We start from the raw sequence: 72089 nt of genomic DNA, 5'->3' as shown, positions 1-72089 counted from the left end.
AATTTATCTATTAATCATATGCAAAAATAATTAACTAAATAGCACTAACCAAATAAAAATGGCAGCAATTCTCGTGAGCGCTAAAGTTTCTGTTTTTTACAGCATGATCAACAAGACTTTCCCCAAGTCTTCCCAACGGTTCTACTTGGCACAAACACTAATTAAAAGCATAAAACTGAAGGAAATATGCCCTAGAGGCAATAATAAAGTTATTATTTATTTCCTTATATCATGATAAATGTTTATTATTCATGCTAGAATTGTATTAACCTGAAACATAATACATGTGTGAATACATAGACAAACAGTATGTCACTTGTATGCCTCTACTTGACTAGCTCGTTGATCAAAGATGGTTATGTTTCCTAACCATAGACATGAGTTGTCATTTGATTAACGGGATCACATCATTAGGAGAATGATGTGATTGACTTGACCCATTCCGTTAGCTTAGCACTTGATCGTTTAGTTTGTTGCCATTGCTTTCTTCATGACTTATACATGTTCCTATGACTATGAAATTATGCAACTCCCGTTTACCGGAGGAACACTTTGTGTGCTACAAAATGTCACAACGTAACTGGGTGATTATAAAGGTGCTCTACAAGTGTCTCCGAAGGTACTTGTTGGGTTGGCGTATTTCGAGATTAGGATTTGTCACTCTGATTGTCGGAGAGGTATCTCTGGGCCCTCTCGGTAATGCACATCACTTAAGCCTTGCAAGCATTGCAACTAATGAGTTAGTTACAGGATGATGTATTATGGAACGAGTAAAGAGACTTGCCAGTAACGAGATTGAACTAGGTATTGAGATACCGACGATCGAATCTTGGGCAAGTAACATACCGATGACAAAGGGAACAACATATGTTGTTATCCGGTCTGACCGATAAAGATCTTCATAGAATATGTAGGAGCCAATATGAGCATCCAGGTTCCGCTATTGGTTATTGACCGGAGACGTGTCTCGGTCATGTCTACATTGTTCTCGAACCCGTAGGGTCCGCACGCTTAACGTTACGATGACATTTTCATTATGAGTTTATATATTTTGATGTACCGAAGTTTGTTCGGAGTCCCGGATGTGATCACGGACATGATGAGGAGTCTCGAAATGGTCGAGACATAAATATTGATATATTGGAAGCCTATGTTTGGACATCGGAAGTGTTTCGGGTGAAATCGGATTTTACCGGAGTACCGAGAGGTTACCGGAACCCCCCGGTAACCTAATGGGCCTAGTGGAGGAAGAGGAGAGGAGGCCTAGGGGCTGCCGCGCGCCCCTCCCCCCAAGTCCTAATTGGACAAGGAGGGGCGGGGCGGCGCCCCCCCTTTCCTTTCTTCTCTCTCCTCCTTCCCCCCAAGTCCTAATCCAACTAGGGAAAGGGGGGGGGAGTCCTACTCCTGGTAGGAGTAGGACTCCTCTGGCGCGCCTCCTCCTAGGGCCGGCCGCACCCCCCTTGCTCCTTTATATACGGGGCCAGGGGGCACCTCTAGACACACAAGTTGATCCTCGTGATCGTTTTCTTAGCCGTGTGCGGTGCCCCCCTCCACCATACTCCTCGATAATATTGTAGCGGTGCTTAGGCGAAGCCCTGCGACAGTAGAACATCAAGATCGTCACCACGCCGTCGTGCTGACGGAACTCTTCCCTGACACTTTGCTGGAGCGGAGTCCGGGGATCGTCATTGAGCTAAACGTGTGCTAAAACTCGGAGGTGCCGTAGTTTCGGTGCTTGATCGGTCGGGCCGTGAAGACGTACGACTACATCAACCACGTTGTCATAACGCTTCCACTGTCAGTCTACGAGGGTACGTAGACAACACTCTCCCCTCTTGTTGCTATGCATCATCATGATCTTGCGTGTGCCTAGGAATTTTTTGAAATTACTACGTTCCCCAACAGTGGCATCCGAGCTAGGTTTTATGCGTTGATGTTGTGCACGAGTAGAACACAAGTGAGTTGTGGGTGATATAAGTCATACTGCTTACCAGCATGTCATACTTTGGTTCGGCGTTATTGTTGGATGAAGCGGCCCGGACCGACATTACGCGTACGCTTACACGAGACTGGTTCTACTGACGTGCTTTGCACACAGGTGGCTGGCGGGTGTCGGTTTCTCCAACTTTAGTTGAACCAAGTGTGGCTACGCCCGTTCCTTGCGAAGGTTAAAACAACACCAACTTGACAAACTATAGTTGTGGTTTTGATGCATAGGTAAGAACGGTTCTTGCTAAGCCCGTAGCAGCCACGTAAAACTTGCAACAACAAAGTAGAGGACGTCTAACTTGTTTTTGCAGGGCATGTTGTGATGTGATATGGTCAAGACGTGATGAGATATAAGTTGTTGTATGAGATGATCATGGTTTGTTGAAGTTATCAGCAACTGGCAAAAGCCTTATGGTTATCTCTCTATTGCATAAGATGCAAGCGCCAAATAATTGCTTTACTTTATCGCTATGCGATAGCAATAGTCGCAAGAGCAATTGTTGGCGAGACAACCATGTGACGACACATTGATATAGATCAAGATGATGGAGATCATGGTGTCATGCCAGTGATGATGGAAATCATGACGATACTTTGGAGATGGAGATCAAAGGCATAAGATGATGATGGCCATATCATGTCACATATTTTTATTGCATGTGATGTTTATCTTTTATACATCTTATTTTGCTTAGTTCGACGGTAGCTTTATAAGATGATCTCTCACTAATTATCAAGGTACAAGTGTTCTCCCTGAGTATGCACTGTTGCAAAAGTTCTTCGTGCTGAGACACCACGTGATGATCGGGTGTGATAGGCTCTACATTCAAATACAACGGGTGCAAAACAGTTGCACACGTAGAATACTCAGGTTAAACTTGACGAGCCTAGCATATAACAGATATGGCCTCGGAACACGAAGATCGAAAGGTCGAGCATGAATCATATAGTAGATATGATCAACATAGTGATGTTCACCATTTAAACTACTCCATCTCACGTGATGATCGGACATGGTTTAGTTGATATGGATCACGTGATCACTTAGAAGATTAGAGGGATGTCTGTCTAAGTGGGAGTTCTTAAGTAATATGATTAATTGAACTTTAATTTATCATGAACTTAGTCCCGGTAGTATTAGCATATCTATGTTGTAGAGCAATAGCTCGCGATGTTGCTCCCTGTTTATTGTGTTCCTAGAGAAAAATTATGCTGAAAAATGTTAGTAGCAATGATGCGGATTGGATCCGTGATTCGAGGTTTATCCTCATTGCTACATAGAAGAATTATGTCTTTGATGCACCGCTAGGTGACAAACCTATTGCAGGAACAGATGCAGATGTTATGAACATTTGGCTAGCTCAATATGATGACTACTTGATAGTTTAGTACACCATGCTTAAACGGCTTAGAATCGGGACTTCAAAGACGTTTTGAACGTCATGGACCATATGAGATGTTCCAGGAGTTGAAGTTAATATTTCAAGCAAATACCCGAGTTGAGAGATATGAAGTCTCCAACAAGTTCTATAGCTAAAAGATGGAGGAGAATAGCTCAAGCAGTGAGCATGTGCTTAGATTTTCTGGGTACTACAATCGCTTGAATCAAGTGGGAGTTAATCTTCCAGATAAAATAGTGATTGACAGAATTCTCTAGTCACCATCACCAAGTTAGTAGAACTTTGTGATGAACTATGATATGCAAGGGATAACGGAAATGATTCCCAAGCTCTTCGTAATGCTGAAATCGACGAAGGTAGAAATCAAGAAAAATATCAAGTGTTGATGGTAGACAAGACCACTAGTTTCAAGAAAAGGGCAAAGGGAAGAAGGGGAACTTCAAGAAGAACGGCAAGCAAGTTGCTGCTCAAGTGAAGAAGCCCAAGTCTGGACCTAAGCTTGAGACTAAGTGCTTCTACTACAAAGGGACTGGTCACTACAAGCGGAACTACCACAAGTATTTGGTGGATAAGAAGGATGGCAAAGTGAACAAAGCTATATTTGATATACATGTTATTGATGTGTACTTTACTAGTGTTTATAGCAACCCCTCGGTATTTGTACTGGTTCAGTTTCTAAGAGTAGTAACTCGAAACGGGAGTTGCAGAATGAACATAGACTAGTTAAGGGTGAAGTGACGATGTGTGTTGGAAGTGGTTCCAAGATTGATATGATCATCATCGCACTCTCCCTATACTTTTGGGATTAGTGTTTAACCTAAATAAGTGTTATTTGGTGTTTGCGTTGAGCATGAATATGATTTGATCATGTTTATTGCAATATGGTTATTCATTTAAGTAAGAGAATAAATTGTTGTTCTGTTTACATGAATAAAACCTTATATGGTTACACACCCAATGAAAATGGTTCATTGGATCTCGATCGTAGTGATACACATATTCATAATATTGAAACCAAAAGATGCAAAGTTAATAATGATGGTGCAACTTATTTGTGGCACTGCCATTTAGGTCATATTGGTGTAAAGCGCATGAAGAAAATCCATGCTGATGGGCTTTTGGAATCACTTGATTATGAATCAGTTGATGCTTGCGAACCATGCCTCATGGGCAAGATGACTAAGACTCCGTTCTCCGGAACAATGGAGCGAGCAACAGATTTGTTGGAAATCATACATACTGATGTATGTGGTCCGATGAATATTGAGGCTCGCGGCAGGTATCATTATTTTCTGATCTTCACAGATGATTTGAGCAGATATGAGTATATCTACTTGATGAAACACAAGTCTGAAACATTTGAAAAGTTCAAAGAATTTCAGAGTGAAGTGGAAAATCATCGTAACAAAAATAAAAGTTTCTACGATATGATCGCAAAAGTAAAATATTTGAGTTACGAGTTTGGCCTTCAGTTAAAAACAATGTGAAAGAGTTTCACTACTCACGCCACCTGGAACACCACAGTGTAATGGTGTGTCCGAACGTCATAACCGTACTTTATTAGATATGGTGCGTCTATGATGTCTCTTACCGATCTACCACTATCGTTTTGGGGTTATACATTAGAGACAGCTGCATTCATGTTAAATAGGGCACCATATAAATCCGTTGAGACGACACCATATGAAGTATGGTTTGGCAAGAAACCTAAGCTGTCGTTTCTTAAAGTTTGAGGTTGCAATGCTTATGTGAAAAATTTTCAACCTGATAAGCTCAAACCCAAATCGAAGAAGTGCGTCTTCATAGGATACCCAAAAGGAAATGTTGGGTACACTCTATCACAGATCCGAAGGCAAGATATTCATTGCTGAGAATGGATCCTTTCTAGAGAAGGAGTTTCTCTCGAAAGAAGTGAGTGGGAGGAAAGTAGAACTTGATGAGGTAACTGTACCTGCTCCCTTATTGGAAAGTAGTTCATCACAGAAATCTGTTCCTGTGACTACTACACCAATTAGTGAGGAAGCTAATGATGAAGATCATGTAACTTCAGATCAAGTTACTACCGAAACCTCGTAGGTAAACCAGAGTGAGATCCGCACCAGAGTGGTACGGTAATCCTGTTCTGGAGGTCATGTTACTTGACCATGACGAACCTACAACTATGAGGAAGCGATGATGAGCCCAGATTCCGCGAAATGGCTTGAGGCCATGAAATCTGAGATGAGATCCATGTATGAGAACAAAGTATGGACTTTGATTGACTTGCCCATTGATCGGCGAGCCATTGAGATTAAATGGATCTTCAAGAGGAAGACGACGCTGATAGTAGTGTTACTATCTACAAAGCTAGAATTGTCGCAAAAAGGTTTTCGACAAGTTCAAGGTGTTGACTACGATGAGGTTTCTCACTCGTTAGCGATGCTTAAGTCTGTCCGAATCATGTTAGCAATTGCCGCATTTTATGAAGAATTTGGCAAATGGATACAAAACTGCATTCCTTAATGGATTTATTAAAGAAGAGTTGTATATGATGTAACCAGAAGGTTTTGTCAATCCTAAAGGTACTAACAAAATATGCAAGCCCCAGCGATCCATCTATGGACTGGTGCAAGCATCTCGGAGTTGGAATATACGCTTTGATAAGTTGATCAAAGCATATAGTTTTATACAGACTTGCGGTGAAGCCTGTATTTACAAGAAAGTGAGTGGGAGCACTACAACATTTCTGATAAGTATATGTGAATGACATATTGTTGATTAGAGATAATGTAGAATTATTCTGCAAAGCATAAAGGAATTTTTGAAAGGAGTTTTTCAAAGAAAGACCTCGGTGAAACTGCTTACATATTGAGCATCAAGATCTATAGAGATAGATCAAGATGCTTGATAAGTTTTTCAATGAGTACATACCTTGACAAGATTTTGAAGTAGTTCAAAATGGAACAGTCAAAGAAGGAGTTCTTGCCTGTGTTACAAGGTGTGAAGTTGAGTAAGACTCAAAACCCGACCACGGTAGAAGATAGAGAGAGAATGAAAGTCATTCCCTATGCCTTTGCCATAGGTTCTATAAAGTATGCCATGCTGTGTACCAGACCTATTGTATACCCTACCCTGAGTTTGGCAAGGGAGTACAATAGTGATCTAGGAGTAGATCACCGGACATTGGTCAAAATTATCCTTAGTGGAATAAGGATATGTTTCTCGATTATGGAGGTGACAAAAGGTTTGTCATAAAGGGTTACGTCGATGCAAGTTTTGACACTGATCCAGATGACTCAAAGTCTCAATCTGGATACATATTTAAAGTGGGAGCAATTAGCTAGAGTAGCTCCGTGCAGAGCATTGTTGACATAGAAATTTGCAAAATACATACGGATCTGAATGTAGCAGACCCGTTGACTAAACTTCCCTCACAAGCAAAACATGATCACACCTTAGTACTCTTTGGGTATTAATAACATAGCAATGTGAACTAGATTATTGACTCTAGTAAACCCTTTGGGTGTTGGTCACATGACGATGTGAACTATGGGTGTTAATCACATGGTGATGTGAACTATTGATGTTAAATCACATGGCGATGTGAACTAGATTATTGACTCTAGTGCAAGTGGGAGACTGAAGGAAATATGCCCTAGAGGCAATAATAAAGTTATTATTTATTTCCTTATATCATGATAAATGTTTATTATTCATGCTAGAATTGTATTAACCTGAAACATAATACATGTGTGAATACATAGACAAATAGGATGTCACTTGTATGCCTCTACTTGACTAGCTCGTTGATCAAAGATGGTTATGTTTCCTAACCATAGACATGAGTTGTCATTTGATTAACGGGATCACATCATTAGGAGAATGATGTGATTGACTTGACCCATTCCGTTAGCTTAGCACTTGATCGTTTAGTTTGTTGCTATTGCTTTCTTCATGACTTATACATGTTCCTATGACTATGAGATTATGCAACTCCCGTTTATCGGAGGAACACTTTGTGTGCTACCAAACGTCACAACGTAACTGGGTGATTATAAAGGTGCTCTACAAGTGTCTCCGAAGGTACTTGTTGGGTTGGCGTATTTCGAGATTAGGATTTGTCACTCTGATTGTCGGAGAGGTATCTCTGGGCCCTCTCGGTAATGCACATCACTTAAGCCTTGCAAGCATTGCAACTAATGAGTTAGTTGCAGGATGATGTATTACAGAACGAGTAAAGAGACTTGCCGGTAACGAGATTGAAGTAGGTATTGAGATACCGACGATCGAATCTCGGGCAAGTAACATACCGATGACAAAGGGAACAACGTATGTTGTTATGCGGTCTGACCGACAAAGATCTTCGTAGAATATGTAGGAGCCAATATGAGCATCCAGGTTCCGCTATTGGTTATTGACCGGAGACGTGTCTCGGTCATGTCTACATTGTTCTCGAACCCGTAGGGTCCGCACGCTTAACGTTACGATGACAGTTTCATTATGAGTTTATATATTTTGATGTACCGAAGTTTGTTCGGAGTCCCGGATGTGATCACGGACATGACGAGGAGTCTCGAAATGGTCGAGACATAAAGATTGATATATTGGAAGCCTATGTTTGGACATCGGAAGTGTTCCGGGTGAAATCGGCATTTTACCGGAGTACCGGGAGGTTAACGGAACCCCCAGGTAACCTAATGGGCCTTAATGGGCCTAGTGGAGGAAGAGGAGAGGAGGCCTAGGGGCTGCCGCACGTCCCTCCCCCCAAGTCCGAATTGGACAAGGAGGGGGGGGGGCGGCGCCCCCCTTTCCTTTCTTCCCTCTCCTCCTTCCCCCCAAGTCCTAATCCAACTAGGGAAAGGGGGGGAGTCGTACTCCTGGTAGGAGTAGGACTCCTCCGGCGCGCCTCCTCCTAGGGCCGGCCGCACCCCCCTTGCTCCTTTATATACGGGGGCAGGGGGGCACCTCTAGACACACAAGTTGATCCTCGTGATCATTTTCTTAGCCGTGTGCGGTGCCCCCCTCCACCATACTCCTCGATAATATTGTAGCGGTGCTTAGGCGAAGCCCTGCGACAGTAGAACATCAAGATCATCACCACGCCGTCATGCTGACGGAACTCTTCCCCGACACTTTGCTGGATCGGAGTCCGAGGATCGTCATCGAGCTGAACGTGTGCTAAAACTCGGAGGTGCCGTAGTTTCGGTGCTTGATCGGTCGGGCCGTGAAGACGTATGACTACATCAACCGCGTTGTCATAACGCTTCCGCTGTCGGTCTACGAGGGTACGTAGACAACACTCTCCCCTCTCGTTGCTATGCATCACCATGATCTTGCGTGTGCGTAGGAATTTTTTTGAAATTACTACGTTCCCCAACAAAAACCACATCTAAACAGAGGATATCTGAATTATTTATTACTAATCAGGAACAAAAAGTAAAGAACAAAAATAAAGTTGGGTTGCCTCCCAACAAGCGCTATCGTTTAACGCCCCTAGCTAGGCATGATGATTTCAATGATGCTCACATAAAGGATAGGAATTGAAACATAAAGAGAGCATCATGAAGAATATTACTAGCACATTTAAGTCTAACCCACTTCCTATGCATATGGATTTTGTGAGCAAACAACTTGTGGGAACAAGAATCAACTTGCATAGGATGGTAAAACAAGCATAACTTCAAAACTTTAAGCACATAGAGAGGAAACTTGATATTATTGCCATTCCTACAAGCATATATTCCCCCCTAATAAAAATTTTCAGTAGCATCATGAATGAATTCGACAATATAACCAGCACCTAAAGCATTCTTTTAATGATCTACATGCATAGAAATTTTATTACTCTCCACATAAGCAAAATTCTTCTCATTCGGAATAGTGGGAGTATCATAAGAAACTCAAATACTATAAATTGTTTCCACATTAAAAGAGTAATGTTCAGAAAAAGGGTAATCATAATAATGACAAGTTTTTATAAATATAATTATCACTACTTTGTATAGCATAAGTGTCATCGCAATAGTCATCATAAATAGGAGGCATGCTATCATCATTATAAATTTGCATACCAAAACTTGGGAGACTAAAAATATCATCTTCATTAAACGTAGCATCCTCAAGCTTGGGACAAACATTAATTGCAGCAAAAATATTCTCAAAAACATCATCTTCATCAAACATAGCATCCACAAGCTTGGGCTTTTCATATCATAAGCATAACCACTCTCATAATTAATAGTATGGATAGCACCAATAGTATAGCAATTATCATATTCTTCCAAGCAAGTGCCAAAAAGATTTTCAAGATCATAAGAAGTATCATTATCTTCCACAATTATATTTTCATGAGGCACAATAGTAATAAGAGCAGCATTATTTGGGAGAGATATCTATTTACCTCTCTTCCTTTTTCTTTTCTTCTTCTTCACCACATCATTTGTGGGTTCACTCCTCTTTTTGGAGCTCCTTATTAATGAGTTTGGTTGAATAGGAGGCTCCTCCTCGTTACCTGATTCATCATAAGAAATAATAGGAGGGTATTGGGAAGTCTCTTCCCTTTCATTAGTATTCTCTTCATCTTCTATTTGTTTTCTGTTCTTTATGTAATTGGCAATATAAGGATTTTCACTGCAATTCACTGCACAATACATATAAATTTCCTCTACGTCAAATCCAAGAAGTTTATAACGGGAAAATTCTGGAAGATCCCCAGTTATATGTTTCATTTCCTCGCAACCCATAAGAAAGCTATGTTAATTATAATGTGCAAGGGAAATCAAGTCATCACAATTTTTGGACACGATTAGATCATGAAACAATTTGCATCAGATAGCTAAATGACCACTTTCACTGCAAAGTTCACAAGTACTGCTAAGAAAATATAAATTTTCAGCACACTCATCTAGCCTTTCTTGCAACAATTTAGTTTCTAAGTACTTATGCCTCTTGCAATATCTATCTTCCCTATTTGGTGTGTACTTATGCTACCTCTTGAGCACTGCATTGGATTTCCCCGAAGAGGAGAGGATGATGCAGCAAAGTAGCGTAAGTATTTCCCTTAGTTTTTGAGAACCAAGGTATCAATCCAGTAGGAGGCTACGCGCGAGTCCCTCGTACCTACACAAAAACAATAGCTCAACGCAACCAACGCGCTTAGGGGTTGTCAATCCCTTCACGGTCACTTACGAAAGTGAGATCTGATAGAGATGATAAATAATATTTTTGGTATTTTTGGTATAGAGATGCAAAGTAAAAAGTAAAAGCAAAGCAATAATAAAGTGATGGAGATTGATATGATGAGAAAGAGACTCGGGGCCATAGGTTTCACTAGTGGCTTCTCTCAAGAGCATAAGTATTCTACGGTGGGTGAACAAATTACTGTTGAGCAATTGACAGAATTGAGCATAGTTATGAGAATATCTAGGTATGATCATGTATATAGGCATCATGTCCGAGACAAGTAGACCGACTCCTGCCTGCATCTACTACTATTACTCCACTCATCGACCGCTATCCAGCATGCATCTAGAGTATTAAGTTAAAAACAGAGTAACGCCTTAAGCAAGATGACATGATGTAGAGGGATAGTTTCATGCAATATGATAAAAACCCCATCTTGTTATCCTCGATGGCAACAATACAATACGTGCCTTGCTACCCCTTCTGTCACTGGGAAAAGACACCGCAAGATCGAACCCAAAGCTAAGCACTTCTCCATGGCAAGAATAACCAATCTAGTAGGGCAAACCAAACTGATAATTCAAAGAGACTTGCAAAGATAACCAATCATACATAAAAGAATTCAGAGAAGATTCAAATATTATTCATAGATAGACTTGATCATAAACCCACAATTCATCGGTCTCAACAAACACACCGCAAAAAGAAGATTACATCAAATAGATCTCCACGAGAGAGGGGGAGAACATTGTATTGAGATCCAAAAAGAGAGAAGAAGCCATCTAGCTACTAACTATGGACCCATAGGTCTGAAGTAAACTACTCACACTTCATCAGAGGGGCTTGGATGATTATGTAGAAGCCCTCCGTGATCAATGCCCCCTCCAGCGGAGCTCCGGAACAGGCCCCAAGATGGGATCTCGTGGATACAGAAAGTTGCGGCAGTGGAATTAGGTTTTTGGCAACGTATCTGATTTTTTGGGGGTACGTGGATATATATAGGAGGAAGAAGTACGTCGGTGGAGCAACAAGGGGCCCACGAGGGTGGAGGGCGCGCCTGGGGGGCAGGCGCGCCCCCTACCTCGTGGCCTCCTGTTAATTGGATTGACGTAGGGTCCAAGTCTCCCGAGTTGTATTCGGTGAGAAAATCACGTTCCCGATGGTTTCATTCCGTTTGGACTCCGTTTGATATTCCTTTTCTTAGAAACCCTAAAACAGGCAAAAACAGCAATTCTGGGCTAGGCCTCCGGTTAATAGGTTAGTCCCAAAAATAATATAAAAGTGGATAATAAAGCCCAATAATGTCCAAAACAGTAGATAATATAGCATGGAGCAATCAAAAATTATAGATACGTTGGACACGTATCAAGCATCCCCAAGCTTAATTCCTGCTCGTCCTCGAGTAGGTAAATGATCAAAACAGAATTTTTGATGCGGAGTGCTACTTGGCATAATTTCAATGTAAATCTTCTTAATTGTGGTATGAATATTCAGATTCAAAAGATTCAAGACAAAAGTTCATGTTGACATAAAAATAATAATACTTCAAGCATACTAACAAAGAAATTATGTCTTCTCAAAATAACATGGCCAAAGAAAGCTATCCCTACAAAATCATATAGTCTGGCTATGCTCTATCTTCACCACACAAAGTATTTAAATCATGCACAACCCCGATGACAAGCCAAGCAATTGTTTCATACTTTTGACATTTTCAAAACTTTTTCGATCTTCACGCAATACATGAGCGTGAGCCATGGATATAGCACTATATGTGGAATAGAATGGTGGTTGTGGAGAAGACAAAAAGAGGGGAAGATAGTCTCACATCAAATAGGCGTATCAACGAGCTATGGAGATGCCCATCAATAGATATCAATGTGAGTGAGTAGGGATTGCCATGCAACGGATGCACTAGAGCTATAAGTATATGAAAGCTCAACAAAAGAAACTAAGTGGGTGTGCATCCAACTCGCTTGCTCACGAAGACCTAGGGCATTTTGAGGAAGCCCATCATTGGAATATACAAGCCAAGTTCTATAATGAAAAATTCCCACTAGTATATGAAAGTGACAGAATGAGAGACTCTCTACAATGAAGATCATGGTGCTACTTTGAAGCACAAGTGTGGTAAAAGGATAGTAACATTGTCCCTTCTCTCTTTTTCTCTCTCTTTTTGGGCCTTCTCTTTTTTTATGGCCTCTTTTTTTCGTCCGGAGTCTCATCCCGACTTGTGGGGGAATCATAGTCTCCATCATCCTTTCCTCACTTGGGACAATGCTCTAAAAATGATGATCATCACACTTTTTTTTCTTACAACTCAACAATTACAACTCAATACTTAGAACAAAATATGAATCTATATGAATGCCTCCGGCGGTGTACCGGGATATGCAATGAATCAAGACTGACATGTATGAAAGAATTATGAACGGTGGCTTTGCCACAAATACGATGTCAACTACATGATCATGCTAGCAATATGACAATGATGGAGCATGTCATAATGAACGGAACGGTGGAAAGTTGCATGGCAATATATCTCGGAATGGCTATGGAAATGCCATGATAGGTAGGTATGGTGGCTGTTTTGAGGAAGGTATTTGGTGGGTGTATGATACCGGCAAAAAGTGCGCGGTATTAGAGAGGCTAGCAATGGTGGAAGGAAGGAAAGTGCGTATAATCCATGGACTCAACATTAGTCATAAAGAACTCACATACTTATTGAAAAAATCTATTAGTTATCGAATCAAAGTATTACGCGCATGCTCCTAGGGGGATAGATTGGTAGGAAAAGACCATCGCTCGTCCCCGACCGCCACTCATAAGGAAGACAATCAATAAATAAATCATGCTCCGACTTCATCACATAACGGTTCACCATACGTGCATGCTACGGGAATCACAAAATTTAACACAAGCATTTCTCAAATTCACAACTACTCAACTAGCATGACTCTAATATCACCATCCTCATATCTCAAAACAATTATCAAGCATCAATTTTTTTATTAGTATTCAACGCACTCAAAAGAAAGTTTTACAAATCTTGAATACCAAGCGTATTATTATTAAGCAAATTACCATGCTATTAAGACTCTCAAAATAATCTAAGTGAAGCATGAGAGATCAATAGTTTCTATAAAACAATTCCACCACCGTGCTCTAAAAGATATAAGTGAAGCACTAGAGCAAAATTATATAACTCAAAAGATATAAGTGAAGCACATAGAGCAAAATTATATAACTCAAAAGATATAAGTGAAGCACATAGAGTATTCTACCAAATTCCAAATTATGTATGGCTCTCTCAAAAGGTGTGTACAGCAAGGATGATTGTGGTAGACTAACAAGCAAAGACTCAAATCATAAAAGACGCTCCAAGCAAAACACATATCATGTGGTGAATAAAAATATAGCTCCAAGTAAAGTTACCGATAGAAGTAGATGAAAGAGGGGATGCCTTCCGGGGCATCCCCAAGCTTTGGCTTTAACCACCTGGAGTTTTAGCTATGTCGACTGCATGGATAATCAAAGTCTCTGTTGCGTGCCCAGTCTTCAATGGAACTGAATATCCCTACTGGAAGAATAAGATGCGCATGCATCTTGAAGCCATTGATGTCGACCTTTGGTATGTCGTCAAGAATGGCGTTCCCAAGGCTGGTGAAGGTGTCACCGCTGCTGATGTCAAGAAGTTCGTTCAACTGGACTCCACTGCCAAGAACATCATCTGTGGTCATCTGACCAAAGGACAATATGGTCGTGTGAGTGCTTTGGAAACATCTAAGCTAGTATGGGACTGGCTCTCCAAGGTCAACGAAGGCGTCTCAACCCAGAGAGATCAGAGAATCAGTGTCCTTCGCAACCTCTTCAACCGCTTCAAGAGAAATGACAATGAGAATGTTCAGCTCACGTTTGATCGACTCACTGACATCACAAATCAGCTTCAAGCCCTCGGCGCCACTGAGATCACGAAGCATGAAGTTGTCAAGACACTCCTGAGATCACTTGACAGCTCGTTTGACACCCTAGCCCTAATGATTCAAGAACGTCCTAACTTCAAAACACTCGATCCGTCTGACATACTTGAGAGGCTCAACACACACGAGTTTCAGCTTTCTGAGAAAAGAGACATCTACGGTCCCAACTATGGGCGAACTCGTGCCTTGAAGGCAAAAGCTGTCTCCTCATCTAAAGAAGAGTCTGACAGCAGTTCTGATGATCTTGAAGACATTGGAAAGGAGCTTGCTATGCTTGTGAAGAAGTTCCAAAAATTCACCAAGAAGAAAGGCTTCAGAAAGTCCTCACGATCAAGCTCAAGGAATGATGAAGCTTCTGCTCATGACTACAAGAAGAGAACATGCCACAAGTGCAAGAAACCTGGCCACTACATCTCTGAGTGTCCGCAGTGGGACAATGAGAACAAGAAGAAAACGAAGAGCAAGGAGTATGATTCTGATGACAAGAAGAAGAAGAAATACTCAAAGTCTTCTTCCAAGTCTTCCTCAAAGTCTTCATCACACAAGAAGAGCTCATCTGGCAAGGCACGTGCGTTTGTTGACAAGGAAATGGATTCAGAGGAGGAGTCCGCTTCTGAGGAGGCGGAGGTGGAGTCTGAGGAGGAGACCGATTCTGGCGTTGCGAGTCTGGCTACAGCATACGTTGCCAAGTCCATCTTCAACACTGAAGACAATGACAACGTCACCGACACCGATGCAAATGACAAGGACTACTCCGCTCCTACCTTCTGCTTCATGGCACGCGGTGCCAAGGTAAACTCACGCACCACTCACTATCAAACTTCCAGTGAAGATGACTCTGATTGTGGTTCCAAACCCAGCTACAAAACATTTGCTAAAATTGCAACTGAACAACAGAAAGCTATGGAACATATTCAAAAACTGTTAGACAAAAGCGATGACCTGTTAGACGCTGAAATGACTCGATCTCAGTCCTTAATTGAAGACATAAAAAATCTTCACGTTAAGTATGAGGAACTTGAAAGTCGTCATGAAACGCTCTCAACAACTCATGAAAAGATTTCCTATGATTACCTTCAAAGGAAGCAAGATCTTGAGAAATTGAGAGCGGCTCATGAAGATCTTCAAAAGGAAAACGAATCACTTCGTGCCAAACAGATCAGTTCCGCTCAGGAAGGATTTGAACCACCATGTCTTAAATGTATTGAGCGTGACAACGCAACTTCTGTTGCTAGTTGTTCTACTGCTGCTACTATTGCAATATCTTCAACTGCTGATGTGCCAACTAACCCCTCTGCTGAGGATGCCACCGCTATTGCTGATGAGAATGCTAGGTTGAAGACATTGCTTGAAACAAGGATGTTCAAAAGCCTCAAAGGGCATCAGACACTATGTGATGTCCTCAAAAGGCAGATCCTGAACCGAAACCCTAGGAAAGAGGGTGTTAGGTTCGAAAGGAAAATGAATGTTGATGGCTCTTACTGGAAACCTGAGCAGTACCCCAAAACCACATGGGTTGCTGCAAAGGGACCTTCAGTGGATCCATCCACCCTATCTGGCTTCACTTGTTCTAATCCCATTGTTATTGATGAATCCTTTGATGCAAACTATAAACTATTTAAGAATCAGAATGGTGAAGTGTTTGCCAGGTATATTGGTACTAACTGCAGGAATGAGCCACCTATGAAGAAGGTCTGGGTGCCGAAAAGGTGTTTGGAGAATCTTCCTGTGAATGTCGTCATGACACCACAAGTGAAGAAGATAAACCCCAGACCACATGCTTCATATGGTCCAAAGGCTTCATACAGACAGAGGACTCACCTGAGTCGCACTAACGCAAATGTTTTGTAGGGAAGCCATACTCATGCCGATGAATATGAGCGCGTTTCATCAAACCGCCATGTTCATAAGACCAAGAACTATTCTGCTTATTCTTATGAGTACTATTTGAAGGAAATATGCCCTAGAGGCAATAATAATATTATTATTTTATTTCCTTATGTCATGATAAATGTTTATTATTCATGCTAGAATTGTATTATCCGGAAACATAATACTTGTGTGAATACATAGACAAACCAAACGTCACTAGTATGCCTCTACTTGACTAGCTCGTTAATCGAAGATGGTTATGTTTCCTAACCATAGACATGTGTTGTCATTTGATTAATGGGATCACATCATTAGGAGAATGATGTGACTGACATGACCCATTCCATTAGCTTAGCACCCGATCGTTTAGTATGTTGCTATTGCTTTCTTCATGACTTATACATGTTCCTATGACTATGAGATTATGCAACTCCCGTTTACCGGAGGAACACTTTGTGTGCTACCAAACGTCACAACGTAACTGGGTGATTATAAAGGAGCTCTACAGGTGTCTCCAAAGGTGAATGTTGGGTTGGCGTATTTCGAGATTAGGATTTGTCACTCTGATTGTCGGAGAGGTATCTCTGGGCCCTCTCGGTAATGCACATCACAAAAGCCTTGCAAGCATTACAACTAATGAGTTAGTTGCAAGATGATGTATTATGAAACGAGTAAAGAGACTTGCCGGTAACGATATTGAACTAGGTATTGAGATACCGACGATCAAATCTCGGGCAAGTAACATACCGATGACAAAGGGAACAACGTATGTTGTTATGCGGTCTGACCGATAAAGTCTTCATAGAATATGTAGGAGCCAATATGAGCATCTAGGTTCCGCTATTGGTTATTGACCGGAGACATGTCTCGGTCATGTCTACATTGTTCTCGAACCCGTAGGGTCCGCACGCTTAAGGTTTCAATGACAGCTATATTATGAGTTTATGAGTTTTGATGTACCGAAGTTAGTTCGGAGTCCCGGATGTGATCACGGACATGACGAGGAGTCTCGAAATGGTCGAGACATAAAGATTGATATATTGTACGGCTATATTCGGACACCGGAAGTGTTCCGGGAGATTTCGGAGAAAACCGGGGAGCCGGAGGGTTACCGGAACCCCCCGGGAGAAGTAATGGGCCATATGGGCCTTAGTGGAGAGAGAGAGGGGCAGCCAGGGTGGGCCGCGCGCCTCCTCCCCCTGGACTGAATTGGACTAGGAGAGGGGGGGCGGTGCCCCCCTTTCCTTCTCCCTCCCCACTTCCTTCCCCCTCCTAGTAGGAGTCCTACTCCTACTAGGAGGAGGACTCCTCCTTGGCGCGCCATAGGGGTCGGCCGGCCTCCTCCCCTTGATACTTTATATACGGGGGCAGGGGGCACCCCTAGACACACAAGTTGATCCACGTGATCATATTCTTAGCCGTGTGCGGTGCCCCCTTCCACCATAATCCTCGATAATATTGTAGCAGTGCTTAGGCGAAGCCCTGCGACAGTAGTACATCAAGATCGTCACCACGCCGTCGTGCTGACGGAACTCTTCCCCGACACTTTGCTGGATCGGAGTCCGGGGATCGTCATCGAGCTGAACGTGTGCTAGAACTCGGAGGTGCCGTAGTTTCGGTGCTTGATCGGTCGGGCCGTGAAGACGTATGACTACATCAACCGCGTTGTGCTAACGCTTCCGCTGTCGGTCTACAAGGGTACGTAGATCACACTCTTCCCTCGTTGCTATGCATCACCATGATCTTGCTTGTGCGTAGGAATTTTTTTGAAATTACTACGTTCCCCAACAGTGGCATCCGAGCCTAGGTTTTATGTGTTGATGTTATATGCATGAGTAGAACACAAGAGAGTTGTGGGCGATATAAGTCATACTGCTTACCAATATGTCATACTTTGGTTCGGCAGTATTGTTGGACGAAGCGGCCCGGACCGACATTACGCGTACGCTTACGCGAGACCGGTTCTCCCGACGTGCTTTGCACAAAGGTGGCTAGCGGGTGACAGTTTCTCCAACTTTAGTTGAACCGAGTGTGGCTACGCCCGGTCCTTGCGAAGGTTAAAACAGCACCAACTTGACAAACTATCGTTGTGGTTTTGATGCGTAGGTAAGATTGGTTCTTGCTTAAGCCCGTAGCAGCCACGTAAAACTTGCAACAACAAAGTAGAGGATGTCTAACTTGTTTTTGCAGGGCATGTTGTGATGTGATATGGTCAAGACATGATGCTAAATTTTATTGTATGAGATGATCATGGTTTGTAACCAATTTATCGGCAACTGGCAGGAGCCATATGGTTGTCGCTTTATTGTATGCAATGCAATTGCGCCGTAATGCTTTACTTTATCACTAAACGGTAGCGATAGTCGTGGAAGCATAAAATTGGCGAGACGACAACGATGCTATGATGGTGATCAAGGTGTCACGCCGGTGACCATGGTGATCACGACGTTGCTTCAAAGATGGAGATCACAAGCACAAGATGATGATGGCCATATCATATCACTTATATTGATTGCATGTGATGTTTATCTTTTATGCATCTTATCTTGCTTTGATTGACGGTAGCATTTTAAGATGATCTCTCACTAATTGTCAAGAAGTGTTCTCCCTGAGTATGCACCATTGCGGAAGTTCTTTGTGCTGAGACACCACGTGATGATCGGGTGTGATAGGCTCTACGTTCAAATACAACGGGTGCAAAACAGTTGCACACGCAGAATACTCAGGTTATACTTGACGAGCCAAGCATATACAGATATGGCCTCGGAACACAGAGACCGAAAGGTCGAGCATGAATCATATAGTAGATATGATCAACATAGCGATGTTCACCAATGAAACTGCTCCATCTCACGTGATGATCGGACATGGTTTAGTTGATTTGGATCACGTAATCACTTAGAGGATTAGAGGGATGTCTGTCTAAGTGGGAGTTCTTTAGTAATATGATTAATTGAACCTAAATTTATCATGAACTTAGTACCTGATAGTATCTTGCTTGTTTATGTTTGGTTGTAGATAGATGGCCCGTGCTGTTGTTCCGTTGAATTTTAATGCGTTCCTTGAGAAAGCAAAGTTGAAAGATGATGGTAGCAATTACACGGACTGGGTCCATAACTTGAGGATTATCCTCATTGCTGCACAGAAGAATTATGTCCTGGAAGCACCGCTGGGTGCCAGGCCTGCTGCTGGAGCAACACCAGATGTTATGAACGTCTGGCAGAGCAAAGCTGATGACTACTCAATAGTTCAATGTGCCATGCTTTACGGCTTAGAATCGGGACTTCAACGACGTTTTGAATGTCATGGAGCATATGAGATGTTCCAGGAGTTGAAGTTAATATTTCAAGCAAATGCCCGGATTGAGAGATATGAAGTCTCCAATAAGTTCTATAGCTGCAAGATGGAGGAGAACAGTTCTGTCAGTGAGCATATACTCAAAATGTCTGGGTATAATAATCACTTGATTCAATTGGGAGTTAATCTTCCAGATGATTGCGTCATTGACAGAATTCTCCAATCACTACCACCAAGCTACACGAGCTTCGTGATGAACTACAATATGCAAGGGATGAATAAGACTATTCCCGAGCTCTTCGCAATGCTGAAAGCTGCGGAGGTAGAAATCAAGAAGGAGCATCAAGTGTTGATGGTCAACAAGACCACTAGTTTCAAGAAAAAGGGCAAAGGGAAGAAGAAGGGGAACTTCAAAAATAACAACAATCAAGTTGCTACTCAAGAGAAGAAACCCAAACCTGGACCTAAGCCTGAAACAGAGTGCTTCTACTGCAAGCAGACTGGTCACTGGAAGCGGAACTGCCCCAAGTATTTGGCGGATAAGAAGGATGGCAAGGTGAACAAAGGTATATGTGATATACATGTTATTGATGTGTACCTTACTAATGCTCGCAGTAGCACCTGGGTATTTGATACTGGTTCTGTTGCTAATATTTGCAACTCGAAATAGGGACTACGGATTAAGCGAAGATTGGCTAAGGACGAGGTGACGATGTGCGTGGGAAATGGTTCCAAAGTCGATGTGATCGCAGTCGGCACACTACCTCTACATCTACCTTCGGGATTAGTATTAGACATAAATAATTGTTATTTGGTGCCAGCCTTAAGCATGAACATTATATCTGGATCTTGTTTGATGCGAGACGGTTATTCATTTAAATCAGAGAATAATGGTTGTTCTATTTATATGAGTAATATCTTCTATGGTCATGCACCCTTAAAGAGTGGTCTATTCTTATTAAATCTCGATAGTAGTGACACACATATTCATAGTGTTGAAGCCAAAAGATGCAGAGTTGATAATGATAGTGCAACTTATTTGTGGCACTGCCGTTTGGGTCATATCGGTGTAAAGCGCATGAAGAAACTCCATACTGATGGGCTTTTGGAACCACTTGATTATGAATCACTTGGTACTTGCGAACCGTGCCTTATGGGTAAGATGACAAAAACACCGTTCTCCGGTACTATGGAGAGAGCAACAGATTTGTTGGAAATCATACATACAGATGTATGTGGTCCGATGAATGTTGAGGCTCGTGGCGGATATCGTTATTTTCTCACCTTCACAGATGACTTAAGCAGATATGGGTATATCTACTTAATGAAACATAAGTCTGAAACGTTTGAAAAGTTCAAAGAATTTCAGAGTGAAGTTGAAAATCATCGTAACAAGAAAATAAAATTCCTACGATCTGATCGTGGAGGAGAATATTTGAGTTACGAGTTTGGTGTACATTTGAAACAATGTGGAATAGTTTCGCAACTCACGCCACCCGGAACACCACAGCGTAATGGTGTGTCCGAACGTCGTAATCGTACTTTACTAGATATGGTGCGATCTATGATGTCTCTTACTGATTTACTGCTATCGTTTTGGGGATATGCTCTAGAGACGGCCGCATTCACGTTAAATAGGGCACCATCAAAATCCGTTGAGACGACGCCTTATGAACTGTGGTTTGGTAAGAAACCTAAGTTGTCGTTTCTGAAAGTTTGGGGCTGCGATGCTTATGTGAAAAATCTTCAACCTGATAAGCTCGAACCTAAATCGGAGAAATGTGTCTTCATAGGATATCCAAAGGAAACTATTGGATACACCTTCTATCACAGATCCGAAGGCAAGACTTTTGTTGCTAAATTCGGAAACTTTCTGGAGAAGGAGTTTCTCTCGAAAGAAGTGAGTGGGAGGAAAGTAGAACTTGACGAGGTAACTGTACCTGCTCCCTTATTGGAAAGTAGTACATCACAGAAACCTGTTTCTGTGACACCTACACCAATTAGTGAGGAAGCTAATGATAATGATCATGAAACTTCAGAACAAGATACTACTGAACCTCGTAGATCAACCAGAGTAAGATCCGCGCCAGAGTGGTACGGTAATCATGTTCTAGAAGTCATGCTACTAGATCATGATGAACCTACGAACTATGAAGAAGCGATGGTGAGCCCAGATTCCGCAAAATGGCTTGAAGCCATGAAATCTGAGATGGGATCCATGTATGAGAACAAAGTATGGACTTTGGTTGACTTGCCCAATGATCGGCAAGCAATTGAGAATAAATGGATCTTCAAGAAGAAGACTGACGCTGACGGTAATATTACTGTCTACAAAGCTCGACTTGTCGCAAAAGGTTTTCGGCAAGTTCAAGGGATTGACTACGATGAGACCTTCTCACCCGTAGCGATGCTTAAGTCTTTCCGAATCATGTTAGCAATTGCCGCATTTTATGATTATGAAATTTGGCAAATGGATGTCAAAACTGCATTCCTGAATGGATTTCTGCAAGAAGAGTTGTATATGATGCAGCCGGAAGGTTTTGTCGATCCAAAGGGAGCTAACAAAGTGTGCAAGCTCCAGCGATCCATTTATGGACTGGTGCAAGCCTCTCGGAGTTGGAATAAACGCTTTGATAGTGTGATCAAAGCATTTGGTTTTATACAGACTTTTGGAGAAGCCTGTATTTACAAGAAAGTGAGTGGGAGCTCTGTAGCATTTCTGATATTATATGTAGATGACATATTACTAATCGGAAATGATATAGAATTTCTGGATAGCATAAAAGGATACTTGAATAAAAGTTTTTCAATGAAAGACCTCGGTGAAGCTGCCTACATATTGGGCATCAAGATCTATAGAGACAGATCGAGACGCTTAATTGGACTTTCACAAAGCACATACCTTGACAAAGTTTTGAAAAAGTTCAAAATGGATCAGCAAAGAAAGGATTCTTGCCTGTGTTACAAGGTGTGAAATTGAGTAAGACTCAAAGTCCGACCAATGCAGAAGATAGAGAGAAAATGAAAGATGTTCCCTATGCTTCAGCCATAGGCTCTATCATGTATGCAATGCTGTGTACCAGACCTGATGTGTGTCTTGCTATAAGTCTAGCAGGGAGGTACCAAAGTAATCCAGGAGTGGATCACTGGACAGCGGTCAAGAACATCCTGAAATACCTGAAAAGGACTAAGGATATGTTTCTCATATATGGAGGTGACAAAGAGCTCATCGTAAATGGTTATGTTGATGCAAGCTTTGACATTGATCCGGACGATTCTAAATCGCAAACCGGATACGTGTTTACATTAAACGGTGGAGCTGTTAGTTGGTGCAATTCTAAACAAAGCATTGTGGCGGGATCTACATGTGAAGCGGAGTACATAGCTGCTTCGGAAGCAGCAAACAAAGGAGTCTGGATGAAGGAGTTCATATCCGATCTAGGTGTCATACCTAGTGCATCAGGTCCAATGAAAATCTTTTGTGACAATACTGGTGCAATTGCCTTGGCAAAGGAATCCAGATTTCACAAGAGAACCAAGCACATCAAGAGACGCTTCAATTCCATCCGGGATCTAGTCCAGGTGGGAGACATAGAGATTTGCAAGATACATACGGATCTGAATGTAGCAGACCCGTTGACTAAGCCTCTTCCACGAGCAAAACATGATCAGCACCAAAGCTCCATGGGTGTTAGAATCATTACTGTGTAATCTAGATTATTGACTCTAGTGCAAGTGGGAGACTGAAGGAAATATGCCCTAGAGGCAATAATAATATTATTATTTTATTTCCTTATATCATGATAAATGTTTATTATTCATGCTAGAATTGTATTATCCAGAAACATAATACTTGTGTGAATACATAGACAAACCAAACGTCACTAGTATGCCTCTACTTGACTAGCTCGTTAATCGAAGATGGTTATGTTTCCTAACCATAGACATGTGTTGTCATTTGATTAATGGGATCACATCATTAGGAGAATGATGTGATTGACATGACCCATTCCATTAGCTTAGCACCCGATCGTTTAGTATGTTGCTATTGCTTTCTTCATGATGACTTATACATGTTCCTATGACTATGAGATTATGCAACTCCCGTTTACCGGAGGAACACTTTGGGTGCTACCAAACGTCACAACGTAACTGGGTGATTATAAAGATCTACAGGTGTCTCCAAAGGGACATGTTGGGTTGGCGGATTTCGAGATTAGGATTTGTCACTCCGATTGTCGGAGAGGTATCTCTGGGCCCTCTCGGTAATGCACATCACATAAAAGCCTTGCAAGCATTACAACTAATGAGTTAGTTGCAAGATGATGTATTACGAAACGAGTAAAGAGACTTGCCGGTAACAAGATTGAACTAGGTATTGAGATACCGACGATCGAATCTCGGGCAAGTAACATACCGATGACAAAGGGAACAATGTATGTTGTTATGCGGTCTGACCGATAAAGATCTTCGTAGAATATGTAGGAGCCAATATGAGCATCCAGGTTCCGCTATTGGTTATTGACCGGAGACGTGTCTCGGTCATGTCTACATTGTTCTCGAACCCGTAGGGTCCGCACACTTAAGGTTTCAATGATAGTTATATTATGAGTTTATGAGTTTTGATGTACCGAAGTTAGTTCGGAGTCCCGGATGTGATCACGGACATGACGAGGAGTCTCGAAATGGTCGAGACATAAAGATTGATATATTGGATAGCTATATTCGGACACCGGAAGTGTTCCGGGTGATTTCGGAGAAAACCGGAGAGCTGGAGGGTTACCGGAACCCCCCGGAGAAGTAATGGGCCATATGGGCCTTAGTGGAGAGAGAGAGGGGCAGCCAGGGTGGGCCGCGCGCCTCCTCCCCCCTGGTCCGAATTGGACTAGGAGAGGGGGGGCGGCGCCCCCCTTTCCTTCTCCCTCCCCACTTCCTTCCCCCTCCTAGTAGGAGTCCTACTCCTACTAGGAGGAGGACTCCTCCTTGGCGCGCCATAGGGGCCGGCCGGCCTCCTCCCCTTGATCCTTTATATACGGGGGCAGGGGGTACCCCTACACACACAAGTTGATCCACGTGATCATATTCTTAGCCGTGTGCGGTGCCCCCTTCCACCATAATCCTCGATAATATTGTAGCGGTGCTTAGGCGAAGCCCTGCGACAGTAGTACATCAAGATCGTCACCACGCCGTCGTGCTGACGGAACTCTTCCCCGACACTTTGTTGGATCAGAGTCCGGGGATCGTCATCGAGCTGAACGTGTGCTAGAACTCGGAGGTGCCGTAGTTTCGGTGCTTGATCGGTTGGGCCGTGAAGACGTACGACTACATCAACCGCGTTGTGCTAACGCTTCCGCTGTCGGTCTACAAGGGTACGTAGATCACACTCTTCCCTCGTTGCTATGCATCACCATGATCTTGCGTGTGCGTAGGAAATTTTTTGAAATTACTACGTTCCCCAACACTATTGTCCACCTGCAAGTTTTTTCGCTAGGGCTCCAAAGCCAAAGTTCTCAGATGTTGCACTTAGACTCATTGCTTCAAAGCCACCCTTGAAGATGTGGGTGGCTAAGAAAGCTTAACTCTCTTTTTAGGGAAAGGTCTCCAGCCGAAAACCAAAATCGTCTGAAGCTATTGCTGGGGACCTTAAACATCTTGTCGGGTGCAAGATCAAATGCCCAAATGGTCTTATTATGTATTTTGTTCCTGAGTCACTTGCTACTTGCCCTATCAGTCCTAACCTTGATCTAAGCTTTCATAATCCACTTGCCTGTCAAATGTTTTTGCTTCACAATTCTCTTCGTGAAGCCTATCCCCCTAACTGCACTGTAGGGTATGACACCAGCTGCTTCAGAATGGATTATTGATAGTGGGTGTACTAATCACATGACTGGCAAGCGAAGCCTTCTTATGGACTCAACCTTACGTCCATCTGACAAAAGTCACATCACATTTGCTGACACTGGTAAAAGTAAGGTATTGGGTCTAGGTAGAGTTGCAATCTCAAAGGATCAACACATGGATAAAGTCATGCTTGTTGAATCCCTTGGTTTCAACTTAATGTCTGTCTCAATGCTTTGCGATTTAAACATGATTGTGATATTTGGAAAATATCGTTTCCTTGTTCTAATGGAATCTGACAAGTCTCTAGTGTTTGAAGGGTATCAGAAAGATGATTTGTACGTGGTTGATTTCTCAGCAGGACCACAACTTGCCGTATGTCTTCTAGCAAAAGCTTCAGAATGCTGGCTCTGGCATCGGAGGCTAGGGCATGCTGGCATGAGGAACTTGCACACTCTTGCAAGAAAGAAGCATGTCATAGGCATCGAGGGTGTCAAGTTCAAGAAGGATCACTTATGCGGTGCCTGTGAAGTAGGAAAGATGACGAGGTCCAAGCATCCCTCAAAGACAATCATGACAATGACTCAACCCTTCGAACTGCTCCCACTCATTACTCAACTCTTACTACTATTGCTTGTCTCTATGGCTTTGTCATTGTTGATGATTATTCAAGATATACTTGGGTGCATATAATCCTCTACAAGACTGAAGTGCAGGATGTCTTCAGACGCTTTGCCAATCGAGCCATGAACAACTATGGCGTCAAGATAAAGCACATCAGAAGTGACAATGGCACTGAGTTCAAGAACACTGGGCTAGATACATATCTTGATACTTTGGGCATCACACATGAATTCTCAGCTCCGTACACGCCACTGCAGAATGGCGTCGTCGAACGCAAGAACAGAACACTTATTGAGATGGCTCGGACGATGCTTGATGAATACAAGACTCCAAGAAAATTCTAGCCTGAAGCCATTGATATTGCATGCCATATCATCAACCGTGATTATCTTCACAAGCTTCTGAACAAGACATCCTATGAGCTCCTTACTGGCAAGAAGCCAAATGTCAGTTACTTCAGAGTATTTGGTGCCAGGTGCTGGATCAAGGATCCACATCACACTTCAAAATTTGCACCAAAAGCACATGAAGGTTTTATGCTTGGATATGGAAAAGATTCGCACTCCTACAGAGTCTTCAACCTCTTTCACTATAAAGTGGTTGAAACTGTGGATGTGCGGTTCGATGAGACTAACGGCTCGCAAAGAGAGCACCTGCCAAATGTGCTAGATGAAGTTCCATCCAGTGAATCAATCAAACTTACGGGAACTGGAGAAATCGTACCATCTGAAGCTCAGCCTGAAGAGGAACTTATCATCTCAGCACCTGATCAACCTGAAGACAATGCTCAGCCTGAAGACAATCCTTCTAACAATGACAATGATCAGCAAGAGCAAAATCTTCGTCATGTACATCCTCGTGTTGCAAATGAAGTACAGATTGAGAGAATAATTGATAGCATCAATGCACCAGGTCCACTCACTCGTTCAAGGGCAACACAGCTAGCAAATTTTTGTGGGCACTTCGCATTTGTCTCAATATCTGAACCCAAGAAAGTTGATGAAGCCTTCATGGAACCTGATGGATTCAAGCTATGCAAGAAGAGCTTCAACAGTTTGAGCTGAATAATGTATGGGAACTGGTTAAGCGTCCTGATCCTCGCAAGCACAATATAATAGGCACCAAATGGATATATCGCAACAAGCAAGATTAGCATGGTCAAGTTGTCAGAAACAAAGCTCGTCTCGTTGCTCAAGGATACACTCAAGTTGAAGGGATTGACTTCGATGAGACATTTGCTCATGTGGCTAGACTTGAAGCCATACGCATACTGCTGGCCTATGCAAATCATCATAACATTCTTCTGCATCAAATGGATGTGGAGAGCGCTTTTCTCAATGGCAAGATTGACGAACAAGTGTATGTTGCACAACCGCCTGGCTTTGAAGATCCAAAACATCCTGACATGGTGTACAAGCTCAACAAGGCACTGTATGGCCTCAAACAAGCCCCTGGGGCTTGGTATGACACACTCAAAGACCGCCTGAAGAGCAAAGGCTTCAAACCTGGTTCCCTCGACCCCACTCTCTTCAAGAAGACATATGATGGTGAACTGTTTGTGTGCCAAATATATGTGGATGACATTATCTTCGGCTACACCAATCAGAAATACACTGATGAGTTTGGATATATGATGCAAGAGCAATATCAGATGTCCATGATGGGAGAGCTGAAGTTCTTCCTTGGTCTTTAAATACGTCAGCAACGCAACGGCATCTTCATATCTCAAGAGAAATACCTCAAAGATTGCCTGAAGAAATTTGGAATGCAAGATTGCAAAGGCTACACGACGCCAATGCCAGCCAAACATCATCTGGGTCCCGACGACAATGGTAAAGAGTTTGATCAAAAGGTATATCGCTCCATGATTGGTTCCTTGCTTTATTTATGTGCATCTAGGCCAGATATCATGCTTAGTGTTTGAATGTGTGCCCAGTTCCAAGCGGCACCGAAGGAATCACATCACTTAGCTGTGAAGCGAATTCTCAGATATTTGGCTCACACCCCAACACTAGGATTATGGTATCCAAAGGGCTCAGAGTTTGATCTAGTTGGATTCTCGGATGCTGATTATGCTGGTGACAAGTTGGATCACAAGTCTATATCAGGCACATGTTGATGAAGCTACGTACCTAGGGTAGGGGCACGGACCCGTCCAAAGAGCCCTACCCAAGGACATCCCTAGAGGAAGTCACCTTTCAATCGACTTGAAGGTATCCCACTCGACGGCTTCAAGACACTCGACCAAGAAGCTATCACTCGACCACAAAGCCAACCACTCGACGGCCAGAAGACCTAAAGTCACTCCGCAGGCAAACGGTCGGCTATTGAGTAGTCTTTATGGTCATTGTTGCACTTTATTAGGGGCGTTACCAGTAACGCCCAACCTTAAATGTACCTTAAACCCTGCATTACTGAGGGTAGGAGAGGGCCGGCGAACTCTATATAAGCCACCCCCCTCCTCAGTATGAAGGGTTCGCACCCTTGTTATTCACATGCCAGTAATCCAGTCGACCGCCTCCGGGCATCGAGACGTAGGGCTGTTACTTCCTCCGCGAAGGGCCTGAACTCGTACATCTTGGTGTGTTTACAACTTCCCAATAGCTGAGATCTAGCCTCTCCATACATACCCCCTACATCACTGTTAGAGTTAGAACCACGACAGTTGGCGCCCACCGTGGGGCCGGAATCTTAGCGCCTGATTGGAGAAGTTGCGATTTTTCCGATCCCTTTGATCATGGTTTCGTGCGGAGTTTTGGTGGAGGGCCGCGAGATCTGCCTCGGCGCGCTCACGTTCATCGCCGACGACTCCGCCTGGCTTCAGGAGGCGCCACTCGACGTCGACGCGCTCCCCGTCCGCAGTGCGACGCATTTCCGCACATGCGTTCGTGGCGTCCTCCTGCGGCAGCCGTCGACCCAGTATCGGTCGGCCCCCGTATCATCTCCCCGCTCTGTCTCCCACCGGCGCAAGCGCTCCGGTCGGTCGAGACTTCAGAGGTGGGTGAGGCACGCCGTGGCTCGCCAGTCGGCCGCCCCGCAAGTCGCGGCAATCGAGCCCGACAAATCCCTCTGCGGCCTGTTCGACTTGTCAACTGGCTCCACGGAGACCGCATCTGAGTGCAACAGCAGCGACCCAGCGGTTGAGATCCTGGCGGTCAATGGAACGCACAGTCCTCCTGGTTTCCCTCGCGCTGATGGAGGCGCGGGTGGAGGCGACCCGTCGCATCCCCACGATGAGTATCTCCCGAACCTCTCACGTCATCACAGCGAGAGGAGCTTCGCCGCCGGAACACGAACGCCCTCCGCACCCCTATCGTCGGAGAGTCCCCCGAGGCCCGGGCCTTGGAGGACGCGCGCTTGGCTAATTTGGCCGAGCGCACTCGACTGGAGAATCTCCAGCGAGCACTCGACGAGCGAGCGCGTCAGCGGGCTCCCGAGTCTAGTCGATGCCAGCTCTTCCCGCCGACGCAGGTATATCGAACCCCAGTTCAGAATTTGGCCGCTGCGGCCCGTATAGCAGAATCAATTCAGCCCTCCCAGTCGGAGGCTGGCAGGGGATTGTTATAGATCAGAGCGTTGCTCCGGGCGGCGGGAAACCAGAATTCCACTGTTTCCCAGTCGCGGAATAGGATCCACAGTCGATCCGTTGCAACAGATACAGTCCAGTCAGCTCACAGCCCGCGGTCACCCCCAAGGCATGAGGGACGTGGCGACCGACATGATCAGTACAGAAGGAATGAGCAGTATGATCACCGATCCGATCGTGATGATCGACGTCGAGTGCCAACCCCTCCCCCGAGGAGTGGGTCATATGCGCCTCGACATCGAGATGACAGACGCCCTCATAGCGTTGGGCAGAGGATTCCCGTCGACCCCGGGGACCCGGGCTTTGACGCGAGATCTGTCCTCGTTCAAGGCTTGGTTGACAGGAACAGGGCTCATCGGGAAGGCCAGAACAGAGATGCGCCCGCCAGCAGCAGAATATGTGTTTCAGGGCCAGAGTGTTTCAGTCGAGCCATCAGGGCTGCGGTGATTCCTCCCAACTTTCGGTTGGCGACTGGAGTCAGCAAGTTCACCAGTGAGTCTAAGCCTGACACTTGGCTCGAAGATTACCCAGTGGCTGTACAGATTGGCGGTGGCAATGATGAGGTGGCCATGAAGCATTTGCCTCTCATGTTAGAGGGCTCAGCCAGAGCGTGGCTAAATCAGTTGGTACCCAGCAGCATTTACACTTGGGAGGATCTCTCCCGAGTGTTTATCACAACCTTTGAAGGAACATGCAAGCGACCTGCAGGCCTTATAGAGTTGCGGTCTTGCGTGCAGAAGCCGAATGAAACCGTGAGGGAATACATCCAGAGGTGGATCACACTGCATCACTCGGTTGAGAATGTGCCAGACCATCAAGCAGTTTGTGCCTTCAAGGAAGGCGTTAAATACAGAGAGATGAATCTGAAGTTCGGTCGAACTGGAGAGATGTCCCTGAATCGGATGATGGAGATTGCCACCAAGTACGCTAATGGTGAAGACGAGGACCGACTCCGGAGTGGCAAGCACAAGGCAGTCGCCCAAGAAACCGGAGGAAACTCCAGTCGGAAATAGAAGCGGAAGGCCGAGCCAGCCGCTCCTGGGGAGGCCCTGGCCGTAGCCCAGGGAAACTTCAAGGGAAAACCCAAGGGCCCCTGGAAGCCCAAGAAAGTCAAGGATCAGGATGGGAATGATGTTTTGGATCTGCCATGTCACATCCACACCAAGAAAGAAGAAGAGGGTAATTTTATTTACCCAAAACAGACCACTCGACAGTGCCGGCTCCTAATCCAGCAGTTTCAAGGCAAGCAGTCCAAGGACAAGGAAAAAGAGTCGGACAGAGTCGAGGACAAGGAAGATAGTGACGATGGATACGCCCAAATCAATTCCACCCTGATGATTTTTGCTGATGTCGAAAGCAAAAGTCGACTGAAAGTCATTAACCGTGAGGTGAATATGGTTGCTCCGGCGACACCCAGTTATCTGAAGTGGTCTCAGACTGCCATCACATTCGAACAGTCCGATCACCCTACGCACATTGCCACCCCTGGGAGGCAAGCTTTGGTGGTCGACCCAGTTGTCGAAGGCACTCGACTGACCAAAGTCCTGATGGATGGTGGCAGTGGCCTGAACATATTGTATGCTGAAACATTGAAAGGGATGGGCATTCCGATGTCCAGGCTCAGTGCCAGCAACATGAGCTTCCATGGAGTCATTCCTGGAAAGAAAGCCGAGTCACTCGGCCAGATTGCTCTCGACGTGGTTTTCGGTGATTCAAAGAATTACCGCAAGGAAAAATTGACATTTGAGGTTGTGGACTTCCAAAGTGCTTACCATGCTATCCTGGGCCGGCCGGCTTATGCACGCTTCATGGCTCGACCATGCTACGTGTATCTCAAGTTGAAGATGCCCGGCCCCAGAGGTGTGATCACCGTTACCGGCAATAGGAAGAAAGCTGAGGAGTGTTTTCAGAAAGGATCGAAGATTGCTGACGCTGAGATGGCAGTTGTTGAGCTGCAAGAGTACCAGAAGACTGCTGATCCGAGTGAATTGCTACGAGCCAAGAAGCCTGCTTCAGAATCTGCTTTTCAATCGTCCGGTGAAACTAAGACAGATCACATTCACCCGACCGACCCCGACGCTGCTCCGACTCACATCTCGACGACGCTCGACTCCAAATAGGAAGAAGCGCTCATCCAGTTCCTCCGTGAGAACTGGGACGTCTTCGCATGGAAGCCTTTTGACATGCCTGGAGTTCCCAGGGGGGCTGGCTGAGCACCGTCTACGAGTCGACCCGAAGTTCAAGCCCGTGAAAGAACATCTTCGACGGTCCGCCGTCCAGAAGAGGAAAGCTATTGGCGAGGAGGTGGCTCGGCTCTTAGCAGCGGAGTTCATCTGAGAGATTTACCACTCCGAGTGGCTCGTCAATGTTGTCATGGTCCCCAAGAAGGACAAGTCACTTCGCATGTGCATTGATTTCAAACATATCAATCGGGCCTGCCCGAAAGATCATTTTCCCCTCCCTCGCATCGACCAAATAGTCGACTCGACTGCGGGGTGCGAGAGATTGTCTTTTCTAGATGCCTATTCCGGGTACCATCAGATCTGTCTGTATGGACCCGACGAGATCAAAACAGCTTTCATCACTCCATTCGGATGCTTCTGTTACGTCACCATGCCGTTCGGCCTCAAGAACGCCGGATCCACGTTCATGAGAATGATTCAAAAGTGTCTACTCACTCAAATCAGTCGGAATGTGGAGGCATACATGGATGATATTGTGGTCAAGTCACGGAAAGGTTCCGACCTGCGGGCTGACCTTGCTGAAACCTTTGCCAACCTCAGGAGGTATGATATCAAGCTCAATCCATCAAAGTGCACGTTCGGAGTTCCAGGTGGAAAGTTACTCGGTTTTCTCGTTTCCGAACGGGGGATCGATGCCAATCCTGAAAAAGTTAGCACCATACTCCGGATGAAGCGTCCTGTACGCGTGCACGATGTCCAAAAGCATACAGGTTGCTTGGCCGCTCTAAGTCGATTCATTTCTCATCTCGGTGAAAAGGCGTTGCCTCTTTACCGACTGATGAAGAAGTCTGACAAGTTCGAGTGGACTCCAGAAGCTGACGCAGCATTTGTAGAGCTCAAAGCTCTGCTCTCCACCCAGCCGGTGCTTGCTGCCCCAATCAGCAAAGAGCCTCTGCTGCTTTACATTGCAGCCACAGGACAAGTTGTCAGTACAGTACTTACGGTCGAGCAGGAAGAAGAAGGAAAGGCCTTCAGAGTTCAGCGCCCAGTCTCTTATCTGTCTGAAGTTTTGACCCCTTCAAAACAAAGATACCCTCACTATCGAAGCTTGTATATGGGATTTACATGACCACGAAGAAGGTTGCACATTACTTCTCTGACCACTCCATTACAGTCATCAGCGACGCCCCACTGTCAGAGATTCTGCATAACAGATATGCAACTGGTCGAGTGGCCAAGTGGGCGATTGAACTCCTTCCCTTAGATATCAAGTTTGAAGCAAAGAAGGCTATCAAGTCCCAAGCAATCGCAGATTTCATCGCCGAGTGGATTGAACAGCAACTTCTGACTCAAGTTCACTCGGAGCACTGGACCATGTTCTTCGATGGATCTAAGATGCTGAATGGTTCCGGTGCTGGGGTAGTTCTAGTCTCCCCCCGAGGAGATAAGCTCAGATATGTTCTCCAGATTCACTTCGATTCCTCCAATAATGAAGCAGAATACGAAGCACTTTTGTACGGGTTGCGCATGGCCATTTCACTCGGCGTCCGTCGCCTCATGGTCTATGGCGACTCAGATTTGGTGGTTAATCAGGTGATGAAGGAGTGGGACGTCAGAAGTCCGGCTATGACTGGTTATTGCAATACAGTGAGAAAGCTAGAAAAGAAATTCGAGGGGTTGGAGCTTCATCACATCCCCTGACTGAAAAATCAGGCAGCTGATGATCTGGCAAAGATAGGCTCCAAGAGAGAAGCCATTCCCAGCAATGTGTTTTTGGAGCACATCCGCTCGCCGTCAGTCCAGGAGGATCCTTTTACAGAAGAAGCCCCACAGCCGAAAAGTGCCACAGATCCGACTGAAGTCGAAGTTCCTGCTGTGGTCGACCTAATCATGGAAGTCTTGGCAATCACTCCCGACTGGACGATACGGTACATCGCGTATATCCTAAGGAAAGAACTCCCAGAAGACGAGGAAGAGGCTCGACAGATCGTCCGCCGATCCAAGGACTTCACAGTCATAAAGGGGCAGTTGTATAGAGAAAGCGCGACTAGAATCGGTCAGAAATGCATAACACCAGAAGAGGGTCAGATAATCCTTAATGATATCCACTCGGGGACCTGTGGTCACCATGCGTCCTCTCGAACCATTGTGGCTAAAGCATACCGAGCAGGGTTTTACTCGCCAAGAGCAAATGAGATGGCAAAAGAGATAGTCGACAAGTGTGGAGGGTGCCAGTTCTACTCCAACATGTCACACAAGCCTGCATCAGCCCTGAAGACCATTCCACTCATCTGGCCCTTTGCTGTCTGGGGACTAGACATGGTTGGTCCACTGAGAACAGGCAGAAGTGGTTTCACTCATGTGCTTGTGGCAGTCAACAAGTTTACCAAATGGATTGAAGCTAAGCCTATCAAGAATCTTGATGCTTGCATTGCTATCAGTTTCGTCAGAGGGCTAACATTCAGATATGGAGTCCCGCATAGCATCATCACTGACAATGGGTCAAACTTCGATTTGGACAAGTTCAGAGCTTTTTGCGCCTCTCAAGGCACTCGAGTCAACTACGCATCGGTCGCCCATCCCCAATCGAATGGACAAGCTGAAAGAGCAAATGGTCTGATTCTCAAAGGACTAAAGCCTCGACTGATGCGTGATCTCAAGCACGCGGCAGGTGCTTGGGTCGATGAGCTTCCGTCAGTTTTGTGGGGGCTGAGGACCACCCCGAACCGATCGACTGGAAGAACTCCATTCTTTCTGGTTTATGGAGCCGAACCAGTTCTGCCAAGTGATCTTCTTCACAACGCGCCCTGAGTCGAGATTTACACCGAAGATGAAGCAGAACAGGCCCCGCAAGACGCAGTCGACCTCCTAGAAGAAGAGAGGGAGATGGCCATGATCAGATCGACCATCTATCAGCAAGACTTGCGTCGATTCCACGCCCGGAATGTGAAGAGTCGAGCCTTCCAAGAAGGAGATTTGGTCCTCCGAGTGGATCAACAGAAACCACACAAGCTTGCTCCTACTTGGGAAGGCCCCTTCATCGTCACCAGAGTCCTCCACAATGGAGCATATCACCTCTACAATGTTGATCACCAGATCGACGAGCCACGGGCTTGGAATGCGGAACTACTCCGCCCCTTTTACACTTAAGTTCTCCCTTGGACGAGATGTAATAAGAAAAAAAAAATTCTGCAGTTCATTTTTACCAAAGACAAGAGCGTCCCAATAATTGCTGTCACTCTTGTTTGCATACGAAATCCCCCAGTGGGTGACTTAGCTGCGAATCCGTTTCGCCTAAGTTTGAAAAATCCTACCGAGTGGAGAGCAATCCTCCCACTCGGGGGCTTAGCTGCAGTCCAGTACTCGCCTAAGTTCTCCCACTTAGAGACTTAGCTGCAGTCAGGCACTCGCCTAAGTTTGAAAAAATCTTACCGAGTGGAGAGCAATCCTCCCACTCGGGGGCTTAGCTGCAGTCCAGTACTCGCCTAAGTTCTCCCACTTAGAGACTTAGCTGCAGTCAGGCACTCGCCTAAGTTTGAAAAAATCCTACCGAGTGGAGAGCAATCCTCCCACTCGGGGGCTTAGCTGCAATCCAGTACTCACCTAAGTTCTCCCACTTAGAGACTTAGCTGCAGTCAGGCAATCGCCTAAGTTTGAAAAAATCCTACCGAGTGGAGAGCAAACCTCCCACTCGGGGGCTTAGCTGCAGCCCAGCGCTCGCCTAAGTGTTTAAAAATCCTACCGAGTGGAGAGCAAACCTCCCACTCGGGGGCTTAGCTGCAGCCCAGCGCTCGCCTAAATGTTTAAAAATCCTACCGAGTGGAGAGCAAGCCTCCCACTCGAGGGCTTAGATGCAGTCCAGTACTCGCCTAAGTTCTCTCACTTAGAGGCTTAGCTGCAGTCAGGCACTCGCCTAAGTTAGAAAAAATCCTACCGAGTGGAGAGCAATCCTCCCACTCGGGGGCTTAGCTGCAGCCCAGTGCTCGCCTAAGTGTTTAAAAATCCTACCGAGTGGAGAGCAAACCTCCCACTCGGGGGCTTAGCTGCAGCCCAGCGCTCACCTAAGTGTTTAAAAATCCTACCGAGTGGAGAGCAAACCTCCCACTCGGGGGCTTAGCTGCAGCCCAGCGCTCGCCTAAGTGTTTAAAAATCCTACCGAGTGGAGAGCAAACCTCTCACTCGGAGGCTTAACTGCAGCCCAGTGCTCGCCTAAGTACAATACACAACCCAATCCGCGAGTCGACTGCTACCTTCCCCTTCGGAGCTGCGCCGCAAATACAAGGTTATTCCGAGTGAAGATCAAGATCCACTCGACGAATCAAACCATTAAGATATTCAATGAGAAATCAAGATCAGATAAAGCCTAAGAGGTCCCAGACCTCAGATCAAAGTACTCAAGCCCTCGGCTCGGCGGAGTTTAACGGTTACAAATCCACTCTGCATTCCGAGGCAAATTTAAAGTGAAGCATAGAAGTTTTTCATTCCTCAGGAGGAGGACTGGAAGGGGCGACGAACTCGTCCAAGTCGATCCCGTCTGCAATACGAGTGGCAGCAGCAATAAAAGTCTCCATGAAGTCCTGAAAGTTGTGCTTCCTGGTATTGGCAACTTGGATGGCGGCCAGCTTTTCTTCTCGCGCCTCCTTGCAATGGACACCAGAGACAGAGCGACATCAGCACCACATCTAGCAGAAGATTTCTTCCATTCCGCCACTCGACCTGGGACTTCATTCAGTCGGACCATCAGGGACTCAAGGTCGTTCTGAAGTGTCGTTCCGAGCCAGAGTGATGTGTCGATCCGCGACATCGCAACCTTCAGCCGAGCAAGATAATCAACGACGCTGGTAACACGAGACTCCAGTCGGAGCACGTTCATAGCAGCCTCGTCCTTCACGAGAGAATTGGCGGGATCCAAGCCTGGCTCCACTCGACTGGTTTCCTCTTTGAAGCTCTGGCAGAATTCTGCAAACACGATTCAAGAATAAGACAGTGGCCGTACGCGGGCTCGGCAACTACAAGACAGCCGGGTTGGAATAATTACCTTCGAGCATGACGAACAACTTCTTGGCGAGTCCTCCGAGATAAGCCTCCAGGTCTTTTGCCTTCCCCGCTAGCTCACCCGCCTTGTCGTGCAGAGCCATCTTTTCTTTCTTCAGTCGACTGGCATCTCGATTAGCTGCCTCGAGAGCAGCTTTCAGTCTGGAGTTCTCCTGTTCAAGAGCTCCGACCGAAGCCAGTTTCTCTTCCGCGAGCTTCGTTTTGCTCGAGGCCTCCTTCTGTGCCTCTGCAAGATCTTGATCCTTCTTCTTCAGAGCTTCCTCCAGTTTATCTGTGGAACGTCGAGTGGAACCAACATCAAGAATGGACAAGAAAGAAAAGCCACACGTTAAGAATGGAGAACCTCACCAGCCATACCTTTTGCTTCTTCTTGCGCCTTCTTTAAATTCTCCTGAGAAAGCTTCAAGTTAAGGTTGAGCTGGATCTGCTGATTCTCCAACTCAGTATAGCGAGCTACAAGTTCGCAAGATTTCTGTAAAAAGAAAAATCAGTCGACAAACGTCCAAGATAAGTTGCTTCCAAGTAACTAAGAGACAATGATGACGTTTCTAAGACCACAGCTGAATCAAAAACATTCGACAGTAGTCTCGGGGACTACACCCAGTGGGTGCACTCAGCGTGCCCCCACTGGTTCGACCAAAAAAACAAAACAAAGAGAAAGAGAGAGAAAGTCGACTGCCCGCAGTCGACCAGATACAGTTCCACTCGACCTGGCCCGACCAAACCGAGTGAAGAAATACAGCTACAGCAACACAATGTAAAGACTACAGTCGAATGCCAGCAGTCCACCGTAGTCTCGGGGACTACACCCAGTGGGTGCACTTAGCGTGCCCCCACTCGTCCAAAGATTGGCAGACACACCCAGTGGGTGTACAGATACAGATACAAAAGATCTTCGGAAAAGAGACTCTTCAAACAGCATATCATAACAGACCAAGTGTTGAGTCGACTGACCTGGACGTTGCTCTGAAGAGCCGAACTCACGTCATAGGCTGCTTGGCTGGCCTCCCGAGCCATCTTCACTTGCTCCATCATGATCCCCGCCTGACGTATAGCCTATTTTGCAGCAGCCGCTTGGTCCTCAGGGACGGGGTATGCGGCAAAAAGCGAAGACGGATCCGCAGTCGACGACGAGGGCCGCGCACTCGCCAGAGGAACGGCGAAGGTCACAGAAGCCCGAGTGGTGTCACCACCATCCCGAGCCACGGCCTCGGACGCCGGAGCGGATTGGGGGGTCTTGTCAGCCGACGTCCTCTTGTGCCTCCTCACTCTCAATGGACCGTTGTCGTCGTCATCCGGGAGGTCGATAACATGAGGAGGGGCTGCAAGAGAAACATTCAATCGACCAGAGTTGCAATAAATGATCAGTCGACTCAAAGCAGAATGTCAGTAAATCGTACCAGGGTTGGAGGTAACAGCATCCTCCATCTCTTGGTCGTCGTCCTTGGCGGAGACCTCAGAAGTAGCAGCGCTGCAAATCTCGAAAGTCAGTCAGTTGGCTCAATGAATCGACCAAGGATCTGTCCATGGTCGACGAAGGAAAGCAAGTTTTATTATTACCCGGAAATGGTAGGGACAGCTATCTTCATCTTGGGCAGAGCCTTGGGCGGCTTGGACAGCGTCGTGCGTGGGTCCTTGGGGACCTTCCCAGTCGGCGTAGGAGAAGAGGTCCGAGGGCGTTTCGACGACTGCCCAACAGAAGCAGTCGCCTTGCCACGTTCCCGCGCTGGGTCGTGTGTGTGCTTGGACCGCCCCTCTGGGCGAGGGGGCTCGACCTCCTCCTCCTCCTCTTCGCTGGAGTCGACATTGTCGTCTCCCTCTCCTTCACCGTCGGACTCCCACTCGCCTTGGTCGTCCCCGCTCTCACCTCCGCTTGCCTCCCCTTCCTTAGTTGGCTCCTGAGCCCCGTTGGGCGTCGACTACATCTCGGTGGTCGCCTGGAAAACAATAGACAAGACGAAAGTCAATCGACCAACTCAAAGAAGACCAATGCAGAAAACAAGATTTCAGTCGGGAGCATAAAGACATACCTGGTCCACTTCATACGAGTTGTCGAGTGGAGTTACCCTCCTGGCTCCTCGGGGGTTGTCTTTGTTCCCCGTGATGCTCGACAGCCACCCCTCCAGCATCTCGTCGGTGACCTCCTCCGGGTGGATCCGAGTGGTGTCATCGAGACCCGAGTACAACCACATCGGGTGGTCACGGGCCTGGAGCGGTTGGATGCGCCTCTGGAGGAAGACCTCCAGCAGGTCCATCCCAGTCACACCCTCACGGACAAGCTCAACCACTCGACCGGCCAACACTTTGACTTGGGCCCTTTCCTCCGACGTCACTTTCAGAGAAGCGGGTTTTTCAGCTCGGTCGAGGGAGAAAGGAGGAAGACCAGTCGACTGTCCTGGGGTCGCCTGGTCCTGACAGTAGAACCAGGTCGCCTGCCAACCACGGACCGACTCCGGGAAAGTAATGGATGGAAAACAGCTCTTCCCCCTCGTCTGGATCGCCAAGCCCCCGCACAACTGGATCACCTGCGTCCTCTCGTCACTCGACTTGGCCTTCTTGACCGATTGAGAATGGCAGGTAAAGATGTGCTTGAAAAGTCCCCAATGGGGGCGGCAACCCAAGAAAGCTTCACACATGGAAATGAAAGCGGCAAGGTATACAATGAAGTTGGGAGTAAAGTGGTGGAGCTGCGCTCCGAAGAAGTTCAAGAAGCTCCGGAAAAAAGGATGGGGCGGCAGAGAAAACCCTCGGTCGATGTGGGTGGCTAGGAGCACGCACTCACCGTCGCGGGGTTGAGGTTCGATCTCTCCCCCTGGAAGACGCGCGGCTTCGTGGGGAATGACTCCCCCCTCGACCATGTCATCGAGATCCTCTTGCCGGAGCACCGACGGCATCCAGTCGCCCTGGATCCAACCTTTGGGCAGAGCGGTCCTGGAGGAAGATCCGCCCCGAGCAGACCTCTTCCCTTTCCCCTGCGCCGCCGCCTTCTTCGCGCGCTCCAGAGCGGAGGTCTTGCCCTTCGTCATCGTCGTCGGCGAAGTCTCGCACGGGCCTGCTGCGCTGGGGCGAGAACGGGGGTGGCGGAAGGACTTGCGAAGGGAGAGAGGAAGAAGAAAGGAGGAGAAGAGAGCGCACGGCTTGGAAACCCCGAGCCGGCGATTTATAAGGGGACGCTCCCGAGTGGCTGACTGGTAGGCCCAAACTATCCAGTCAAATCCCATAGCGGACGCGCGCGCAGTACGTGGCGAAAAAGGCGACGCGGAGATCGAGGAGCTTCCGCTTTATCGCTTCCGATTACTGCGGCCGCTCCCGTCCCGCGCACTTCCCAAAATCCGAAATCCCACGACATCCGCGGGCTGTAGAACAACTTGTCAAAACGGAAGACCCCGCCCGCACCGATGCTCGGTATGTCACAAATGAAGAAATTCACTCGATGAAAGGCCTGGAATGGATCAAGGCGACTGAAAAAGGTTGGCAACGTCATCCGTGACGATTGACCAAAACGAGGCACTCACATAGCCCAAAGATCCAGTCGGAAAGTTCTCCAACTCTTTCCCCACTCAAAACCTCGATCCATTCGGGGGCTAATGATGAAGCTACGTACCTAGGGTAGGGGCACGGACCCGTCCAAAGAGCCCTACCCAAGGACATCCCTAGAGGAAGTCACCTTTCAATCGACTTGAAGGTATCCCACTCGACGGCTTCAAGACACTCGACCAAGAAGCTATCACTCGACCACGAAGCCAACCACTCGATGGCCAGAAGACCTAAAGTCACTCTGCAGGCAAACGGTCGGCTATTGAGTAGTCTTTATGGTCATTGTAGCACTTTATTAGGGGCGTTACCAGTAACGCCCAACCTTAAATGTACCTTAAACCCTGCATTACTGAGGGCAGGAGAGGGCCGGCGAACTCTATATAAGCCACCCCCCTCCTCAGTATGAAGGGTTCGCACCCCTGTTATTCACATGCCAGTAATCCAGTCGACCGCCTCCGGGCACCGAGACGTAGGGCTGTTACTTCCTCCGCAAAGGGCCTGAACTCGTACATCTTGGTGTGTTTACAACTTCCCAATAGCTGAGATCTAGCCTCTCCATACATACCCCCCTACATCACTGTCAGAGTTAGAACCACGACACATGTCATTTTCTGGGACGATCACTTGTATTTTGGTCTTCAAAGAAGCAGAACTGTGTGTCTCTCTCCACTGCTGAATCTGAATACATTGCTGCTGGATCTTGCTGCGCTCAGCTTCTATGGATGAAGCAAACACTCAAATACTATGGCATTCACCTGAAGCAAGTGCCACTCTACTGCGACAACGAAAGCGCCATCAAGATTGCCAACAACCCAGTTTAGCACTCGAAGACAAAGCACATTGAAATTCGTCATCACTTTCTCGGAGATCATGTTGTGAAGGAAGATATTGATATCATACACGTCAACACTGAAGAGCAATTGGCAGATATCTTCACCAAGCCCTTGGATGAGAAGAGGTTTTGCAAGTGACGATGTGAGCTAAATATCTTGGAATCCTCAAATGTCCAGTGATCAGGCACACATCCTAACACTTATGCATGTTGATGACTTAGATGTGCAACACACGAAGTAAAGTATATCTTCAATCAATGAAGACTTACATTCTGAGTGTGAATACATTTACGTGGAATTTGACTTCGGAGCTCCACGATAATTGTGCGCCGTGTCTGGGTCTAATACTTCTTATACGGTGGGTAACGCCACCACCAAATTCTTCTGTTAAAGTGCTTTACCCATGGCATTACATTTGCTATGTCTTCACATTTGGTTTGTCTTCAATTTCAACTTGTCTTCATGATTATCTTCACTATGTTGATATGATTGTCTTCTGGTATATACTGATTTGGTTTGGTTTCTGTCCTCTACAGCATTCACTTATAGCCATGGCTTCTTGATGAATCTTTTGAACTAAGTGAATGTGATCGGACCCTAATCTCTCTATGCTTTCTATCTCAAACTCTATCTTTCCAAATCATATGCATTCTATTGAAACCGTCGAATATCTTCTCTGCGTCCTTGTCAGCAGAAGATACAGAGACAAACATTAAGTCCGTTTTCAATGCTAATTCCTTCACCTGAAACCCGGAGAAGTGGGAATGACCTCCCGACAATCCAAGCGTGCGTGGGAACGTGGAACAACCTCTGATATGTTGCATGATAGCCACGTGTCCTTCAGATGTGAATCGCCAGGGGCACCTGTGTAATAACACTTTGTCGTCCCTATCCCTATAAATACACGCCTCACCACAGTCATTATCCCTTCTTCCACTCTCGCACAAACCCTAGCGCCACCGCTAGCCCTCGACAACGCCGGCGACGAAGCGCTTAGTTGCCGCGACCTCACCGACGCCGTCTTCACGTCGGCCGCGGACATCGTCTTCTCCGCCGTCGTCGTAGGTGTCCTCCGTCGCCAAGTTAGGGCATGGACGATCGAACTGCTCGGCCTCCTCTCCCACTCCGTCTAGCAGTTCTTCGTGTGGTAAATAAAACTTCCTTTTTATGGCCCCTTTGATCCTATAGATTCATCACTTTCTACCACAAGCAGTTTCTGTTCACACAAGTTGGATCTATTTCATACTGCATCTCATAATATGCCTAGTATGTTCACTCATGCTTCACAAAGTAGTTAGATTCCTCACTTGTACTTATTCGTGGATTCGTACAAATCTGGAACCAACTCTATATCTATGAGTGAATGTCTTTGCACTATGAGGTCAATGTCTTCTAAACTGATTTATCTTCAAAATCTTCTGAGAATGCATATGACCTCTTCCCCTTCCCTCACACCTTAATGCTGTCACAGGTACATGTCCGTGGGAGAATCCCTTGGTTCTCATAGTCTGCATTCGTTTGCAGAATTCTTACAACATCACATTAACTCTCCCGAAGCCAGTTCCTGTTTGACCAGAAAGCGGAAGCCTTTGAAGCCTTTAAACGTGTTGAAGCCCTTCAGTTTAAGCTTCATGGCACCAGAGAAACCTACACGAAAGGGTGGCAGACAGCATCGTGGAAACACCTCAAGAGATTTGCCTCCTGACCTCTATGAGTTGTACAAGACAGATCTTGAGGAGGACTACAATCAGCGAAAAACTCGAATCCAATGGATTCGAAGATATTGGGCAGAACAATGGTTCAAGTACAGGTTCATGACCTAGGAGTATGCTGAGAGGAATGCCATCAAACGACCATGGGGAGACATTCTATACAGAAATCTTCAACCCAAGTCCAGAGCTGAAGCCATTGAACAAGGCTTCTATCCTTGCATGGTCCGTGGACCGCAGCCTGCGGATGCAGACCCATCTTCATTACTGTGGTGCCGCGATGATAATCTGTTCATGCGCAACCTTCAGTTTGCCAGGAACTCAGCCAAAGAGAACAAGAAGTCACGAGGCTTAGACTTCAATCCAGGCCCCTCTGCTCCTCGTGCTGATGGCACACGCGAAGCTGAACCCAATCTTGTTGGGACCTTCTACAACCTGGAAGGTCTCATCACTCATATCATGGTTCAAGGGACAGCCGTGGATGAGCCTCCAGATGACGCTGAATCTGATTAAGCGCCTGCACTGCCGAAGCCAAAGAAACTGAAGAAGCCTAAAGCTTCAAAGCCTGCCCCTGCACCAAAGGTCTTACAGGCGAAGCCTCTGGCCACTGCACCTCCTGAACATAGTGTGTAGTCTGAAGATTTGTCACGCATCTCCAAGCCCTCAAGAGTGAAGATGCCTTTGCAACCCACCAGCCAAGAACTGACTGTTGCTGCTATTCTGCGCAATGACACCATTGATCTGTCCAGCGATGAAGATCTTGCAGATGACGCTCTTCAAGAGCAAAGAAGAAGCAGAAATCTTCAACGATTTGCCTCTCTTTCACGTAGCAATCCTTCACAACTTCATTGATGAGTGGTTTGAAACCCCCAATCTCAGCTTTGATGATCTGCAACTTCCAATTAGCCTCAGCGTCGCTTTCACTGGCGCCATTACTTCTGAGCTAGCTCTAGCTCAGCGCATCGTTGAACTGAAGCAAAAGATCGACTATGAGAAAGCTCAGTTCAAGCAGCACATGGCAAAGCTCAGCGTGCAAGATGTCAAGAACTTCAAGATTATGCTGCACGAGCTCAAGGAAGCCTTTCTCAAGAAACGCAAAGAAGCTAAAGGTTCTCGTGAGCGCATGAAGAGTCTGGCTGACAAGTGCGTGCAAGCCTACAATGAAGCTGAGAAGCGCAAGGCTCTTGGGCGTCCTGACATCGACCCCAGAATGGCGGCCAAGCCAAAGAAGAAGAAGCCAGCTGTGGCCGAACCCGAAGCAACAAGGTAGGAAGTACATCCCATTGTCTTCCCAGCCAGTATGACAGGCTCGAAGCCTAAGGTCCCCACAGCGGCTTCAGAATTAAAGAAGACAAGGGCTGCCGAGGCTGAAGCCAGAAAGAGGAAACATCCTGAAGCTTCTGATGTCGCTCCCTCCAAGAAGAAGCGCAAAACCAAGAAAGATCGGGCTGCTCCCACAGAGCCCCTTATTGTTGAGCCCATCTCGGTTGCTCGTCCTGCCTCTTCGCATCAAGAACGACAGATGGTAATTCATGAGCCTGCTTCCACAGAGGCTCCTGAAGCTGAAGACATTCCAGCAGTTGACCCCACCGCTGCTGAAGACATTGGTCACCATGACAATGTTGAAGATGATGAAGTCCTTCCTCAGATCGAGCACCAATCGGTATCATCGCCTGTGCTTACGCATAGCGAACTCATCAGCATTGGTCGTCCTCTGACGCCAACTGCTTAGGATGCATCGTGGGCTGATCACCCACAGAGACAAGACACTCCAAGCTCTCCCCAACCGCAAGCTACCCCATCAGTGCAAGATGCTGATGACTTTGAGGCCCAGCACACTCCATCTCCACAAGCGTCGCCCGCATTACGCAGGCTTCGCAAAGGATCAAGGCCCCAAGTCACTCCCACAATGCACGTGTCTGAATCCGAAGCCAAAATGGCTGAAAATGTTTCGGCTGCATCAGTCGATGAAGAAGAAGATGAAGAAGAAGCCCCAAGAGTTTCAAGAGTTGCTACACCCCCGTCTCGCCAAGATGTTGTTCTCGAGGAGAACGTGACCGACCCTCCAGCTTCTGAAGTGGAGGTTAACAACCCTGAAGTAACCACTAACATCACTGCTGACGCCAATGACGTTGTCATGGTTGACGCCAATACGGCGCCGAAAGCCAATGAGGCGCCAGAAGCCAATGAGGCACCAGAAGTCAATGTTGCAACACCTGAAGTCAATGCTGCAGCACCCGAGGTCCAAGTACCTGAAGCACATGTGGCCCCTGAAGCCCATGAAGACAATGCCAATGCCCTGGTTCCCCCTCCAAGACCTCACACAATGGAGCTAGCATTTGATCATGGTCAGCCAGTTATGGTTCGATGGCCCATTCTGACTCCTCCGCCTGCTGCTGGTCCACAATTTGAGTACCACGTCGAGCACAGGCCTCAAGTTCAAAAGCCTAAGCCAAGACTTCCACGATTCCCAGGTACTGCCACTTCACCTGGGGTCTTCAATGCAAATGGCTTCGTGGCACATAATACCTTCTTCAACAGCTCCAAGAACCCTTATACCAGACCGCGCATTTCCTCAGATCGGTTCTGGAGCTATCAGCAGCGCAGCTACTATTCCTGTGTCCTATACAATCAAGGGCGCATATTTCCACATATGCGCCTCGACTCTGAAGCTATAGCTGGACTGCCCTGCCTTGAAGAAGCATTGGATTGTTTCAGAGATGCTGGTCTATTGTAGTTCCTCACTGACAAGGATCACTAGAACGAAGAATTGCTGCTTCAATTCTATGCCACTCTTCATATGCGAGGCTACAACAGGGATCCGAAGACTTGGGTCCTTGAGTGGATGACAGGCAATGTCCATCATGAAGCTAAAGCTCTTGATATCATTGAGCTCACAGGCCTGCACGCTCCTGGTGAATACTATGAACCAGGTTGTCAACAACATCAAAATGCCTTGGAAAGAATTTTTCAGAAGCCAGAACCCAACATGAGTCAAATGCTGAGCATGATGAAGCCTCTGCCTCATGATGCTGAATACCCATCTGAGTTCTTTGTTGAAGACCTAGAGTACCTGCCTCGCACCATTTACCACATCATCAAGAAGACTCTATGGCCTGTCAAAGGACACTCATCCGCAGCGAAGCTTGAAGGAGCAATGAAGACTTTGGTTTTCTATATCTTCAATGGCATCAGCTTCAATGCTCAAGACTTCTTCATCAGGCAGTTGGCTGCGTCTGGCTCTGACATCTTTGGGTTGAAATTCTATGCTCCATGGGTCATGCGTCTGATCAAGCGTCACTCAGCCTTCAACTATCAGCCGTCTGCGCGCAATCATCTTATATTCTTGCCCGAGGTTGATCTGTCAGTTGAAGCCATTTACCCAGAGCCTGCTAAGGATCCCATTTATCTTCACAATGCTGATCACCAAAGCTTCAGCCATCCCATTGAAGGAATTCCAGCAGTGTCTCGTGTTTATCCCCTTGCTGGAAACACACGTGCCCCTCGTGCTCAAACTGATGCCACTGGTAGCACCATTGCGCAAAGGCCTCGACGATGATCTCGTGTCCTAAATGACCGAGAGCTTCTAGTCGCTCTGCATCAGAAACAGGACAAACATCACGACTGGCTTAAGCGTCAGATGCAAAGCCTCTTGGTGGATGTCAACCGTATTCGCAATCTTTCCACCAAGAATGCCTTTGTCACTCATGAAACCTGGCGGAGGTCGTGGAAGAGTTTGACCCTACTCAGTGCTAAAGCTGATCTGCATGAAGTTTGACTCCGAACGCTTCACCGAACGCTTCAAGTTTGACTCAACTCCTCCCAGAAATGCTCACTTGCGTCGGACTCCCTCACTTGAAGACTCTGAATACTCGTCCTCAGCTATGACCGTACATGCCAGAGTCATCGCTGACCAAGATGATGCAACTTCACCTCCTCCAACTTCAGCGCGTGTCGACACTGCACCAAGTTCCTCTGCACCACCGGATCTCAACGACGACCCTGCTGCCTCGCCTGCACCTCATGGGAACGAGTAGGCGCTCTATGTCTTCAAACCTTTTTGGTCCTTACTGACAAAAGGGGGAGAAGCATATGAGTTGATAGTCTTCAAGCGGGTCCATATGGGTGGTTAATTTAATTTTTGCTACTTTTGCCAAGTGCTTACAACTCTCGTTTTCGATAAATTTGGTTCTTTGAGTTGTAACACTTAAACTCGATGGTCGTCTACTACTTATTTGCTATTCTGTGATGCGATGATAAATTCCGCATGTGCGATGATAAATTCCGCACTTAGATCATTTTGCAGACGTCCATTTTTCATTATGCATGTCATTATCTTAGTTACATCATATCTTGCATAATGACTTGTCATCATAAGTTGAAGAGGATCTCCACAAGTACAACCTGCCATGTGCATTTGCATTCCAAAAGCAAATTACTTATATGCACATCTTCAGGGGGAGCCCTTGCAACTTATGAAGACAATACCCTATCCTTTACAATTTCACATATTTTATTCCCCGTTGAAAACTTCAACCAGTTTGTCATCAATCACCAAAAAGGGGGAGATTGTAAGTGCATCTAGTGCCACCCCTAGTTGGTTTTGGAGTATTGACGACAAACCTGGTTGAGGGACTAATGTGTTTGTGAGAATTGCAGGATAACACAGGTAGAAGTCCCTCGTTGATTCGGTTTTCCTACCAGAGATGACCCCTAAAAATGAATGAAGACATTGAAGTCAAAGGTGGTATGTGAAGACATTCACATTGAAGACTATGACAAGAGAAGACATCGCATGAAGACTATGGAGCGCGAAGACTTAGTTGTTTCGTCGTTCTTTTTCTTCTTTGTTGAGTCATAGGAACCACTGTACTGTTAAGTGGGGTCCAAGTGAACCAGTCAAAATGACTGAAGTGATGCTTAACCAAAATCCTATGTCTTCGAGTGAAGACTATGAGAGCAAATCTTGTCCAGAGTTGGATAAGTCAGCTTTGCTTGTAGCCCAAGTAAAATTGCCGTGTGTGTTTGAAATCTGACCGTTGGAACACATGTCAGTTCCTTAGTGACCAAGGGTCATTTCGGACAAATCAGGTCGGGTTGCCTAGTGGCTATAAATAGCCCACCCCCTACAACCATAAACGGTTGGCTGCTTAGAGTTAGTGCATGGCTTTTGTTGTTTGAGAGCAACCCACCTCGAAGCCTTTGAGAGAGAATTCCTTGCGAGGATAAAGCCCTAAACACCCAGAGCCAAAGAGTGTTAGGCATCACTTAAGTCTTCCTGTCTGTGTGATCTGAAGACTTATTACACTTGAGGACTGTGAATCCTCCAGCCGGTTAGGCGTCGCGTTCTGAGCATCCAAGAGTCATTGTGGATCGCCGGTGAACGAAGTCTGTGAAGGTTTGGAAGTCTACATTGAAGACTTACCAGAGTGATTGGGCGAGGACTGGGTGTCCTTAGCTCAAGGGGAATAAGGTGAAGACGAGGTCTTCTGAGTTGAATCTCAGCCTCCCTAACCAGACGTACAGTTGTCATAGCAACTGGAACTGGTCCAACAAATCATTGTCTTCAACGAGTCACTGGTTTCATCCCTCCCTTCCCTTTATTTATTGTTGGTCCTCGTGAAGTCATTGTATGATTGCTTTATCTCTTGTCTTCACTGAGTGACTGCTTGTTCTGATTGGCTTCACAATATCTTCCTACCTGATCTTTACTGCCTAGCTGCTATTAGTCATTGTGCTTTCACTCCATTGAATACTTGACTATGGTTTGCCTAGTTTAGTCTACCTTCCGCTGCATGGTAATAGGTTTATTTCTATCGTTTGTCTTCGAAACTTCCATGTTTTGAAGACTTTCATAAAAATTGCCTATTCACCCCCCCTCTAGTCGATCACTAGCACTTTCACGTGTAAACAGAGAGGTATCTCTGGGCCCACTCGGTAGGACATCATCATAATGTGCACAATGTGACCAAGGAGTTGATCATGGGATGATGTGTTACGGAACGAGTAAAGAGACTTGACGGTAACGAGATTGAATGAGGTATCGGGATACCGACGATCGAATCTCGGGCAAGTATCGTACCGATAGACAAAGGGAATTGAATACGGGATTGATTGAATCCTCGACATCGTGGTTCATCCGATGAGATCATCGTGGAGCATGTGGGAGCCAACATGGGTATCCAGATCCCGCTGTTGGTTATTGACCGGAGAGTTGTCTCGGTCATGTCTACATGTCTCTCGAACCCGTAGGGTCTACACACTTAAGGTTCGGTGACGCCAGAGTTGTAGAGATATTAGTATGCGGTTAACTGAAAGTTGTTCGGAGTCCCGGATGAGATCTCGGACGTCACGAGGAGTTCCAGAATGGTCCGGAGGTAAAGATTTATATATAGGAAGTCCAGTTTCGGCCACCGGGAGAGTTTCGGGAGTCATCGGTATTGTACCGGGACCACCGGAAGGGTCCCGGGGGTCCACCGGGTGGGGCCACCTATCCCGGAGGGCCCCATGGGCTGAAGAGGCATGGGAACCAGCCCCTGGTGGGCTAGTGCACCCCCCCCTTGGGCCTCCCATGCGCCTAGGGTTGGAAATCCTAAGGGGTGGGGGCGCCTCCACTTGGCTTGGAGGCCAAGCCACCCCTAGGGCTGCCGCCCCCCTCCCTAGATGGGATCTACAAGGGGACAGTGCCCCCCCTAGGCCCCTATATATAGTGGAGGGGAGGGAGGGCAGCCACACCTGAAGCCCTGGCGCCTCCCTCCCTCCCGTGACACCTCTTCCTCCCCGCTTGCGCTTGGCGAAGCCTTGCCGGGATCCCGCTACTTCCACCACCACGCCGTTGTGCTGCTGGATCTCCATCAACTTCTCCTTCCCCCTTGCTGCATCAAGAAGGAGGAGATGTCTCCACTCCGTACGTGTGTTGAACGTGGAGGTGCCGTCCGTTCGACGCTAGGATCATCGGTGATTTGGATCACGACGAGTACGACTCCATCAACCCCGTTCACTTGAACGCTTCTGCTTAGCGATCTACAAGGGTATGTAGATGCACTCTCCTTCCCCTCGTTGCTATATTACTCCATAGATTGATCTTGGTGATGCGTAGAAAATTTTAAATTTCTGCTACGATCCCCAACAGTGGCATCATGAGCTAGGTCTATGCGTAGATTCTATGCACGAGTAGAACACAAAGTAGTTGTGGGCGATGATTTGTTAGATTTTCTTGCCGTTACTAGTCTTATCTTGATTCGGCGGCATTGTGGGATGAAGCGGCCTGGACCGACCTTACACGTACACTTACGTGAGACAGGTTCCACCGACTGACATGCACTTGATGCATAAGGTGGTTGGCGGGTGTCTGTCTCTCCCACTTTAGTCGGATCGGATTTGATGAAAAGGGTCCTTATGAAGGGTAAATAGCAATTGGCATATCACCGTTGTGGTTATTGCGTAGGTAAGAAACGTTATTGCTAGAAACCCATAGCAGCCACGTAAAAACTTGCAACAACAATTAGAGGACGTCTAACTTGTTTTTGCAGCATATGCCGTGTGATGTGATATGGCCAAAAGGATGTGATGAATGATATATGTGATGTATGAGATTGATCATGTTCTTGTAATAGGAATCACGACTTGCATGTCGATGAGTATAACAACCGGCAGGAGCCATAGGAGTTGTCTTAATTTATTTATGACCTGCGTGTCAACATAAATGTCATGTAATTACTTTACTTTATTGCTAACCGTTAGCCATAGTAGTAGAAGTAATAGTTGGCGAGGCAACTTCATGAAGACACGATGATGGAGATCATGATGATGGAGGTCATGGTGTCATGCCGGTGACAATGATGATCATGATGCCCCGAAGATGGAGATCAAAAGGAGCAAAATGATATTGGCCATATCATGTCACTATTTGATTGCATGTGATGTTTATCATGTTTTACATCTTATTTTCTTAGAACGACGGTAGCATAAATAAGATGAACCCTCACCATAATTTCAAGAAAGTGTTCCCCCTAACTGTGCACCGTTGCTAAGGTCCGTTGTTCCGAAGCACCACGTGATGATCGGGTGTGATAGGTTCTAACGTTCGCATACAACGGGTGTAAGCCAGATTTACACATGCAATACACTTGGTTAACTTGACGAGCCTAGCATGTACAGACATGGCCTCGGAACACGAAAGACCGAAAGGTCGAACATGAGTCGTATATAAGATACGATCAACATGAAGATGTTCACCAATGATGACTAGTCCGTCTCACGTGATGATCGGACACGGCCTAGTTGACTCGGATCATGTATCACTTAGATGACTAGAGGGATGTCTATCTAAGTGGGAGTTCATTAAATAATTTGATTAGATGAACTTAATTATCATGAACATAGTCAAAAGGACTTTGCAAATTATGTCGTAGCTTACGCTTTAGTTCTACTATTTTAGATATGTTCCTAGAGAAAATATAGTTGAAAGTTGATAGTAGCAATTATGCGGACTGGGTCCGTAAACTGAGGATTGTCCTCATTGCTGCACAGAAGGATTATGTCCTTAATGCACTGCTCAGTGAGCTAAACCTCGAGCGTCGGTTGTGGATGTTGCGAACATCTGACATACACGTTTTGATGACTACATGATAGTTCAGTGCGTAATGCTAAATGGTTTAGAATTGAGGCACCAAAGACGTTTTTTGAAACATCGCAGAACATATGAGATGTTCCAAGGACTGAAATTGGGATTTCAGGCTAGTGCCCACGTCAAGAGGTATGAGACCTCTGACAAGTTTCCTAAGCCTGCAAACTAAGGAGAAAAGCTCAATCGTTGAGCATGTGCTCAGATTGTATGAGTACTACAATCACTTGAATCGAGTGGGAGTTGATCTTCCAGATGAGATAGTGATGGTTCTCCAAAGTCACTGCCACTAAGCTACTAGAGCTTCATGATGAACTATAACATATCAGGGATAGATATGATGATCCTTGAGCTATTCGCGACACCGCGAAAGTAGAAATCAAATAGGAGCATCAATTGTTGATGGTTAGTAAAACCACTAGTTTCAAGAAGGGCAAGGGCAAGGAAGGGATACTTCATAAGACGGCAAATTAGTTGTTGCTCTAGTGAAGAAACCCAAGGTTGAACCAAACCCGAGACTAAGTGCTTCTGTAATGAGGGGAACGGTCACTAAAGCAGAACTGCCCTAGATACTTGGTAAATGAGAAGGCTGGCAAGGTCGACAGAAGTATTTTGGATATACGTTATATTAATGTGTACTTTACTAGTACTCCTAGTAGGACCAGGGTATTAAAATACCGGTTCAGTTGCTAAGTGTTAGTAGCTCGAAATAAAAGGCTACGGAATAAACGGAGACTAGCTGAAGGTGAGATGACGATATGTGTTGGAAGTGTTTCCAAGGTTGATATGATCAAGCATCGCATGCTCCCTCTACCATCGAGATTGGTGTTAAACCTAAATAATTGTTATTTGGTGTTTGCGTTGAGCATAGACATGATTGGATTATGTTTATCGAAATACGGTTATTCATTTAAGGAGAATAATGGTTACTCTGTTTATTTGAATAATACCTTCAATGGTCTTGCACCTAAAATGAATGGTTCATTGAATCTCGATCATAGTGATACACATGTTCATGCCAAATGATATAAGATAGTAATGATAGTACCACATACTTGTGGCACTGCCATTTGAGTCATGTTGGTATAAAACGCATGAAGAAGCTCCATGTTGATGGATCTTTGGACTCACTCGTTTTTGAAAAGATTGAGACATGCAAACCATGTCTATTGGTAGATATGCATGAAGAAACTCCATGCAGATGGATCGTTTGGACTCACTTGATTTTGAATCACTTGAGACATGCAAATCATACCACATGGGCAAGATGACTGAAAGGCCTCGTTTTTCAGTAAGATGGAACAAGAAAGCAACTTGTTGGAAGTAATACATTTTGATGTGTGCAGTCCAATAAGTGCTGAGGCACGCAGTGGATATCGTTATGTTCTTACTTCACAGATGATTTGAATAGATGTTGAGTATATTTACTTGATGAAACACAAGTCTGAGTTATTGAAAGGTTTAAGTAATTTCAGAGTGAAGTTGAAGATCGTCGTGACAAGGTGATAAAATGTCTATGATATGATCATAGAGATGAATATCTGAGTTACGAGTTTGGCACACAATTAAGACATTGTGGAAATTGTTTCACAACTAATACCGCCTGGACCACCATAGTGTGATGGTGTGTCCGGACATCATAACTGCACCCTATTGGATATGGTGCATACCATGATGTCTCTTATCGAATTACCACTATCGTTTATAGGTTAGGCATTAGAGACAACTGCATTCACTTTAAATAGGGCACCACACAATTCCGTTGAGACGACACCGTATGAACTATAGGTTTAGAGAAACCTAAGCTGTCGTTTCTTAAAAGTTTGGGGCTGCAATGCTTATGTGAAAAAGTTTCAGGCTGATAAGCTCGAACCTAAAGCGGATAAATGCATCTTCATAGAATACCCAAAATATTTGGGCATACCTCCTATTTCAGATCCAGAAGCAAAAGTGATTGTTTCTAGAAACGGGTCCTTTCTCGAGGAAAAGTTTCTCTCGAAAGAATTGAGTGGGAGGATGGTGGAGACTTGATGAGGTTATTGAACCGTCACTTCAACTAGTGTGTAGCAGGGCACCGGAAGTTGTTCCTGTGGCACCTACACGAATTGAAGTGGAAGCTTATGATAGTGATCATGAAACTTTGGATCAAGTCACTACCAAACCTCATAGGTCGATAAGGATGTGTACTAATTCAGAGTGGTACGTAATCCTATCTTGGAAGTCATGTTGCTAGACAACAATGAACCTACGAGCTATGGAGAAGCGATGGTGGGCCCGGATTCCGATGAATGGCTCGAGGCCATAAAATCTGAGAGAGGATCCATGTATAAAACAAAGTATAGACTTTGAAGGAACTACTTGATGGTCGTAAGGCTGTTAGGTGCAGATGGATTTTAAAAGGAAGACAGACAATGATGGTAAGTGTCACCATTAAGAAAGCTCGACTTGTCGTTAAGATGTTTCCCGACAAGTTCAAGGAGTTGACTACGATGAGACTTTCTCACTCGTAGCGATGCTAAGAGTCAGTTGGAATTATGTTAGCAGTTACTGCATTATTTATGAAATCTTGCAGATAGGATGTCAAAACATTGTTTCCTCGACATTTTTCTTGAGGAAAGGTTGTATGTGATACAACCAGAAGGTTTTGTCAATCCTGAAAGATGCTGACAAGTATGCAAAGCTCCAGCAATCCTTCTAAGGACTGGAGTAAGCATCTCGGAGTTGAAATGTACGCTTTGATGAGATGATCAAAGATTTTCGGTTTATACAAATTTATGAGAAACTTGTATTTCCAAAGAAGTGAGTGGGAGCACTATAGAATTTTTGATGAGTATATGTTGTTGAAAAATTGTTGATCAAAAATGATGTAGAATTTCTGGAAAGCATGCAGGGTTATTTGAAAAGTGTTTTTCGATGGAAAACCTGGATTAAGCTACTTAACATTGAGCATCAAGATCTATAAAGATAGATCAAAAATGCTTAATAGTACTTTCAAATGAATACATACCGTGACAAGATTTTGAAGGAGTTCAAAATAGATCAGCAAAGAAGGAGTTCTTGGTTGTGTTACAAGGTGTGAGTATTGAGTAAGACTCAAGACCTGACCACGGCAGAAGAGAGAGAAAGGACGAAGGTCGTCCCCTATGCTTTAGACGTAGGCTCTACAGTATGCTATGCTGTGTACCGCACCTGAAGTGTGCCTTGTCATGAGTCAGTCAAGGGGTACAAGAGTGATCCAGGAATGGATCACATGACAGCGGTCGAACTTATCCTTAGTAACTAGTGGACTAAGGAATTTTCTCGATTATGGAGGTGGTAAAAGAGTTCATCGTAAAGGGTTACGTCGATGCAAACTTTGACACTAATCGGGATGACTCTGAGTAGTAAACCGGATTCGTATAGTAGAACAGTTATTTGGAATAGCTCCAAGTAGCGTGTGGGATCTGCATCTACAAGATGACATAGAGATTTGTAAAGCACACATGGATCTGAAAGGTTCAGACTCATTGACTGATAAACCTCTCTCACAAGCAAGATATGAACATACCCCATGGGTGTTGGATTCATTACAATCATAAAGTGATGTGAACTACATTATTGACTCTAGTGCAAGTGGGAGACTATTGGAAATATGCCCTAGAGGCAATAATAAAATGGTTATTATTGTATTTCCTTGTTCATGATAATTGTCTATTGTTCATGCTATAATTGTATTAACCGGAAACCGTAATACATGTGTGAATACATAGACCACAACATGTCCCTAGTAAGCCTCTAGTTGACTAGCTCATTGATCAATAGATGGTCATGGTTTCCTAACCATGGACATTGGATGTCATTGATAACGGGATCACATCATTAGGAGAATGATGTGATGGACAAGACCCAATCCTAAGCCTAGCAACAAGATCGTATAGTTCGTCTGCTAAAGCTTTTCTAATGTCAAGTATCATTTCCTTAGACCATGAGATTGTGCAACTCCCGGATACCGTAGGAATGCTTTGGGTGTACCAAATGCCACAACGTAACTGGGTGGCTATAAAGGTCCGCTACGGGTATCTCCGAAAGTGTCTGTTGGGTTGGCACTAATAGAGACTGGGATTTGTCACTCCGTGTAAACATAGAGGTATCTCTGGGCCCACTCGGTAGGACATCATCATAATGTGCACAATGTGACCAAGGAGTTGATCATGGGATGATGTGTTACGGAACGAGTAAAGAGACTTGCCGGTAACGAGATTGAACGAGGTATCGGGATACCGACGATCGAATCTCGGGCAAGTATCGTACCGATAGACAAAGGGAATTGAATACGGGATTGATTGAATCCTCGACATCGTGGTTCATCCGATGAGATCATCGTGGAGCATGTGGGAGCCAACATGGGTATCCAGATCCCGCTGTTGGTTATTGACCGGAGAGTTGTCTCGGTCATGTCTACATGTCTCCCGAACCCATAGGGTCTACACACTTAAGGTTCGGTGACGCTAGAGTTGTAGAGATATTAGTATGCGGTTAAATGAAAGTTTTTCGGAGTCCCGGATGAGATCCCGGACGTCACGAGGAGTTCCGGAATGGTCCGGAGGTAAAGATTTATATATAGGAAGTCCAGTTTCGGCCACCGGGAGAGTTTCGGGAGTCATCGGTATTGTACCGGGACCACCGGAAGGGTCCCGGGGGTCCACCGGGTGGGGCCACCTATCCCGGAGGGCCCCATGGCTGAAGGGGCGTGGGAACCATCCCCTGGTGGGCTGGTGCGCCCCCCTTGGGCCTCCCATGCGCCTAGGGTTGGAAACCCTAAGGGGTGGGGGCGCCTCCACTTGGCTTGGAGGCCAAGCCACCCCTAGGGCTGCCGCCCCCTCCCTAGATGGGATCTACAAGGGGCCGGCGCCCCCCTAGGCCCCTATATATAGTGGATGAGAGGGAGGGCAGCCGCACCTGAAGCCCTGGCGCCTCCCTCCCGTGACACCTCTTCCTCCCCGCTTGCGCTTGGCGAAGCCCTGCCGGGATCCCGCTACTTCCACCACCACGCCATCGTGTTGCTGGATCTCCATCAACTTCTCCTTCCCCCTTGCTGGATCAAGAAGGAGGAGACGTCTCCGCTCCATACGTGTGTTGAACGCGGAGGAGCCGTCCGTTTGGCGCTAGGACCATCGGTGATTTGGATCACGACGAGTACGACTCCATCAACCCCGTTCACTTGAACGCTTCCGCTTAGCGATCTACAAGGGTATGTAGATGCACTCTCCTTCCCCTCATTGCTAGATTACTCCATAGATTGATCTTGGTGATGCGTAGAAAATTTTAAATTTCTGCTACGATCCCCAACAGTTTACATAAAGAGGGAGAATACCGACAGCTGAGATTCTGGGCTGGAAAATGAGAAAATATTAGAGACCTATTCTGCACAGCTCCAAAAGTCCTGAAACTTCACGGAAGTCATTTTCAGAATATATAAAAAATACCAAGCGCAAGAAATTCCAGAGGGGGGCCACACCCTGCCCACGAGGGTGGGGGGCGCACCCTACCCCCTGGGCGCGCCCCCTACCTCATGGGCCCCATGGTGGCCCTCTGATGCCCATCCTCTGCTATATGGAGTCTTTTGATGAGGAAAAAATCATAAGCCAGCTTTCGGGACGAGACTCCGCCGCCACGAGGAGGAACCTTGGTGGAATCAATCTAGGGCTCCGGCGGAGCTGTTATGCTGGGGAAACTTCCCTCTGGGAGGGGGAAATCCTCGCCATCGTCATCACCAACGATCCTCTCATCGGGAGGGGGTCAATCTCCATCAACATCTTCACCAACACCATCTCCTCTCAAACCCTAGTTCATCTCTTGTATACAATTCTTGTCTCCAAGTCTGTGATTGGTACCTGTGGGTTGCTAGTAGTGTTAATTACTCCTTGTAGTTGATGCTAGTTGGTTTATTTGGTGGAAGATCATATGTTCAGATCCTATATGCATATTAATACCCCTCTGATTATGAACATGAATATGCTTTGTGAGTAGTTACGTTTGTTCCTGAGGACATGGGAGAAGTCTTGCTATTAGTAGTCATGTGAATTTGGTATTCGTTCGATATTTTGATGAGATGTATGTTGTCTCTCCTATAGTGGTGTTATATGAACGTCGACTACACGACACTTCACCATTATTTGGGCCTAGAGGAAGGCATTGGGAAGTAATAAGTAGATGATGGGTTGCTAGAGTGATAGAAGCTTAAACCCTAGTTTATGGGTTGCTTCGTAAGGGGCTGATTTGGATCCATATGTTTCATGCTATGGTTAGGTTTACCTTAATACTTTTGTTGTAGTTGCGGATGCTTGCAATAGAGGTTAATCATAAGTGGGATGTTTGTCCAAGTAAGGACAGCACCCAAGCACCAGTCCACCCACATATCAGATTATCAAAGTACCGAACACGAATCATATGATCGTGATGAAACCTAGCTTGACGATAGTTCCCATGTGTCCTCGGGAGCGCTTTTCTCTATATAAGAATTTGTCCAGGCCTGTCCTTTGCTACATAAAGGATTGGGCCACCTTGCTGCACTTTATTTACTTTTGTTACTTGTTGCTCGTTACAAATTATCTTATCACAAAACTATCTGTTACCTATAATTTCAGTGCTTGCAGAGAATACCTTGCTGAAAACCGCTTATCATTTCCTTCTGCTCCTCGTTGGGTTTGACTATGATAGATCCCCTATACTTGTGGGTCATCAAGACTCTTTTCTAGTGCCGTTGCCGGGGAGTGAAGCGCCTTTGGTAGGTGGAATTTGGTAAGGAAAAATTTATATAATGTGCTGAAATTTACTGTCACTTGTTACTATGGAAAGTAATCCTCTGAGGGGCTTGTTCGGGGTATCTTCACCCCGACCAGAAGAGCAAAGAGTTTCTCCTCAACCTATTGAACCTACTGAAAATGAAAATTTCTACTTTGAGATTCCTTCCGGTATGATAGAAAAACTGCTAACTAATCCTTTTGCAGGAGACGGAACAATGCATCCTGATGAGCACCTAATATATGTGGATGAAGTTTGTGGATTATTTAAGCTTGCCGGTGTGCCCGATGATGTTATTAAGAAGAAGGCCTTCCCTTTATATTTGAAGGGAGATGCATTGACATGGTATAGGCTATGCGATGATATGGGATCATGGAACTACAAACGATTGAAATTGGAATTTCATCAGAAGTTTTATCCTATGCATCTTGTTCATCGTGATCGCAATTATATATAAATTTTTGGCCTCACAAAGGAGAAAGCATCACTCAATCTTGAGGGAGGCTTAAATAAATGTTACATTCATGCCCCAATCATGAGCTCTCAAGAGAAATGATTATTCAAAATTTATATGCTCGGCTTTCTGATAACAATCGCACCATGCTCGATACTTCTTGTGCTGGCTCTTTTATGATGAAGACTATTGAATTCAAATGGGATTTATTTGAAAGAATTAAACGCAACTCTGAAGATTGGGACCTCGACGAAGGTAAGGAGTCAGGTATGACACCTAAGTTTGATTGTGTTAAATCTTTTATGGATACCGATGTTTTCCGTAAATTTAGCACTAAATATGGACTTGACTCTGAAATAGTAGCTTCTTTCTGTGAATCTTTTGCTACTCATGTTGATCTCCCTAGGGATAAATGGTTTAAATATCATCCTCCCATAGAAGTAAAAGTAGCTGCACCTATTAAAGTTGAAGAAAAGACTGTCACTTATAATGATCCTATTGTTCCTACTGCTTATGTTGAGAAACCACCTTTTCCTGTTAGGATGAAAGATCATGCTAAAGCTTCAACTGTGGTTCGTAAAAGCAATATTAGAACTTATACACCTCCTGAGCAAATTAAAGTTGAACCTAATATTGCTATTGTTAAAGATCTCTTGTCTGATAATATTGATGGGCATGTTATTCATTTCTGTGATGAGACTGCTAGAATTGCTAAATCTTGTGCTAAAGATAAACATAGACCCATGGTAGGCATGCCTGTTATTTTTGTTAAAATGGGAGATCATTGTTATCATGGCTTATGTGATATGGGTGCCAGTGCTAGTGCTATACCTCATGACTTATACAAAGAAATTATGCATGATATTGCACCTGCTGAGATAGAAGATATTGATGTCACAATTAAACTTGCCAATAGAGATACTATTTCACCAATTGGGATTGTTAGAGATGTTGAAGTCTTGTGTGGGAAAACTAAATATCCTGCTGATTTTCTTGTCCTTGGTTCCCCACAAGATAGATTTTGTCCCATTATATTTGGTAGACCCTTCTTGAACACAGTTAATGCTAAGATAGGTTGCGAAAAGGATGTTGTTACTATTGGTTTAGGTGATATGTCTCATGAATTTAATTTCTCAAAATTTCGTAGACAACACCATGAAGAGGAATTGCCTAGTAAAGATGAAATTATTGGTCTTGCTTCTATTGCCGTACCTCCTAGTGATCCTTTAGAACAATATTTGCTAGACCATGAAAATGATATGTTTATGAATGAAAGAAGGGAAATAGATGAAGTATTCTTTAAACAAGAACCCATCCTGAAACACAATTTGCCTATTAAAATCCTAGGGGATCCTCCTCCGCCCAAGGGTGATCCAGTGTTTGAGCTCAAACCGTTACCTGATACTCTTAAATATGCTTATCTTGATGAGAAAAAGATATATCCTGTTATTATTAGTGCTAACCTTTCAGAGCATGAAGAAGAGAGATTATTGAAAACTCTGAAGAAGCACCGTGCTGCTATTGGATATACTCTCGATGATCTTAAGGGCATTAGTCCCACACTATGTCAACACAAAATAAATTTGGAAAAAGATGCCAAACCAGTTCGTGATCACCAACGACGGCTGAATCCTAAGATGAAAGAAGTGGTAAGAAAGGAAATACTAAAGCTCCTTGAGGCAGGTATAATTTATCCTATTGCTGATAGTCAGTGGGTAAGTCATGTCCATTGTGTCCCTAAAAAGGGAGGTATTACTGTCATTCCTAATGATAAAGATGAATTGATTCCGCAAAGAATTATTACAGGTTATAGGATGGTAATTGATTTCCGCAAATTAAATAAGGCTACTAAAAACGAGCATGATCCCTTACCTTTTATTGATCAAATGCTAGAAATATTATCCAAACATACACATTTTTGCTTTCTAGATGGTTATTCTGGTTTCGCTCAAACACCTGTGTCAGCTGATGATCAATCTAAGACCACTTTTACTTGCCCGTTTGGTACTTTTGCTTATAGACGTATGCCTTTTGGTTTATGTAATGCACCTGCTACCTTCCAAAGATGCATGATGGCTATATTCTCTGACTTTTGTGAAAAGATTTGTAAGGTTGGATGGACGATTTCTCCGTCTATGGATCCTCTTTTGATGATTGCTTAATACACCTTGATCGAGTTTTGCATAGATGTGAAGAAACTAACCTTGTCTTGAATTGGGAGAAGTGCCACTTTATGGTTAATGAAGGTATTATCTTGGGGCATAAAGTTTCTGAAAGAGGTATTGAAGTTGATAAAGCTAAGGTTGATGCTATTGAAAAGATGCCATGTCCCAAGGACAACAAAGGTATAAGAAGTTCCCTTGGTCATGCCGGCTTTTATAGGAGGTTCATTAAGGACTTCTCAAAAATTTCTCGGCCTCTGACTAATTTATTACAAAAAGATATACCATTTGTTTTTTATGATGATTGCGTAGAAGCATTTGAAATACTTAAGAAAGCATTGATCTCTGCACCTATTGTTCAGCCACCTGATTGGAATTTACCTTTTGAAATTATGTGTGATGCTAGTGATTATGTTGTAGGTGCTTTTATAGGGCAAAGAGTTGATAAGAAATTAAATGTTATTCAATATGCTAGTAAAACTCTAGACAATGCCCAGATAAATTATGCTACTACTGAAAAAGAATTTTGAGCAGTTGTATTTGCTTGTGATAAGTTCAGACCTTATATTGTTGATTCTAAAGTAACTATTCACACGGATTATGCTGCTATTAAATATCTCATGGAAAAAAAGATGCTAAACCTAGACTTATTAGATGGGTTCTCCTCCTACAAGAATTTGATTTGCATATTATTGATAGAAAGGGAGCTGAGAACCCCGTAGCAGACAACTTGTCTAGGTTAGAAAATGTTCTTGATGACCCACTACCTATTGATGATAGATTTCCTGATGAACAATTAAATGTCATAAATGCTTCTTGTACTGCTCCATGGTATGCTGATTATACTAATTATATTGTTGCTAAATTTATACCACCTAGTTTCACATACCAGCAAAAGAAAAAGTTTTTCTATGATTTGAGACATTACTTTTGGGATGACACACATCTTTATAAAGAAGGAGTAGATGGTGTTATTAGACGTTGTGTACCTGAGCATGAACAGGAACAAATCCTACGCAAGTGTCACTCCGAAGCTTATGGAGGAACCACGCTGGAGATAGAACTGCACATAAGGTATTGCAATCCGGTTTTTATTGGCCTACTCTCTTCAAGGATGCCCGTAAGTTTGTTGTATCTTGCGATGAATGCCAAAGAATTGGTAATATTAGTAGACGTCAAGAAATGCCTATGAATTATTCACTTGTTATTGAACGATTTGATGTTTGGGGCTTTGATTATATGGGACCTTTTCCTGCCTCCAATGGATACACACATATTTTAGTTGTTATTGATTACGTTACCAAGTGGGTAGAAGCTATTCCAACTGGTAGTGCTGATCATAACACCTCTATTAAGATGCTTAAATAAGTTATTTTTCTAAGGTTTGGAGTCCCTAGATATTTAATGACTGATGCTGGTTCACATTTTATTCACGGCGCTTTCCGTAAAATTCTTGCTAAATATGATGTTAATCATAGAATTGCATCTCCTTATCACCCACAGTCTAGTGGTCAAGTAGAATTGAGCAACAGAGAGTTTAAATCAATTTTGCAAAAGACTGTTAATAGATCTAGAAAGAATCGGTCCAAGAAACTTGATGATGCATTATGGGCCTATAGAACTGCATATAAAAATCCTATGGGTATGTCTCCGTATAAAATGGTCTATGGAAACGCATGTCACTTACCTCTCGAACTAGAACATAAGGCTTGTTGGGCTATTAAAGAGCTCAATTATGATTTCAAACTTGCCGGTGAGAAGAGGTTATTTGACATTAGCTCACTCGATGAATGGAGAACCCAAGCCTACGAGAATGCCAAATTATTTAAAGAAAAAGTTAAGAGATGGCAGGACAAAAGAATACAAAAGCGTGAGTTTAATGTAGGTGATTATGTATTGCTACACAACTCTCGTTTAAGATTTTTTGTAGGAAAACTTCTCTCTAAATGGGAAGGTCCTTACGTTATCGAGGAGGTCTATCGTTTCGGTGCCATAAAAATCAACAACTTCGCAGGCACAAATTCGAAGATGGTGAACGGTCAAAGAATTAAACATTATATCTCAGGTAATCCTATAAATGTTGAAACCAATGTTATTGAAACCGTAACCCCGGAGGAATACATAAGGGACACTTTCCGGAATGTTTCAGACTTCGAAAAGGAATAGGTATGTGGTACGGTAAGTAAACCGACTTCAAACCAGTTCTAATGGCAATTTTCTTCCGTTTTGGAATATTTAGGAAAAAAATAGAAAAATAAGAAGCAGTCCGGGAAGGACACGAGGGCTCCACGAGGGTGGAGGGTGCGCCCTACCCCCTGGGCGCGCCCCCTACCTCGCGGGCACCTCGTGTGCTCTCCAGACTCCGTTTTCTTACACGTTACGTATTTTGGTCGGTAAAAAATCATTATATAATCTCCAGGAGGTTTTGACTCCCGTATCACGCAAATATCTCTCGTCTTTGTTTTGAGCTGTTTTTCTGACAGATCTAGGTCGTCATGTCGTCTTCAAGTGCCCCCAAGGACAAGTTTTTCGAGAAGGTCATCAACCCCTACCTCACGGAAGTGCTCCAACACCCTCAAACCATTGAGATGCGTGAAGGGGTGCTGCACATCCGTGATGCTAAGGGACCAAGGAGGACCGGAAGCGTGGAGACAAGGCTCGAGGCAATGGAGCAACAAGTTTTCAAGTGTCAGGAGATGGTGGAACGCGGACTCGACACCAACCATATCATGATCGCGGAGTTCACCAACAACCACAAGTTGGATGCCAAGAACATTGGGGAAACCATCTTCAAGCTTCATGAGAAGATCGAGCACCTCCAAGCCCAAATCTATGACCTGCAAAACCAAAACTATGAGTATGAATATAGATTCAAAAGGATGAGTTTGGCTGCAGAGTTGAGGATCCAGGAGACTCGATCATCCTTCTATGATGGCGAGCCTATGCCTTGGAAGAAGGACAACAAGCCTACATCATCAACAACTCCACCCTCTCCACCAACAAAGAAGAATTGAGTATCTGGTATGGGCACTCCCCTTGGCAACTGCCAAGCTTGGGGGAGTGCCCCGGTATCGTATCGCCATCACTTTTATCTTTACCGCTTTTCTTAGTTCGATCCTTTTGATAATATTATGATCTAGTAGAATAAAAGTTCTTAGTATGATCTAGTTGTGAGTTTTGCTTTATGATCCTTCTATGTAATCGAGTCCATGAGCTATATATAATAAAGATTAGTGTTGAGTCAGGGGCTTGATTACTTTGCCATAATCTTGAGTGAATAAAATAAAAGAGAAAGAAATAAAAAGAAACAAAGAGATGATATGGATCTTATGGAGAGTAATGAGCTCACATAGAAAGAGTATGATGAATAAAAGTTGTTGAGAGTTGACAAACATAGTTTTGGTCATCCTTGCAATTAATAGGAAGTAATAAAGAAAGAGAGGTCTTCACATATAAATACACTATCTTGGACATCTTTTATGATTGCGAGCACTCATTAAAATATGACATGCTAAAGGGTTGATGTTGGACAAGGAAGACAACGTAATGGGTTATGTTTTCTTACATCTGAGATAAATTATATTGTCATGGATCATCCAACATGATTGAGCTTGCCTTTCCCCCTCATGCTAGCCAAATCCTTTGCACCAAGTAGAGATACTACTTGTGCTTCCAAACACCCTTAAACCAGTTTTGCCATGAGAGTCCACCATACCTACCTATGGATTGTGTAAGATCCCTCAAGTAAGTTGTCATCGGTGCAAGCAATAAAAATTGCTCTCTAAATATGTATGACTTATTAGTGTGGGAGAAAATAAGCTTTATACGATCGTGTGATATGGAAGAAATAAAAGCGACGAACTGCATAATAAAGGTCCATATCACAAGTGGCAATATAAAGTGACGTTCTTTCGCATTAAGATTTTGTGCATACAACCACAAAAGCGCATGACAACCTCTGCTTCCCTCTGCGAAGGGCCTATCTTTTACTTTTATCTCCTACCTTGCATAAGAGTCATGGTGATCTTCACCCATCTTTTTTTAAAATTTTATCTTTTGGCAAGCACAACATGTTGGAAAGATCCTGGTATATATGGCTAATTGGATGTGAGTTTTCATGAACTATTATTGTTGACATTACCCTTGAGGTAAAATGTTGGCAGGCAGAACTATAAGCCCCTATCTTTCTCTGTGTCCGATTAAAACTCCATACCCATAAGTATTGCGTGAGTGTTAGAAATTGTGAAAGACTATATGATAGTTGAGTATGTGGACTTGCTGAAAAGCTCTTATATTGACTCTTTCCTATGTTATGATAAATTGCAATTGCTCCAATGACTGAGATTATAGTTTGTTAGTTTTCAATGAAGTTTATGATTTATACTTGAAATTGTGATTTAATTGTTACTCTAGCATAAGAGATCATATGACAAGAATTATATAAGTTGTTGTTCTAAGAATGATCATGATGCCCTCATGTCCGTATTTTATTTTTATCGACACCTCTATCTCTAAACATGTGGACATATTTTTCGATTTCGTCTTTCGCTTGAGGACAAGCGAGGTCTAAGCTTGGGGGAGTTGATACGTCCATTTTGCATCATGCTTTTATATCGATATTTATTGCATTATGGGCTGTTATTACACATTATGTCACAATACTTATGCCTATTCTCTCTTATTTTACAAGGTTTACATAAAGAGGGAGAATGCCGGCAGCTGGGATTCTGGGCTGGAAAAGGAGCAAATATTAGAGACATATTCTGCACAGCTCCAAAAGTCCTGAAACTTCACGGAAGTCATTTTCAGAATATATAAAAAATACTGAGCGCAAGAAGTTCCGGAGGGGGGCCACACCCTGCCCATGAGGGTGGGGGGCGCCCTACCCCCCTGGGTGCGCCCCGTACCTCGTGGGCCCCCTGGTGGCCCTCCGATGCCCATCTTCTGCTATATGGAGTCTTTCGATGAGGAAAAAATAATAAGCCAGCTTTCGGGACGAGACTCCGCCGCCACGAGGCGGAACCTTGGCGGAATCAATCCAGGGCTCCGGCGGAGCTGTTCTGCCGGGGAAACTTCCCTCTAGGAGGGGGAAATCATCACCATCGTCATCACCAACGATCTTCTCATCGGGAGGGGGTCAATCTCCATCAACATCTTCACCAACACCATCTCCTCTCAAACCCTAGTTCATCTCTTGTATCCAATTCTTGTCTCCAAGTCTGGGATTGATACCTATGGGTTGCTAGTAGTGTTAATTACTCCTTGTAGTTGATGCTAGTTGGTTTATTTGGTGGAAGATCATATGTTCATATCCCATATGCATATTAATACCCCTCTGATTATGAACATGAATATGCTTTGTGAGTAGTTACATTTGTTCCTGAGGACATGGGAGAAGTCTTGCTATTAGTAGTCATGTGAATTTGGTATTCATTCGATATTTTGATGAGATGTATGTTGTCTCTCCTCTAGTGGTGTTATGTGAACGTCGACTACATGACACTTCACCATTATTTGGGCCTAGAGGAAGGCATTGGGAAGTAATAAGTAGATGATGGGTTGCTAGAGTGACAGAAGCTTAAACCCTAGTTTATGCGTTGCTTCGTAAGGGGCTGATTTGGATCCATATGTTTCATGCTATGGTTAGGTTTACCTTAATACTTTTGTTGTAGTTGCGGATGCTTGCAATAGAGGTTAATCATAAGTGGGATGTTTGTCCAAGTAAGGACAGCACCCAAGCACCGGTCCACCCACATATCAGATTATCAAAGTACCGAACGCGAATCATATGATCGTGATGAAACCTAGCTTGACGATAGTTCCCATGTGTCCTTGGGGGTGCTTTTCTCTATATAAGAATTTGTCTAGGCCTGTCCTTTGCTACATAAAGGATTGGGCCACCTTGCTGCACTTTATTTACTTTTGTTACTTGTTGCTCGTTACAAATTATCTTATCACAAAACTATCTGTTACCTATAATTTTAGTGCTTGCAGAGAATACCTTGCTGAAAACCGCTTATCATTTTCTTCTGCTCCTCGTTGGGTTCAACACTCTTACTTATCGAAAGAACTACGATAGATACCCTATACTTGTGGGTCATCAGGGAGTATAAACTTTTCCATTTTGTTTGGGAACCACCTATAATGTGTGTAGCATGGAAGATATTGCCATCTCTTGGTTGTTATGTTGACAATGAAAGTATACCGCTCAAAATATTATTCATATCTATTTCAAAACCGAGCTCTGGCACCTCTACAAATCCCTGCTTCCCTCTGCGAAGGGCCTATCTATTTACTTTTATGCCGAGTCATCATCCTCTTATTAAAAAGCACCAGTTGGAGAGCACCACTGTCATTTGCATCCATTATTGTTAGTTTACATTGAGTATGACTTGACTAGATCTCTTTTACCATGAATTACAATGTCTAGTCAGTCCTTGATCTTTAAAGGTGCTCTGCATTTATGTTTTGCGGTCTCAGAAAGGGCTAGCGAGATACCATCCTCTTATATCATATCATGATTGTTTTGAGAAAGTGTTGTCATCCGAGATTTATTATTATTGCTCGCTAGTTGATTATGTCATTGATATGAGTAAACATGAGACCTAAATGTTATTGTGAATATGGTTAGTTCATAATCTTTGCTGAAAACTTGAATGCCGGCTTTACATATTTACAACACCAAGAGCAAACCGAGTTTGTAAAAGTTTTTCTTTATCACTTTCAGTTTATCAACTGAATTGCTTGAGGACAAGCAAAGGTTTAAGCTTGGGGGAGTTGATACGTCTCCGTCGTATCTACTTTTCCAAACACTTTTGCCCTTGTTTTGGACTCTAACTTGCATGATTTGAATGGAACTAACCCGGACTGACGCTGTTTTCCGCAGAATTGCCATGGTGTTATTTTTGTGCAGAAATAAAAGTTCTCGGAATGACCTGAAAATCAACGGAGAATTATTTTGGAATATATAAAAAATACTGGAAGGAAGATCCACGTCAGGGGGGCTCCACCTGTCCACGAGGGTGGGGGCGCGCCCCCTACCTTGTGGGCCCCCTGACGCTCCACCGACCTCAACCTTGACTCCATATATTCACTTTCGGGGAGAAAAAACCAGGGAGAAGGATTCATCGCGTTTTACGATACGGAGCCGCCGCCAAGCCCTAAACTCTCTCGGGAGGGTTGATCTGGAGTCCGTTCGGGGCTTCGGAGAGGGGAATCCGTCGCCATCGTCATCATCAACCATCCTCCATCACCAATTTCATTATGCTCACTGTCGTGCATGAGTAATTCCATCATAGGCTTGCTGGACGGTGATGGGTTGGATGAGATTTATCATGTAATCGAGTTAGTTTTTTTAGGGTTTGATCCCTAGTATCCACTATGTTCTGAGATTGATGTTGCTATGACTTTGCTATACTTAATGCTTGTCACTAGGGCCCGAGTGCCATGATTTCAGATCTGAACCTATTATGTTTTCATCAATATATGAGAGTTCTTGATCCTATCTATAGTCACCTACTATGTGTTATGATCCGGCAACCCCGAAGTGACAATAATCGGGACCACTCCCGGTGATGACCGTAGTTTGAGGAGTTCATGTATTCACTATGTGTTAATGCTTTGTTCCGGTACTCTATTAAAAGGAGGCCTTAATATCCCTTAGTTTCCAATAGGACCCCGCTGCCACGGGAGGGTAGGACAAAAGATGTCATGCAAGTTCTTTTCCATAAGCACGTATGGCTATATTCGGAATACATGCCTACATTACATTGATGAACTGGAGCTAGTTCTGTGTCACCCTATGTTATAACTATTGCATGAGGAATCACATCCGACATAATTATCCATCACTGATCCATTGCCTATGAGCTTTTCACATATTGATCTTCGCTTATTTACTTTTCTGTTGCTACTGTTACAATCACTATAAAACCAAAACTATTACTTTTGCTACCGTCACCTTTACCATCATACTACTTTGCTACTAAATACTTTGCTGCAGATATTAAGTTTCCAGGTGTGGTTGAATTGACAACTCAGCTGCTAATACTTGAGAATATTCTTTGGCTCCCCTTGTGTCGAATCAATAAATTTGGGTTGAATACTCTACCCTCGAAAACTGTTGCGATCCCCTATACTTGTGGGTTATCAAGAATATTTTTGGAATATTTGGAGAATATGGGAAGAAAGTCAATGCGAGACGGTGCCCGAGGTGGCCACGAGGCAGGGGGCGCGCCCCACTCCCCTGGGCGCGCCCCTGACCCTCGTGGGCCCCTCGTAAGGCAGTTGCTGCTATTCTTTTGCCGCAAGAAAGCTAATTTTTAGGAAAAAATCTCGGCAAAGATTTCAGTCCAATCGGAGTTATGGATCTCCATATATATACAAAACGGTGAAAGGGCAGACAGACGAGAACGTAGAAACAGAGAGAGAGAGAGAGAGACAGAGAGATAGATCCAATCTCGGAGGGGCTTTTGCCCCTCCCATGCCATGGAGGCCAAGGACCATAGGGGAAACCCTTCTCCCATCTAGGGAGGAAGTCAAGGAAGAAGAAGAAGGGGCCCCTCTCCCCTTCTCTTTCGGTGGCGCCGGAGTTGGGGAACGTAGCAAAAATTCAAAAAAATTCTACGCATCACCAAGATCAATCTATGGAGTAATCTAGCAACGAGGGGAAGGAGAGTGCATCTACATACCCTTGTAGATTGCTAAGTGGAAGCGTTCAAGTGAACGGGGTTGATGGAGTCATACTCTCGTGATCCAAGTCACCGATGATCCTAGTGCCAAACGGACGGCACCTCCGTGTTCAACACACGTACAGCCCGGTGACGTCTCCTACGCCTTGATCCAGCAAGGGGAGAAGGAGAGGTTGGGGAAGACTCCATCCAGCAGCAGCACGACGGCGTGGTGGTGGTGGAGGAGCGTGATACTTCAGCAGGGCTTCGCCAAGCACCGCAAGAGACGAGGAGGGAGAGGGGTAGGGCTGCGCCAAGAAGGAGATGTTCTCGTGTGTATGGCAGCCCAAGACCCCCACTATATATAGGGGAGGGGAGGGGCTGCGCCCCCACCTAGGTTTCCACCCCTAGGGGTGGCGGCCAGCCCTAGATCCCATCTAGGGGGGCGGCCAAGGGGGGAGAGAGGGGGGCGCACCACTAGGTGGGCCTTAGGCCCATCTGAGCCTAGGGTTTGCCCCCCTCTCCCCTTGAGGACGCCTTGGGCCTTGGTGGGAGGCGCCCCAGCCCACCTAGGGGCTGGTCCCTTCCCACTATTGGCCCATGTAAGCCTCCGGGGCTGGTGGCCCCACCTGGTGGACCCCCGGACCCCTCCGGTGGTCCCGGTACACTACCGGTGATGCCCGGAACACTTCCGGTGACCAAAACAGGACTTCCCATATATAAATCTTTACCTCTGGACCATTCCGGAACTCCTCATGATGTCCGGGATCTCATCCGGGACTCCGAACAACATTCGGTAACCACGCATATCTATTCCCTATAACCCTAGCGTCATTGAACCTTAAGTGTGTAGACCCTACTGGTTCGGGAACCATGCAGACATGACCGAGACAACTCTCCGGCCAATAACCAATAGCGGGATCTGGATACCCATGTTGGCTCCCACATGTTCCACGATGATCTCATCGGATGAACCACGATGTCAAGGATTCAATCAATCCCGTATACAATTCCCTTTGTCTAGCGGTACGATACTTGCCCGAGATTCGATCGTCGGTATCCCGATACCTTGTTAAATCTCGTTACCGGCAAGTCTCTTTACTCGTTCATCATCCCGTGATCAACTCCTTGGTCACATTGTGCACATTATGATGATGTCCTACCGAGTGGGCCCAGAGATACCTCTCCGTTACATGGAGTGACAAATCCCAGTCTCGATTCGTGCCAACCCAACAGATACTTTCGGAGATACCTGTAGTGTACCTTTATAGCCACCCAGTTACGTTGTGACGTTTGGCACACCCAAAGCACTCCTACAGTATCCGGGAGTTGCACAATCTCATGGTCTAAGGAAATGATACTTGACATTAGAAAAGCTTTAGCATATGAACTACACGATCTTTGTGCTAGGCTTAGGATTGGGTCTTGTCCATCACATCATTCTCCTAATCATGTGATCCCGTTATGAACGACATCCAATGTCCATGGTCAGGAAACCGTAACCATCTATTGATCAACGAGCTAGTCAACTAGAGGCTTACTAGGGACATGGTGTTGTCTATGTATCCACACATGTATCTGGAGTTTCCTATCAATACAATTCTAGCATGGATAATAAACGATTATCATGAACAAGGAAATATAATGATAACCAATTTATTATTGCCTCTAGGGCATATTTCCAATAGTCTCCCACTTGCACTAGAGTCAATAATCTAGTTCACATCGCCATGTGATTAACACTCACAGGTCACATCGCCATGCAACCAACATCCAAGAGTCTACTAGACTCAATGATCTAGTTCACATCACTATGTGATTAACACTCAAAGAGTTCTGGGTTTGATCATGTTATGCTTGTGAGAGAGGTTGTAGTCAACGGGTCTGGCCATATTCAGATCCCTATGTATTTCGCAAAACTTTATGTCATATCATAGATGCTGCTACCACGTTCCACTTGGAGCTATTCCAAATTGTTGCTCCATTATACATATCCGGTATCTCTACTTAGGGCTATCCGGATAGGTGTTAAGCTTGCATCGACGTAACTCTTTACGCTGAACTCTTTATCACCTCCATAACCGAGAAACATTTCCTTATTCCTCTAAGGATAATTTTGACCGCTATCTGGTGATCTACTCCTAGATCACATTTGTACCCTCTTGCCAGACATGTGGCAAGGCACACATCAGGTGCGTTACTTAGCATGGCATACTGTATAGAGCCTATGACAAAAGCATAGGGGACAACCTTCGTCCTTCCTCTTTCTTCTACCGTGATCAATCTTTGAGTCTTACTCAACTTCACACCTTACAACTCAGGTAAGAACCC

This window comes from Triticum urartu, chromosome 4 (genome assembly GCF_003073215.2).
Source record: "Triticum urartu cultivar G1812 chromosome 4, Tu2.1, whole genome shotgun sequence".
NCBI classification, from domain to species: domain Eukaryota; kingdom Viridiplantae; phylum Streptophyta; class Magnoliopsida; order Poales; family Poaceae; genus Triticum; species Triticum urartu.
The sequence above is the reverse complement of the archived record's forward strand: the minus strand, read 5'-3'. Positions refer to the sequence as shown.